The 64071-nt window shown below is 41.9% G+C and overlaps 2 protein-coding genes across 2 annotated transcripts; one reads left to right on the top strand and one right to left on the bottom strand.

Moving 5' to 3' along the window:
- Positions 1 to 32582: 32582 nt before the first annotated feature.
- Positions 32583 to 44345, top strand: CCL18 (C-C motif chemokine ligand 18). Its single transcript, XM_523615.4, has 3 exons — positions 32583 to 37296; positions 43323 to 43434; positions 43827 to 44345. Exons 1-3 carry the CDS (start codon positions 37230 to 37232, stop codon positions 43915 to 43917), a joined length of 270 nt encoding a protein of 89 aa, XP_523615.1. The 5' UTR covers positions 32583 to 37229; the 3' UTR covers positions 43918 to 44345.
- A 17192-nt stretch (positions 44346 to 61537) lies between these two features.
- Positions 61538 to 62924, bottom strand: CCL3 (C-C motif chemokine ligand 3). The gene is made up of 3 exons (NM_001034082.1): positions 62852 to 62924; positions 62049 to 62163; positions 61538 to 61628 (listed from the first exon to the last, which is right to left on the bottom strand). Exons 1-3 carry the CDS (start codon positions 62922 to 62924, stop codon positions 61538 to 61540), a joined length of 279 nt encoding a protein of 92 aa, NP_001029254.1.
- Between the last annotated feature and the right edge of the window lie 1147 nt (positions 62925 to 64071).

The following is a 64071-nucleotide window of genomic DNA, read 5'->3' as shown; positions in this document are numbered from 1 at the left end:
GCACCCTTTGGATGATGAAGATGAGGCACAAGAGGCTGAGGAGTTGAGACTCTGTACAAGTTCCTACCTTCCCCATGGAATCCTGGAGACTTCTGGCTTTGGGCAAGTCTCCTTTCCGAGGGGTTGCTCCCTATTCCCCAGGACCCTATACACACCTGAGCCAGTGTCCTCCACGGTGATTCATGCGATCCTTTCAGGCAGTTCCCTCCTTCTTCTTCTTTGTCCCAGACTTGGCCCCTCTCTACCCACTGGGACCACCTCCTCCATCTCTTTGAAGGCTCAGCCCAGGCCAAAAGGTGCTCAGCTTCTCTCTGTGTCTGCACACCTGATAGGTGTCCAGAAGTCTTCCTCTCCCTTGGGAAGTACCCAGCCTTCCTCCTCTTTTCAGGCCCTGCTAGCTTTTTTCACCCCTGAGGTCAGCAGTTGGAACCCAAGTTCCCCAAGGTCAGTGGTTGGAGCCCAAGTTTGCCTGACTCTAAAGCCTGTGATTGTCTTATTATATCTTGCTCTTCTTGTTACGACAGTGATTATTTTAACAATCATTATCATTTATTAAGTGCTTACTATGGGCAGGTCAGGACCAGATGGTGGTAAATGAGGCACTAGCCTTGCGCTTGTGTTGAAAACCCAAGGGGACACCAAAAAGTTCAGTAGTAAAAATAAGTAATATTTTAGTGAACTATTTAAAAAATCAAAATTACTACTGAAAAAATCACAATGAACAAAACACAAAAACACTTAAATAAAGACAGGATTGGTAACAGTGCTGTGCCGAGCCATATTGGAACTTGAGGAAAAAGGTAAAATCAATGGGAGCTTCCTGTTAGAATATCCACCCATCCATCTGTCCATTCATCAATATGTCCATCCATCTATCCATCCATCTGTCCATCCATCCATCCATCTCCCATCCATCCATCTGTCCATTCATCAATATGTCCATCCATCTATCCATACATCTGTCCATCCATCCATCCATCTCCCATCCATCCATCTGTCCATTCATCAATATGTCCATCCATCTATCCATCCATCTGTCCATCCATCCATCCATCTCCCATCCATCCATCTGTCCATTCATCAATATGTCCATCCATCTATCCATCCATCTGTCCATCCATCCATCCATCTCCCATCCATCCATCTGTCCATTCATCAATATGTCCATCCATCTATCCATACATCTGTCCATCCATCCATCCATCTCCCATCCATCCATCCATCCATCCATCCATCTGTCCCTCCATCCATCTGTTCATCCACCCATCCACCTCTCATCCATCCATCTGTCCATCCATCCATCCATCTCCCATCCATCCATCCATCCATCTGTCCATCCATCCATCTGTCCCTCCATCCATCTGTTCATCCACCCATCCACCTCTCATCCATCCATCTGTCCATCCATCCATCCGTCCATCCATTTAATATAAATTTACTGAACATCTACCACGTGCTGGGCATTCTGCTCAGCACCAAGAGTATCACACAAAGAGCCAAAAAGATTATGTTCCTTTCCTCCTGGAGACAAAATTAAATAATCACACAAATAAACATGTACTTACACACTGTGATAAGCCACACCATGGAAAAGAATATATTGGGGGCCCAGAGAATGCCTCTCTGAGAAAGTAGCATTTAAGCTGAGAATTATAAAATGAGCAATGTTTGCTAAGTTGACAGGTGAGGAAAAGGGAGACAAAGGGAAGGGAAGCAGTTTGTGCAAAAGTCTTGAGGCAGGAGGAACTAGCACATATCAGGGACTGGTTGGTATTAGTTGAGAGCAACTAGAAAAATCATGGGTCCTGCCTTGAGTTTTATACAGGGGCAGAGGAAGAACCAGCCCTCAAAATTAAAGACACAACGGGAGACCAAAATGAAACTGCTATATAGTTTCCCCCCAAAGTTGTCCTCGTTCAAGCTATCAGTGACACACACGCAGGGGCTGTTGATTTATGCCTATCATGAGGCATCTGCCTCTCTTCCTGGGAGTGTGAGACTCATGCCAAAAGCTTAGCGGTGGTCTGCAGTGTGGCCTCATCTAGGGCTGCTCCTGGGAATGCACTGGAAAGAGAAGCCCCCTTCGAGGCTTCTCTGGGTTCATTTCCTTTAAATCTAAAGCCCTTCTTTGGGTTCATTTCCTTTAAAGCATGGCCAGGTCAGCTTCAGGCTGTAAGATATGATGAACTTTCTCTTCAAATAGCCTAATCAATCCTTTATTCTTTAATAGTTCCTCCCCACCCCTTTTTCCTTTTTGTCTTTTTTTCTTCCTTTCTGCCTTTGTTACATGCCCAGACATGCCGCAATACCAGGTGTTAGAAGTACCAGCTCACATTCCTTTCCTTATTAAAAAAAAAAGACTAACTCTCTAGCTCATTACAGACACCCCTTCCCCTTTCCCCTCTCTCCCTTACATGCCCACCTTATCTGAAACAAAAAAGTTCAAATATTTAGCCAAACAGAATTAGTTTAAAGCGTACAACCCAATCCTGGCCAATGAAAAAAAAAATACAAAAGCAAGACTTGCGTCAGAAATAAAGGCTTTCATGCCCCTTTATTCAAGTGTGCTCTCATGGCGACTGGCCAAGGAGAAACACCCCTCTGCGCAAAAGTAAAATTGCTTTGCTAAAAATCCTTTGTTTAAGTGTTCAATTTCCTTAGAATTTTAAATATTATTCCCAAAAAGGCCTTAGCATCATCTTAAGCAGTCACAGACAGACCTGTCAAATTCCTACCAACCTTTTCTTTCCTGTTCTTTTCTTTGCCCTGACATTTCCTGTATTTGGGCCTCTAAAGATTCAAAGAATAGAGTCCCTAACTTACCCAGCCCATCCCTGCCTTGAGTTGGTCTTTGACCCTTTAATAACTGCGCCCTTCCATTTAAAAGTAAAATATTTCCTTGTTAAGAAGACACGTGGTTGGATTATTGCTTCTGCTTTTCACAAAGCCATAGAGTAAAAGCCAAGCCTCAGGATCTGGAGAGGAGGGATGAGGTTGAATTTTATGATCTATACTTCTCTCTTGGCGGCCAGGCAGGATTTGAGGGAGAAGGACCCTGTTAGAGATGAGGCAACCCAGGGAGCTGGAAAGAATATGGTGACTGCCTGGACACATGGAAAGGAATACTGCACAGGCTCTGCCACTGGGTTAACTGTAGTTGGGACTGAAATTTACAAAATAGCCCTGAGTGTCCGCCATACCAGGCAATGAGAGACAGAGGACAAGTGAGCAGCACCCCTCTGCCCCCTGCACTCATGCGTCCATCAATAAGTTGGTTCTTTCTAAAGAATATCTGCAATCTGTTGCCTCCTCTCCATTCTCAGTGCCCCTGCCTTAGTTCAGTCTTTTACCTGGACTATTGCAATGGTCTCCTAATTGGTCCACCTGCTTCCCTTCTTGCTCCCCTCAAACCTGTTCTCTGTCCTGAAGCCAGAGTACTCTTTCTAAAACCCAAATCAGGCCATGCCCATCTACTGACAACCTTTGGCTTACAAGGCTCTGACAGGTCTACTGTTCTCTCTGACCTTCCAGTCCCACTGGCCTTCTTTTCATTAGGCAAACACAACCACCCCAGGGCCTTTGCCTTTTCTGGTTTCTCTGCCTGGATGCTTTCCTACCTCTGGCTTGTTTTATGGCTGAATCTTCCTCATCTTGTAGGGCTCAGATTAATTGTCACCTTCTTAGAGAGGCCTCCTCTGACCTTTCCTAAAGGACCCACACACCATAGCCTGTTTTAGGTCTTTCAAAGCATTGGTTACCATTGGAAATTACTTTGTATACTCGTTCGCTTGAGGATCATTTCCCCATTTCCCATTCCACCCCCTAGAATGTAAGCTCCTGAGGGCTGGGATGGTACATGTCTAGGTTACCCCAGTATCTGGCACTGGGAGCAGTGCCCAATAAATGTGGAATGAGGGTGTCACAGGCTGTGGTGTGTCAGAGGAGGTGGAGATGGGCCACTTTGGTCTGGGAGGATCAGAGAAGATGTAGCATTTGACAGAAATCTTGAAAAGCAGACAGAGAAAGCAGGAGAGAGAAAGCAGAAGAGAAAGTGGAGTTTGCAAACTCCATGGATAGAAAGAACCATGAGAGACAAATGCCTAGAAGTAAGAAATCCATATTTGGGTTTGGGGTTTGGCCATACAGTCTAACTTTCAAGGAGCAGATCTATATCTAATATGCTGCATATTATTTCAAGGCCACCCAAAGTCCATATATAGGGGCCCTAGTCCCCACCTCATGGGTCCTTCTAAGCTTTTTGCTTCACGTGCCAACTCCCTCCTCTCCAGCCTGACTTGCTGGAGTCCAGTGATCTAGCTGGGTCCAATACAGCTTTCTTCCAATATCCTTCTTTACTTTCTCCAAAGCTCAAGTAACATGTTCACAAGTCAATGTCTAATATTGCTACCAACAGCTCACTGGGTCCCTGAGCCTCCACATACCCCAAAGAGGGTGTCAGAGCCAAGCTTCAGAATAGAATGGAATTCAGCACAGTGGAGGAGATCAGGAAAAAACTGTCATTGGGGATTAATCTCAGGGCAGGACAGCTACCATGCAGTGGCTGGGGCTGTGGGATTAGCGGTTGGCCATGACTAGATCCTTTCTCTCCATGCTCAGAGTGTTTCAGCTCATCCAATTAACCCTGAACTAACGTTTACCTCAAACCCAAGCAGGCGAGACATTTACTTGTGTCTAAATTATGAGTCAAGGGGTAGAAGGATCAAAAATGGAGGAATGCAAAAGCTGAGGAGGGATCATCCCATCTTTCTTCCATTCTCTGGTCAATTTGGGGGCTTTTGTCTCCTTCCCGAAGGTGAGCTCCAACCAGGGTCAGAGCAAGACCTGAGTGGTCCTAGGCTCTAAAAAGGTTATTCTGTGTTTCAGCATGTAATTTCAAATACCCAATACTAACTGAAAAATAATGATAAGACTGTATAAGGGACTTTTGATTTTTTTAAATAATAGCCACTTTGATCACTGTGTACATGTATGAAGTTGCAAATATTGTATTCTTTCAAAAGCATTATTTGTTGATTTCCTAAGCACCTGCCGGTTGCCTATTGGGCAATGCAGCACTGATTCCATTCACTTGGACTCCCAAGTCCACCCCACCCCACTTCTAGCAGCCTCCTTTCAGCCTTCTGCTTCCCTTCCCCACCATGCTGCTCCATTTACTGGGAACTGCTTCCACCTAGAAGACTCCAGCCCAGGCAGAAAGCCCCCAGGCTGGCCCTCCACTGCCTCTCCCTGTGTCTGCAACACCTGGCAGGTGCTCTGATGGTTGGTGCTTCTCTCAACAGTCTCCATCCCACTGAGTCTGATTAATGGAGTGAAACTCACAGGGTGGTGGGTTTGGGACACACTTCATGAATTAGACAGATAATAATGTATCACATACTTGCATGGGATCCTCCAGGTGATGTAGCAGCACTTACTGATGTTGTCATTCATATCTGGAAAGAAGCAGGTGGAAGTAGGGCTAAGCCATGCTCTAGGAGACTCAGACATGCTACTCTGTGCACCAAGAATGGGAGGCAATGCCTTTCACTCAGACAAGAAACACACCTAAAGCCAAAATACTAAATTACCTACAGCCACTGGAATCTGCCATTTCTCTTGTGTAAGTTGTTCATCATCATTGAATAATAAACCCACTCACACTTTATCCCTACCAGGAACCTCACTCTCGCTTGACCAAATCCACTATCCTTTTTTGTGTGTAGGAGAAAAAATAAGGATCTTTATTTGTGAAGGAGTTAAGAATATGCCACCCAAAATTCACTGTTCTTGCATATTTTAAATTAAAGGCATGTAAAAAAAGAACCCAGCAGGTGCAAGAAGATCCTTCTTTATTTTGACCTTTATTGTCTTTATCAAAGGCAGGAAATGAAATGCCCATGTGAAAGATGTCCTCCTTATACCGAAAGAAAAATAATATTCTTATTAAGGATGGGAAGCTGAAGCCGAGAGAAGTCTATACAAACAAACCTTATCACCTTAGTCATTTCTGTACCCAATTAATCACCCAGCGCAGCCCCTTTGCCTTATCACATTTCACAACTTCCTATTTTTTGTCCAATTCAGTGTATAAGTAACCGACCCTAACTGCTTCTTTGAGTTTCTGTTCCTTATGAGGGATCTTGTGTCATGTAAAACTTGTATTAACTAAATTTGTGTACTTTTCTCCTATTAATCTATCATATGTCAATTTAATTCTTGAGTCCAGGTGGGATCTTAAGAAAATGGAGATGGATTTTTGCCTCTCCTAAGTTTGGTAGGTGCTTTCTATATAATGTGTTATTTAATTCTCCCTTAAACTCTAAGAGGTTGATATTCTTGTTCCATTAGGAACATAAACTTGGCAAGCCTTGGTAAGGTTAAGGAACTTGTTGGCGTTAACCCATTGTTAAGTGGCTGAGACCTGAAACCGGGATGTCAATTCCAAGTCCCAAGACTTAACTTCTTCACCAACATTACTAACTCATTTGGCTGCAAGTGTCATTTACCCTCTGAATGAGTTTCCACACCTGTGAAGAGGAGATTGATGCTTTCTCTCTGGCAGGGTAGTTGTGAGATTAGAAATGATGTATGTAAAGCACAAACCTGGCATGACTACCATTTTTATTAAGCATTTATTCTGTGCCAGGTGGTGTTCTATGAGCTTAAATGTATGTATTAATTAATTTAACCATCACAACAAACTTGCATTGTAGATGTTATTATCATCTCCATTTTATAGAGAAGCAAACCAAGGCATAGAGAAATTAGGTAACCTGTGAAAGCCACATGGGAGAATAAGTGATAGCTATTATTTTCAAAATTGTGATTTCCCATGCATCAAGCCCTTTCTTTGTCCTTCCTTGAGAGCCTCTCTCCTTAATTTAAGCTTCCAGGGAAGGAGCAGCCCAAGAACTAGCCCATTCTGGCTCTTGCTTTTTTCATGGGAGGTTTTACTTTGCTTTTTTTTTTTTTTTTTTTTTCTTTTAGGTAGGGCCTTGTTCTGTCATTCAGGCTGGAGTGCAGTGGCACAATTATGGCTCACTCCAGCCTAGACCACCTGGGCTCAAGCAATCCTCCCACCTCAGCCTCCTGAGTAGCTGAGACTACAGGAGTGCACCAGTATGTCTGGCTAATTTTTAAAATTTTGTAGTAGAGATGAGGTGTTACTATGTTTCCCAGGCTGGTTGTGAACTCCTAGGCTCGAGTGATCCTCCTGCCTCGGCCTCCCAAAGTGCTGGGATTACAGGCATAAGCCACCACGCCCAGACCTGTTCCACCTTGATTATTCTGTTTCTAGCCCAGTCTCAGGGCACCCTCATGAATCTCACATAGAGTTAATGTTTAGAAATTACCCGATATTGAATTACAACTTTATGACTCCAAATATTGATTTTGAAGATAATAAAACTGTTTAAGTTACAATAATGATGAGGAAATAATTTTTTCAGGTCATAAAGAATCTTTTGTTTTTATGGTAACTTTTTATTTTAAAATAACTTTACACTGTCATAGAAATTGCAGAAATAGTACATAAAGTTTCTGTGCAATCTTGACTCAGCTTCCCCCAATGGGAAGCTTATAAAACTTCATATACAACCGTATAAAAAAATGCATTATGATCATCAAAACTAGAAAATTGACAGTTCTACAATATCATTATCATTATTATTTTTTGAGACAGAGTCTTGCTCTGTCACCCAGGCTGGAGTGCAGTGGCACCAACTTGGCTCACTGCAACCTCTGTCTCCTGGGTTCAAGTGATTCTTCTGCCTCAGCCTCCTGAGTAGCTGGGATTACAGGTGCTCACCGCCATGCTTGGCTAATTTTTGTATTTTTAGTAGATATGGGGTTTCTCCATGTTGACCAGGCTGGTCTTGAACCCCTGACCTCAAGTGATCCGCCTGCCTCAGCCTCCCAAAGTGCTGGGATTACAGGCAATGAGCCACCGCGCCCAACCAGCCATCGTGCCTGGCCTCTACAATATTATCAACAAAACAGATCTTATTAAAATTTTACCAATTTTTACATGCAGTCATTTTTCGTTGGTGTATAGTTGAATCATATGATCCCTTGGGTGTCTATGCCAACTTCTGGCCTCCCACATCTAAGTTACTGAATCATCTGCCTCCCACGTTTCGGTAAACAACATTCACCCTCCTCCCAGAGCTGCGGTCTTGCTTGACTGGCCCCACTTCCCCTATTCAAAGGAGAAAGGCTGGAGTTGCAGAAGGAGGCATGGGGAGAATTATGGCTTTATTTTTTATTAGACTATTCTTATTTTAGTAAAGTTGTTTTTGCACACTGGCCCATGCAGCAGTGTATATAGTTATGTGCCACATAATGATGTTTTTATCAATGACAGACTGCATATATGACACTTAACAACAGGCATATGTTCTGAGAAATGCTTTGTTAGGCAATTTCATCATTATACAGACATCATGTACTTACACAAACCTAGATGGTGTAGCCTACTACACATCTTATTATAAGATTATAATACCATAATTTGTTCAGCAGCAATACATTAAACAAAAATTATGCTACCTTATTTTTACTGTACCTTTTCTATGTTTAGGTATGTTTAGGTACACAAATACTCACCATTGTGTTACAACTGCCTACAGTATTCTGTACAGTAGCATGCTGCACAGGTTTGTAGCCTAGGAGCAATTGCTGTACCACATAGGTGTGTGGCAGGCTCCACCATCTAGGTTTGTGTAAGTATGTGATGTCTGTACAATGAAATTGTCTAATGAAGCATTTCTCAAAACCTATGCCCATCGTTAAGCAACATACGACTGTATCTGTTTCCTGAATTTAATTGTTTCCCCGGCTGATTCCAGAGTATGTTCTATTGACCATTGACTATGAGGCCCTCTGTCTACACCCTTCCCCAGATGTTCATTGCTTCCAGAGAAGGAAATGGGGTTGGTCCAGCTTGATTCGGCCTAACTGCACCATGCTGACTTGCAGTGACTACTTCCTTTCTGAAGTGCCAACAAGAGGTTTTTTAAAATAAGAATTATAGGCCGGGCATGGTGGCTCACGCCTGTAATCCCAGCACTTTGGGAGGCCGAGGCAGGCGGATCACGAGGTCAGGAAATCAAGACCATCCTGGCTAACAGAGTGAAACCCCGTCTCTATTAAAAATACAAAAAAATTAGCCAAGCATGGTGGCGGGCGCCTATAGTCCCAGCTACTGGGGAGGCTGAGGCAGGAGAATGGCGTGAACCCGGGAGGCGGAGCTTGCAGTGAGCCGAGATCGCGCCACTGCACTCCAGCCTGGGCGACAGAGTGAGACTCCGTTTCAAAAAAAAAAAAAAAAAAAAAAGAATTGTATAGGTATATGTAGAATCTTGACTAGTCTAGAGGCAGCTGACCACTCTGAAGTTGATGGAGTCTATGGTCTATTTTCTTTCCCCCTCCTTTTTTGGAAAGCTGGTTGCTATTTTCTCATCTTCAATATTCCACAACCTGTCTGCCTCCCAAGAATCTGCAAAGATCATCAATCTCTACCATGTGTTTTCTCAGCTGATAGAGAGGACTTCATCCAAGTCAAGGGACTGAGAAGCCACCCATCTTGGGCTTCTATTTCTTCGTATCTTTGGGAATTATCCCCATTCTAGCCTATAATGGACAGAGAATGAACGAATAAAAATTGGAGACCACATGTTCTGCTTTATCCCTTCCATCTGTTCAGTTAACACTCTTTATTCATTTTTTTAATTCACTCATTTACTCATTCATTTATTCTGTAAATATGTATTGAATACATACCATGAGCAGAGCACTGGAGATTCAGCTGCAAACAAGATGCATAGGGCCTTCTGTGAGTTTAAGCAAACGGTAAGCCTCTGGCACCTTCTTCCTAAAGCAAAACAAAGCAAACACTTTTACCATCATTCACTATTAAAAAAGCAACACTATGGAGAAATTTTGAAAATATTTAAGCAAAAAGAAGTCAGCAAAAATCCCCTGTGATCCCACAATAACATTCTTAGATGTGTCTTCATCTTTTTTCCCTGTTTGCTTTCTCCCTACGTGGGATCATACCAAAAAAGGTCATATTCCATGTTTTCACAAGTTGTGTACAATTTCAATTTCATTGTAAAATTCTTATATGCAATTTAAAATAATTTTTAACAAAAAAGATGCCTGCTTTTTAACAGAATTTTTAAGAAAATCAAATAAATGAAAAAAATCTCTTTACTATCAATATTTTGATGTGTAAGTTTCAAGTCATGTTTTTGTATGTAGTCATTATGTATAATACAGATATACAGTTAAACAAAAATGAGGTAATAATAACTGTTCTTTTCTACAGCCTGATTTTTACAGGTTTTTTTTTTTTTGAGACGGAGTTTCACTCTTGTTGCCCAGGCTGGAGTGCAATGGCGCAATCTTGGCTCACCACAACCTCCGCCTCCCGGGTTCAAGTGATTCTCCTGCCTCAGCTTCCTGAGTAGCTGGGATTACAGGCATGCATCACCACGCCTGGCTAATTTTGTATTTTTAGTAGAGACGGGGTTTCTTCATGTTGGTCAGGCTGGTCTCGAACTCTCGACCTCAGGTCACCCGCCCGCCTCGGCCTCCCAAAGTGCTGGGATTACAGGTGTGAGCCACTACGTCTGGCTAGCTTTTTTTTTTAATTATTTTTTTTGAGATGGAGTTTCGCTCTTGTTGCCCAGGCTGGAGTGCAATGGCACGATCTCGGCTCACTGCAACCTCTGCCTCCTGGGTTCAAGTGATTCCCCTGCCTCAGCCTCCCGAGGAGCTGGGATTACAGGCATCTCACACCACACCCGCTAATTTTTATATTTTTAGAAGAGATACAGTTTCACCATGTTGGCCAGGCTGCTCTCGAATCCCTGACCTCAGGTGATCTGCCCACCTCGGCCTCCCAAAGTGCTGAGATTATAGGTCTGAGCCACCATGCCTCGCCCATAGTTTTATTTATATATTTGTTTATATATATATAAATATTATTTATATATTTGTTTATATATATAAATAATATTTATATATTTGTTTATATATAAATATTATTTATATATTTGTGTATATATTTATATATATTTATTTATATATAAATATATATTTTTATTTATATATTATATAAATATCTATAATATATATTTATATATAATAATATATTATATAATTATATAATATATAATTATATAATATATATAATATATAATATATAATAATATAATATATAATATAATATATAATAATATAAATATTATATATATAATATTTATTTGTATATATATATAAATATATATATTTTAAATTATATATAATATATTTTGATATTAACTAGGCATAAAATATGGACTGAGAATAAAGAGTAGCAATACAACAAGCATCCCTGTACCCGATGCCTGGGGTGGTCCCTGAGTGGTCATTTCCACAGAGTGATCTCTCTCCTGAATAATGTTTATAATATACTCTTGCCTTTCTGATCATTTCACTATATAGATTTGAATATTAATATATTTAACTTTGTACGTTTTTAGACTTCATTTCATTTTTTTGAGACAGGATCTCACTCTGTCACCCAGGCCGAGTGCAGTGGCGCGATCATGGCTCACTGCAGCCTCGACCTCCCTGAAATAAGAGATCCTCCCACCTCATCCTCGCAAGTAGCTGGGACTACAAGTATGTGCCACCATGCCTGGCTGGTTTTTGTATTATTTTTGTAGAGATGGGTTTTCACCATGTTGTCCAGGCTGGTCTTGAACTCCTGGGCTCAAGCGATTCGCCCACCTCGGCCTCCCAACGTGTTCGAACTGCAGGTGTGATCCACTGCTCTGGGCTGTTTTCAAACTTACATAAATGGAATTATTATATGTTTTATTCCATAGCTTTTTTTCCCTCTCAACATTATGCTCCTGAGATTCACACTATTTACTATATGTAGCTGTAATGTGCTTGCTTTCGTTCCTGGTAATATTTTGGTTTATGAACATACCGTGATTTGTTTTCCATTTGCCCCTTTTATTTTTGCTAGTGCCAACAGCACTGATTGGAGTATTCTTGTGTATGTTTCCTGCTGTGAATGTGCAAGGGTAACTGTGGCTCTCTCTAGGAGTGTGACTGCTAGGTCATCGGCCATGCACACCTTTGCTACAACAAGATGACAATGGTATTTTCCAAGGTGGGAGGGCAAATTCACACTCCCTGCAGCAGTGTGTGCATGTCAGTTGCTCCACATCTTCACTAATATGAATACTTTTCAAACTAGTGTTTATTAAATTTGGAGCTAGAGAGACAGGGAGACAAGGAGACAGGGAGGGAGGAAGTTAGGAAGGGAGGAAGTGAGGAAGCAAGGAAGAAAGTAAGAAAGGAATATTTTATTCTTTCAAAGCCTGAACCCAGCACTGGCTACTCATAGTCAATAAACATGTGCTGGTTTGATGAATTTCTTACAATGTCTGCTAGATAGCTCATTGCAGCCATGAAATGGAGTCAGTCCCTTTGTGACTGAAGGGGAAAGGTGGAGGGAGACAAGAGAAGGCCATCTGACTTCCCAGAACATTTAGTAAACAACACAATTCACAATCAAAAAGGGATTATAAGTAAAATAGCATACGTACATTTAAAATGAAGTTAGACCCCCAGATCTGGAACCAGTTTCTGTGGTTGCAGAGACGTTTGCGTGTTTTGGGTCCCTGTGCCCAATCTGTTCACATCTCTAGCACTTTTCTTGCTGGGTCCAGACCTTGCCGGGGTTTAATTCCAGTTGCTGATGTATTCCTGGACCCACACCTTGCTGGAGTTGGCATAGACCTTTCCAGTCTCCTCTGTGGAGGAAGCAATGGTAAGAGAGAGAAGTGAATAAAGAAGAGACAATCCTGCAGCAGAATGCCTGTAACCTCCCCATGTTTCTCTACCCTGGGGATCTCAGAGACAGTTTATTTTCAGAGCCAGGAGCATCCCGCAAATCCCAAGACCTAGACAATGATGATGATGATGATGATGATGATGATGATATTATTATTTTTGAGAAGGAGTCTTGCTCTGTCGCCCAGGCTGGAGTGCAGTGGCGCTATCTCGGCTCACTGCAAGCTCTGCCTCCCGGGTTCACGCCATTCTGCCTCAGCCTCCGGAGTAGCTGGGACTACAGGCGCCCGCCACCATGTCCGGCTAATTTTTTGTATTTTTTTAGTAGAGACGGGGTTTCACCGTGTTAGCCAGGATGGTCTCGATCTCCTGACCTCGTGATCCGCCCGCCTCGGCCTCCCAAAGTGCTGGGATTACAGGCGTGAGCCACAGCGCCCAGACCCAAGACCTAGATTTTTAAAAAAATTGTTCATGAGTTTCTTCTCAGGTTGACTTCCCTCTGCTATCCTTTCCTTTCCTCTTCTCTGCATGAAGGTGGCTCTTCCTTGGCTCCCTACAGGCTGTGGGTCCATGCAGAAAACACCCCAGGGACCTATCCCTATGTCCTGCATGTCTAATGGGTTCCTAGAGGTTTGGGTCTCCCAGGTTCCCCCTCCATCTCTTGAGTCTTGGGGGCTGTGCGTCCCTCCGTGTCTCTCCCCCACGAGTGGCAAGAGGGCTACACCTACATGCTGAGAGCATCCACTGCTGGTCTCTAATGCAAATTTGTGAATAACCTACTGGAAAATGTTTGAGAAGCAGCAAGAGTTTATTAATTTTATCAATCTTTCCAATGACTCATTTTGACTTTGATGATTTTCTTTTTTCTTAGTCTGTTTTCTGTTTCAGTGAATAACAATCTTATTATTTTCTTTCTTCTGTTTCCTTTGGGTTCAGTTTCCTCAACTCTTCCTAGCTTCTTAAGGTGGAAGCTTCATTCTTTTATTTTACACCTTTCTTCTTTTTGAATAGAAGCATTGAACACTACAGATTCTCTTCTAAATGCTGCTTTAGCTTCATAATGCCGTAGTTTTTCATGTGACAGGTTTTCATCATTCAGTTATTTTCTAATTTCCCTTGTGATTTCATCTTTGTCCCACAGATTATTTAGAATTACATTCTTTATTTGCAAATATTTGGGGGGGTTAAATATCTTCTTGTTATTGATTTCTAATCAAATTCCATTATAGTCAGAGAATATACTCGGTATTATTTTGATTCTTGAACATTTATTGAGACTTGTTTCTTGGGCCAGCATACAGTGTGTCTTGGTGAATTTTCCATGTGTATATGAAAAATATGTATTTTTCACTTGTTGGGTGTAATAACCTATAAATGTCGGTTAGGTCCATTTGGTTCATTGTGTTAAGATTTACATATCCTTATTGATTTCTATTTATTTAGCAGTTACTAAGAGTTGGGTACTAAAATCTCCAGATATGATTGGGAAGTTTTTGTTTCTCCCTTTAGTTCTTTCAATATTTGCTTCATGTATTTTGAAGTTCTTATACTCATTTAAGACTATGATATCTTCTCGATGAGTTGATCCTTTTATTAGGAAATCTCTCTCTTCTTCTTTAGTAATATTCTTTTTCTTGAGGTATACTTCGTCTGATATTAATACAATTTTCTGATGCTTACCATTTGCATGGTGTACCTTTTTCTGTCTTTCTTTCTTTTTTTTTTTTTTTTTTTTTTTTTTGAGACAGAGTCTCTCTCTGTCCCCCAGGCTGGAGTGTAGTGGCGCCATCTCCGCTCACTGCAAGCTCCATCACCCGGGTTCACGCCATTCTCCTGCCTCAGCCTCCCAAGTAGCTGGGACTACAGGTGCCCGCCACCACGCCTGGCTAATTTTTTATATTTTTAGTAGAGACGGGGTTTCACCGTGTTAGCCAGGATGGTCTCGATCTCCTGACCTCATGATCCACTTGCCTCTGCCTCCCAAAATGCTGGGATTACAGGCATGAGCCGCCATGCCTGGCCTGGTGTACATTTTCCAATCCTTTTCTTTTCAACCTTTGTGTGTCTTTAGATTTAAAATTCGTTTTTTAATGAACAAAATATAGTTGGGTCTTGCTTTTTTTGAAAACTAGTCTGGTGAGATTAATCCAGTCATGTTTAATGTAATTATTGATACAGTTGGGTTTAACTCTAACATTTTGGCATATAAGATGTATGTATATGTGTGTATATATCTTTATTGAGGTATATAATTGACACAAAATAAACTGCCTAAATTTAGAGAGTATAATTTGATAAGCTTTACCATATGTGTATACCTGTGAGACCATCTCTGCAATCAAAATAATGAACATGGCCATGACCCTAGAGAGTTTCCTCATGCCCATTTATAATTCCTGTCTTCTACCAACTCCTCCTGAGTAAACAACTGATCTACTTTCTGTCACTGTAGATTATTTTGCATTTCCCAGAAATTTATATAAATGGGATCACACAGTACATATTTGTTTTGATCTGGCTTGTTGTACTTAGCATGATTATTTTGAGATTTTTCTATATTTTTGCCTTTAAAATTTTACTTTATTTGTTCCTTTTCTTTTCTTATTTTTTTGTGACTCAAATATCTTTTTGTATCTCTTTTTATTTTTTTCTTGATTTTATACTACCTTATAAATAATAAGAGGCTCTTACCACAGTATTCAACAATTTTCCCCATCCCATGATTTGCACTTTTGTCTTATAAACCAAAATAACACTAATGCTATTTTTGCTGAAATGGTTGATATTATTATATAATATTATTATTTTATGTAAAGATGCTAAAATAGAATCTTTAATATTTACCTAGATATTTCCTTTTTCTAGTTCTCTTTATTACTTTTGCATGTCTTACATTCTATCTGATATTATTTCCCTTCGGACTTAAGACCTTCTTTTATTAGTATTTGTGGTCTAAAAATGTCTTTATTCTGTCTTCATTTTTTTTTTTTTTTTTTGAGACAGGGTCTCCTTCTGTCACCCAGGCTAAAGTGCAGTGGCATGTTCAAGACTTATTGCAGCCTTGAACTCCTGGGCTTCTAGTCATCTCTCCACCTCAGCCTCCCAAATAGCTGGGACCACAGGCATGCGCCACCATGCCCAGCTAATTTTAATTTTTTTGTAGAGACGTAGTCTCCCTAGGTTGCCCAGGCTGGTCTTAAACTCAAGCAATCCACTCACCTCAAACTCTTGAAGTATTGGGATTACAGGAGTAAGCCACTGTGCCCAGCCCCTACCTTCATTTTTGAAGGCTATTTTTGTTGGACATAGAAATTCTAACTTGGCTTTAAAGATGTTCTTCTCTTGTCTCTGCTCCCATCATTTGTGGTGAAATGTCAGACATCATTTGTATTATTGTTTCCCTATATGTAATGTATCTTTTCTCTCTGGCTACTTTTAAGGTTTGCTCTTTTTCTTTCCTTTTCAGCCATTGCTTATGTTGTGCCTAACTGTCATTTTATTTGATTTATCTTGCTCGAGGTTTCCAAGGTTTTGGGATCTGTAGTCTGATGTATGTCTTTTGTCAATTATGATTTCAAATATTTTTTTCTTTCCATTCTCTCACTCCTCTCTGCCTAGTATTCTAAGTACATGTATGGTACTTTATTTTATATTTTCCTATGTGTCTTGGATGTGCTCTTTTTTATTTTCAGCATGTTTTTGTGTGTGTTTCACTTTAGAGTCTTTCTATTGAACCATCTTCAAGTTTACCAATTTTTTTCTCTGCCTGGTCTCGTCTGCTGTTATCCTAGCTAATGCAACCATTTATCAGATATTATTTTGCATTTCCAGCTTTCATTTTTTGGGTTCTTTTGAAAGATTTCAGTGTCTGTGGTGAAATTCTCATCCCTTCGTTCACATTGGCCACCTGTTCTACCAAATCTTTTATCATTTTTACCATATATATATGTTTTTTAAAGTCCCCATTCGATCATTTTAACATCTAGGACATCTCTGTCTCTGCTTCTGTTAGCTATTTCTTCTCTTGATCACAGGTTACATTTTCTTATTTCTTTGCATGTCTCATAATTTATTGTGTTGGCCATTTTATATATAAAAACAATTAGGACTGAAGCAAACAATACACCCAAAATAGGCATACCTCTTCTTTTAGGCTGCTAGAGTAAGGGACTGATTCAGTCTAATCTGTAGTTGAGCTAAATCTGGGCTTTAGCTTGACTCAATTTGCACTGGGCTTTAAACGTTTTGAGGACAGGCTCAAGACTTTCCCTTCAGCAGGGCTTGGGACCTGAGTATTAGCAAGATTCTTAAGATCTCTTTATGTTGCCAGCTTTCTGAACCATAAGAAATTAAAAAAAATTTACAGTCTATTTGCCCATCAGGGTCACTGGTAATTTCTCTTTATAGTCCTGTTCCTAGCTTTCTGCACCTCAAGAGATTTTGCTTTGCTTTTACCACGGATTTTGGAAGGCAGCTACTTTAAATTTTTCAAAGGGCTGGAATGCCCCCAGAGGGATTTCTTTAAACTCTCCTGCACCTGACTTCAGTAGCTGAAGGCCCAAGTGTTCCAGAATGATTCCTCTTAGCTTTCCTGTCCCCTATTTTCAGTAGCCTAGAGTGCCTTGGATGGATTTATCTCAGATTTCCTGCCATGCCCTCTACCTTCAGTAGCTGAAAATTTGGTGAACCTTGAATAGACAAAACTCCTTTCTATTTTCTGTTCCCTGCCTCTGGAATGTAGTTGTTTTGAACTTAGTGGAGGCCCAACACAACTCAAGGGGTTCTCTCTCAGCTCTATTGCCCCCAGCCCTTAGTATGCTAATGATGCTCTTGGTGGGGACTTGTAGGAAAGAGTTGGCAGATGGGTACAGTCTTGCTCTGCATTTGGGGCTCCTTGGAATTCTAATCTGTCATGTTAACTCAGACATAGCTATTGAAAGTTAAAGTTCAGTGCATCACTTTTTGGAGTTTAGTTCAATTTGCTTTACCCACCCCCCGGCCCATATCTGCAGTCCTCTGATTGTGTGTGTGTGTGTGTGTGTTGGGGGAGTGGCAGGGAGTCAGGTTTATTGACATATAATTTAAATACAGATACAGTTAATCATTTTTATTATACAACTTGATGAGTTTTGACAGATGGACAGTCGTGTAACCACCACTACCATCAAAATTGATAACATTCCCATCACTCCATAAAGTCCCTTTGTGTTCCTTTTGTAGTCACTTTCTCCTATCCCAGTCCTTGGAAACCAGATCTGACTTTTGTCTCTATAGTTTTGCCTTATACATTATATTACATAAATGGAATAATACTGTTTGTAGCTTTTTCCCAGTCTGGACTCATTTGTTTATCATTCTGCTTTTGAGATTTATCCATACTTTTGTATGTATTAGTTCATTCTCACGTTGTTATCAAGAAATATCAGACACTAGGTAATTTATAAGGAAAAGAGGTTTAATTGGCTCATGGTTCTGCAGGCTATACAGGTAGCATGAAGCTGGTACCTACTTGGCTTCTGGGGAGGCTTCAGGAAACTTACAATCATTGTGGAAGGTGAGAGGAGAGCAGGCATATCACAGGGCCAGAGCAGGAGCAAGAGAGAGAGGGGGGAAGTGCTACACAGTTTTAAATGACTAGATCTCATGATAATTAACTCACTATTGTGAGGAAAGTATCAAAGAGAATAATGCTAAATCATTCATGAGAAATCTGCACCCATGATCCAACCACCTCCCACCAGGCCCCAGGTCCAACACTGGGGATCACATTTCAATATGAGATTTGGGTGAAGACACATATTCAAACTATATCATTGTATGTATTAGTAGTTGGGTCCTTTTTCTTGCTGAGTAGTACTCCATTGTATAGATGTATAGTCAGTTCTGCTATAATGCATATTTATAAAATGCAAATTATTTTCAATTTAATTAAAAAAAATGGCTGACTAGGAATGTTGGATGCGAGTTCTTTTCAGAAAGAAGATCGAAGTTACCAGTTAATGGTCATGATCCAAATGGAAAACTGAGGGAAGACAGCCAGGACCTGTCAGAGAACCCATGGGAAGAAGCTGGGGCACAGGAAAGGAAAGCAGCAAGAGTCTGGCAGACATTGACCTATGAGGAACTTGGGGTCCCATGGAAAAGGTCAGTGGGAATGCTTCTCTGTTCCCTTCTTCCCTGCAATAAACTGCTGACCGCTAAGCTGTTGGGGAGCCCCTCTGCCCTCACAACCACAGACAATTCTGTTGGTGGCTATTTGGTAACTTTCCAGGGTGAGAGAATTGGCTGGCCAGCTTGTGCTGGTGGATCTGCACTCAACTCAGGTCCTACCTGAAACAGCAGATGCCATACTGGTTGTTCACCCATTATGGGCCACTGCCCTGCCAGAGAACCTCGGCCCTTATGTTGCATTACCAGATCCCCTGCAAACATACTCCAGAACTCACTCTGAATTTGGCACCCACAGGGGATCAGTGGGTCCCTGGAGAGCTGTGAGTTCCCCTGAGATCTAGCCCTCAGTGTGGGCATCCCTAGGGGAGGATGCAGTGCAGCCTGTCAAAGCCTCCCTTGGGACAAAGGAAATGTGGAAATGGTGTTGATCACTGAAGGGGGTGGCACTGGTGGCCGAGAATAGGTGTGGAGAGGGATCATTTCCTTCTCCCTCATCCACTGTTGCAGACACAGCAGAGGCTTTCCCCACTGGAGGCTGGTGCAAGCACATGTGGAGACAGCCTTTCCAGGTGCCAACTTGCAGAAGCTGCACCCCCACTGAAAATAAGCCTGTGCTACCTGGACATGCACAAAAGTCAGGGCCCATCTCCCTCTTCCTACACTGAGAAGCAGGCAATGGAGGGCAGACAAGTCACAGAGCTGGACCGGGGGAAGAGGCTTTGCCCTGAGCTCCTTTCAGTGGTAGCCACCAAAGGGGTGTTTCTGCAGACCTCAGTCACACTGCAGCCAGGAGCCAAAGGACAATGTCTGTATGAACTGAACATTGCAGGCCCTGTGACAGGGGCATGATAGGGAAGCAGATTGTGTTCCTGCCTGCCCAGGGTGATGAGTTGGTGCCGTGACCCTCTCAACCTCACCTGTCCCTACCCCAAGACTTCAGCATATCCCAACACGAACTCCCCAACCACCCTCCATCTGGCAGGTGCCTCTCCTTATCACTTGGCTACTGAGGGTGAGTTGGCTCTTATTAAGTGCCACTTACTGGACTGGAGACTGAACTGCTCCACCAAATAAAAACCTGCTATCAGAAGGGCATAGTGCTAGTGTATGAGATAAGCTTCCTGAGACTTCCACACTCAGCCCCACAGAAGATAGTGAGTCGGCTCATACTCCCAATACATTGCTAAAACAAGCAACATTTTAGAAAAACACTGCACAAAAGCTGTCTATAACCAAGGAACCTATACAGAGCCTTGGCCCCCTGAAAGCACCAAGAAATGAAGCAAATAATCACAGCATACATGACAGTCATACCCTCAAGGGAAAAAAAAGATAAAATTCCCATCCAAATAATAGCAAATTCAAAAATAAAAAGCAACAGTTCTTTCAGATGAGGGGGAATCAGTTCAAGAACTCTGGTGGTACAGACAGAATGTTTTGACAGCCCCAAAGGCTCTCACTAGCTTTCTAACAATGGCTCCCAACCAAAATGAGGATTCTGAAATAACAGATAAAGAATGCAAAATATGGATTGTAAGGAAGCTCAATGATATCCAAGAGAAAGTTGAAACTCAACAGAAAGAAACCAGGAAAACCATTCAGGATATGAAAGACAGCTATATTAAAACAAACAAACAGAACTTCTGGAAATGAAAAAATTTAGTAAAGGAATTTCAAAATATAGTGGAAAGCTTTAGCAATAGACTAGACCAAGAAGAAGAAAGAATTTTGGAGCTTGAAGACTGATCTTTTGAGTTAATCCAGTCAGAAAAATATAAAAGATAATTTAAAAAAATGAACAAAGCCTTCAAGAAATATGGGATTAGGTAGAGCAACCACACCTACAACTTATAGGCATTCCTGAATGAGAAAGAGAAAAAGTAAGCAATTTGGAAAACATACTCAAGGGAATAATTCAGGAACATTTTTCTTATTGCTAGAAAGTTAGACATCAAGATACAAGAAATTCAGAGAAAAACTGTGAGATTCTATACAAGATGAACATCAACAAGGCACATAGTCATGAGACTATCCAAATACAGTGCTAAAGAAAAACGCTTGAAGGTAGCTAGAAAGAAGGATCAAGTCACCTATAAAGGAAGTCCAATCAGACTAACAGCAGACTTCTCAGCAGAACCTTATAAACCAGAAGAGATTGGGATCTTATTTTTAGCCTTCTGTTGTCCAGGCTGGAGTGCAGTGGCATGATCTCAGCTCACTGCAAGCTCTGCCTTCTGGGTTCACACCATTCTCCTGCCTCAGCCTCCCAAGCAGCTGGGACTACAGGCGCCCACCACCATGCCCAGCTAATTTTTTTTAATTTTTTTTTTTTATTTTTAGTAGAGACAGGGTTTCACTGCGCTAGCCAGGATGGTCTCAATCTCCTGACCTTGTGATCCACCTGCCTTGGCCTCCCAAAGTGCTGGGATTACAGGTGTGAGCCACCGCGCCCAGCCTTTTATCCTTCTTAAGAAGAAAAGCCAACCAAGTATATCATATCCTGCAAAACTAAATTTCATAAACAGGGGAGAAATAAAGTCTTTTCCCTAAAGAAAAAAAAGTCAGCCAAGTATATTATATTCTGCCAAATTAAATTTCATAAACAAAGGAGAAATAAAGTTTTTTCCAGACAAACAAACACTAAGGGAATTTGTCACCACTAGACCAACTGTGCAAGAAATACTCAGAGGAGTTCTAAACATGGAGACAAAAGGATGATACTTGCTACAGTAAAAGGACACATAAGTACAAAATTCACAGATCTTATAAAGTGATTACAAAACAACTAGTTAACAATACTATTACAGGAACAAAACCTCACATGTCAATATTAATCTTGAATGTAAAAGGCCTTAATGGTCCACCTAAAAGATATAGATTGGCAAATTGTACCCTACAAGAGACTCATTGAACATGTAAATACACCAATAGGCTCAAAGTAAAGGAGAGGAAAAAGAAACATCATGCAAATGGAAAACAAAAAAGAGCAGAGGTTGCTATTCTTATATCAGATAAAACAGACTTTAAATCAACAACAATAAAAAAGACAAAGAAGGGCATTATATAATGATAAAGGGTTCAATTCAACAAGAAGATTTAATTATCCTAGATAAACACATACCCAACACTGGGCTCCCAGAGGTATAAAACAAATACTACTAGACCGAAGAAAAGAGATAGACTGTCATACAATACTGACGGGGAATTCAACACACCACTGACAGCACTAGACAGATCATCAAGGCAAAAAAACTAACAAAGAAACTCTGGACTTAAACTGAACACTTGACCAAATGGACCTATTAGACATTGAAAGAACATTCCACCCAACAACTGCAGAATATAATTTTTTTCATCTGTGCATGGAACATTCTCTAAAATTGACCATATACTTGGCTATAAAGCAAATCTCAATATATTAACAAAGTGAAATCATATCCAGTATTTTGTTGGACCACAGTGAATAAAATTAGAAATCAATACCAAGAGGAACTCTCAAAACCACGTAAGTACATGGGGCCGGGCGCGGTGGCTCACGCCTGTAATCCCAGCACTTTGGGAGGCCGAGGCGGGTGGATCACGAGGTCGGGAGATGGAGACCATCCTGGCGAGCATGGTGAAACCCTGTCTCTACTAAAAATACCAAAAAAAAAAAAAAAAAAAAAAATTAGCTGGGCGTGGTTGGCGGGCGCCTGTAGTCCCTGCTACTCGGGAGGCTGAGGCAGGAGAATGGCGTGAACTGGGGAGGCAGAGCTTGCGGTGAGCTGAGATCGCACCACTGCACTCTAGCCTGGGTGACAGAGTGAAACTCAGTCTTAAAAACAAACAAACAAACAAACACAAACAAACAAAAAACAAAACCACATAAGTACATGGAAGCTAAACAACTTGCTCCTGAATGACTTTTGGGTAAGCAATGAAATTAAGGCAGAAATTAAAAAATTGAAGCTAATGGAAATAGAGACTGAACATACCAAAACCTCTGGGATACAGCAAAAGTAGTGTTAAGAGGAAAAATTATATCATTACATGCCCACATCAAAAAGATAGAAAAAAAATCTCAGATTAACAACTTAACGTCATACTTCAAGGAACTAGGAAAAAAAGAACAAGCCAAACCCAAAGCTAGAAGAAGAAAAAAATTAACAAAGATCATAGATGAACTAAATGAAATTAGTTCCAAAATAATCATACAAAGGATCAATGAAAGGAAAAGTTGGTTCTTTGAAAGTATAAACAAAAATTGATAGAACTCTAGCTAGATTAACCAAGAAAAGAAAAGATTCAAACAAACACAATCAGAAATGATAAAGGTGACATTACAATTGATACCACAGAAATACAAAAGATCACCAGAGACTACTAGGAACACCTCTGTGTTCCTAGAGAACTTAGAGGAAATGGATAAATTCCTGGAAACATAGAAACTTCCCAGGTTGAACCAGGAAGAAATAGAATCCTGAATAGACCAATAAGGAGTAATGAAATTGAATCAGTAATAATTAAAAAAAATCTACCAAGAAAAACAAAGTTCAGAACCAGATGGATTCATAGCTGAATGTTACCAATTGTACAAAGGAGAGCTGGTATGAATCTTATGGAAACTATTCCAAAAAATTGAGGAGGAGAGATTCCTCCTTAATTCATTCTATGAGATCACCATCATCCTGATATCAAAATCTGGCAAAGAAATAACAAAAAAAGAAAACTATAGGCCAACATCCCTGATGAACATAGATGCAAAAATTCTCAACAAAATACTAGCAAACCAAATCTAACAGCACATTGAAAAGATAATTCACCATAGTCTAGTGGATTTTATTCCAGGGATGCAAGGATAGTTCAACATATGCAAATCAATAAATGTGATTCACCACATAAATAGAATTAAAAATAAAAACCATATGATCATCTCAATAGATTTAAAAAAGCATTAGATAAAATCCAACATCTCTTCATGATAAAATCCCTAAACAAAATAGGCATTAAAAGAACATATTTCCAAATAATAAGCACCATACATGACAAACCCACGGCCAACATTATACTAAATGGGGAAAAATTGAAAGCATTCCTCTTAAGAACTGGAACAAGACAAGGATGTCCACTCTCACCACTTCTATTCAACATAGTACTGGAAGTCCTAGCCAAAGTAATCAGGTAAGAAAAGGAAATAAAAGTCATCTGAATTAAAAAAGAGGAAGGCAAATTATTTCTGTTCAGTGATGACATGATCTTATACCTAGAAAACCCTAAAGACTCTGCCAAAATACTCCTAGACTTGATAAATGACTTCAGTAGTTTCAGATATAAAATTAATGTACAGAAATAGTTGCATTTCTATACACCAACAGTGCTTAATCGGAGAACCAAATAAAGAACTCAATCCCATTTATAATAGCCACAAAATAAAAATGTATTCCTATACCTAGGAATACATTTAACCAAGAAGGTGAAAAACCTCCATAAGGAAAACAACAAAACACTGATGAAAGAAACTGTAGATGACACAAACAAATGGAAAAGCATCCCATGCTCATGAATAGGAAGAATCAATATTATTAAACTAACTATATTACCCAAAGCAGTCTACAAATTCAACACAATTCGTATCAAATTGCCAATGTCATTTTTCACAGAACTAGAAAAAACAGTTTTTTTCCTATGGAGCCAAATTTATATGGAGCCAAAAAGGGTTCAAATAGCCAAAGCAATCCTAAAGCAAAAAGAACAAAATCAGAGGCATCACATTGCCTGACCGCAAACTATACTACAAGTCTGTAGTAACCAAAATAGCATAATGGTACAAAAGTGGACACATAGATCTATGGAACAGAACAGAGAACCCAAAGGTAAAGCCACAGACTTAAACAATAACTGATTTTCAACAAAGTCAACAAAAATAGAAAATAGGGAAAGAACACCTTAATCAATAAATGGTGCTTGGAAAACTGGCCAGCCTCATGCAGAAGAATGAAACTGGACCCCTATCTTTCACCATATACAAAAATTATAATAATATTAAAGATGGACTAAAAACTTGAATGTAAGACATGAAACTATTAAAATCCTGGAAGAAAACCTAGGAAAAATTCTTCTGAACATTGACCTAGGCAAAGAATTCATGACTAAGACCTCAAAAGCAAATGCAACAAAAACAAAAATAGACAAATGGGACTTAATTAAACTAAAAAGCTTCTGCATAGCAAAAGAAATGATTAACAGAATAAACAGATAACCTACCAAATAAGAGATATAATTGCAAGCTATGCATCCAACAAAGTACTAATATCCATAATCTATAAGGAACTCAAACAAATCAACAAAATCCCTCAGGTAGCCCTACTAAAGAGTGGAGAAAGGACATGAACAGACACTACTCAAAAGAAGACATACAAGTGGCCAACAAATATACGAAAAATGCTCACATTGCTAATCATCAGAGAAATGCAAATTAGAACCACCATAGGATACCACCTCACACTGTCAGAATGGCTATTATTAAAAAGTAAGAAAATAACTGATGTTGGTGAGGATGCAGACAAAAAGAACACTTAGACACTGTTAGTGGGAAGATAAATTAGTTCAGCTTCTGTGGTAAATAGTATGGAGATTTCTCAAGGAACTGAAAATAGAACTACCATTTGCCCAGCAATCCCACTACTGGGCATCTATCCAGAAGAATCATTTTATCAAAAAGACACCTGCACTCATATGTTATTGCAGCACTATTCACAATAGCAAAGTCATGGAATCAACCTAAGTGTCCATCAATGGTTGATTGGATAAAGAAAATGTGGTATATATACACACCATGGGAAACTATGCAGCTGTAAACAGAATGAAATCATGTCCTTCGCAGCAACATGGATAGAGAGAAAGACCATTATCCTAAGTGAAATAACTCAGAAACAGAAAATCAAATACCACATGTTCTCACTTTTAAGTGGGAGATGAACCATGGATACATGTGGATATAAAGATTGAAATAATAGAGAGTGAGGACTCCAAAAGCAGGGAGTGTGGGAGGGGGTGAGGGCTGACAAATTACCTTTTGGGTAAAGTGTGCACTATTTGGGTGATGGGTTCACTAGAAGCCCAAACCTCACCATTATGCAATATATCCATGTAACAAACCTGCACATGTACCCTTCCTGCATCTAAAATAAAATAAAATAACAAAAAAAGGAAATGTGAATTTGTTACAACATGACTGAGATGTTAGAAAAAAATTGAGCATAACACAAATTTTTCCATTTGCTTACAAGTGATTTTATCCATGAAAAACACTAAGTGAATAAGCCATATAAGAATACACAAAATGGGCTGGGCACAGTGGCTCATGCCTGTAATCCCAGAACTTTGGGAGGCTGAGGCGGGTGGATCATAAGATCATGAGTTTGAGACCAGCCTGGCCAACATGGTAAAACCCCGTCTCTACTAAAAATAGAAAAATTAGCTGGGCATTGTGGCATGCACCTGTAGTCCCAGCTACTCAGGAGGCTGAGGCAGAAGAATCGCTTGAACCCGGGAGGCGGAGGTTGCAGTGAGCCGAGATCGTACCACTGCACTCCAGCCTGGGTGACAGAGCGAGACTCCATCTCAAAAAAAAAAAAAAAAAATAGAATACACAAAATGTGTTTGCATACACCAGTCTCAAATACCTACCAGCTATCTTAGTTCACCCCATGTTATGAGCTACACCTATCCACAACTGGAGTTAAACTTCCTTTCTGATCTAAGAGTCTTCCTTTTTTTTCAATCTTTTTTTTTTTTTGAGACAGGATCTCACTCTGTTGCCTAGGCTGGAGTTCAGTGGTGCCATTATAGCCCACTGCAGGCTCTAACTCTTGGATTCAGGTGATCCTCCCATCTCAGCCTCCAAAGTAGCTAAGACTACAGGTGCGTGCCATCATGCCCAGCTAATTTTTAAAGAATTTTCTGTAGAGATGGGGTCTCACGAAAGGTCTGCCCAGTCTGGTCTCAAACTCCTGACCTCAAGTGATCCTCCAGCCTTGGCCTCTCAAAGTGCTGGGATTATAAGTGTGAGCCACCACACCCAGCCAGGCAACCTTCCTTTTACACTTCACAATAATTGACAAACTGTAACCCTTCTGACTTCCACTTTAAAAGCAAATTTCAGGGTTTTTTTTTCATGGTAAAGTGCCACATTTATTGTAGTATTTATGTTAAATACTTAACATGTATAAAACTGTGCTTCCATTTTTACTAGGGTTCTATTTCTATTTTTAAAATATGTCACTGATAAAGTATTTGAGTGTTCAAATACTCAACCTTATTTTCCCCATAAGCTCTATAGGTTTTACTGCATGGTTTTGCATAATGTAGTGATTTTGAGGAATGCATGTGTAGGCCGAGCATGGTGGCTCATGCCTGTAATCCCAGCAGTTTGGGAGGCCGAGGCGGGCGGATCACAAGGTCAGGAGATCAAGACCCTCCTGGCTAACACGGTGAAACCCCATCTCTACCAAAACCACACACCCACACACAAATTAGCCAGGTGTAGTGGCGGGCGCCTGTAGTCCCAGCTACTCGGGAGGCTGAGGCAGGAGAATGGTGTGAACCCAGGAGGCAGAGCTTGCAGTGAGCTGAGATCGCACCACTGCATTCCAGCCTGGGCAACAGAGCGAGACTCTGTCTCAACAAACAAAAACAAAAACAAAACAAAACAAAGCAAAAAAAAAGGAATGCATGTGTCATGTTATAGAACTGACTGTACCACAATTGGTTCACCTATCAACCACTTGACAGACATCTGGGTAATATCTTGAATAAAGTTTGGGGCTATTTTGAATAAAGCTTTATAAACATTTGTGTTGGAAAGGCAGAGGAAGCACACTTAAAGGTCCCAATGTGGGTGGAGCCTGGACCATGTCTGCATAGAGGAGGACGTGGCATTGAGCTCGCTCTTCATTTGTACCCCAAGACCCCTGGCTTCCTCTTGGATTCAGTGCCACCAACACCTCCTCTGGATGGCCATTTTCAACTCTATAGTGAGGAGGGAATAATGGGAAAGGGAAAACGTTAATTTCATTTAGAAGCAAAGTTACAGTGTTCAATAACTTAAGTATGTAATATGTTTTGTTATATTCTTATGAATTTGTTCTTAGTATATGAAGAATATTAACTCTGACATAAGTTGTGTATATCTTTAAAAATTGGGGGAAGTAGATGTGGATTTTCTATCAAAGTTGCAAAGTTCTGGAGTAATTTGATGAGTAATTATTTTCTTTCATTTTTCAGCATTAGGCAGTTTCACTGCCCTCTCTCTCTTCCCAGAATTTTCTGTGTAATTTAACAAGATGCTGAATGGGATTTATCTTGCTGCAAAAAGCTATTTTCTTATTCTAAAAAGACCATAACATACTACCTCCAGGGATAATATTCTCTGGAGATGGCAGGACTAGCCCTAAGTTTCTCCCCATCCTTCCTATCTATAGACGTAAAGAAAAAAAAAAAGAGAGAGAAAAGGGAGGGAGAGGAGAGAATCATAGCCAAGGGCAGGGAGTACTATAGTGCTATAGTAGTCCCAGCTACTTGGGAGAGTGAGTTGGGAGGATTGCTTGAGCCTGGGTGATTGGGGCTGCAGTGAGAGCCATGATCATAAAATGGTAATGGTATTGGATCACAGCAGAGCTGTGATCTGTGCTGCTCCCATAAAGGCAAATGAGAGAAGTCCAAGGGAAAAGTCTGTAGAGATTGGAGGTGCCATCAAAGAAAGAAGGAGTGTTCTCATCATCTGGTTACATTTTACGTAGGCTACTTATTTGTTGATGTGCCCCAATAGTACCTGGGTAGGGGGAAGAAGAAGGGAGAGAGATGGCAAGCAGAGAGTCTTGGCCTGCACTCTGACCTTTGGCTTGATAAGCAGGAGAAAAGTGAAGATGTGGTAATAGATAGAGGGATTTGAGTCATTTTACTTTGCCCACCCAAGAGGATGACCTGGCTAATTGGAACCAGAATGCTCACATCATGGAACAGGAAATGTCAGGTTAAATCTGTTCTAGGTGTAATAACACGTTGAGAGGCAGAGATCTGATGGTTAAGAGCATAGGGTATGGACCCAGGTTTAAATCCCACCACTGCTAATTATAGAGTTATGGGAAATTCTGTAAACTCTCCAGACTCCTGTTTCCCCATCTGCCAATTGGGTAACAATGGTATATGCGTCATAGTGATATTTTCAGGAAAAAAATGAGCCAATACATGAAAGTTCTTAACTCATATTAACTTCTCTATAAATTTAAGTCATTTTTAATTTTTTTTCTTGTTTTTTTTTTTTTTTTCTACTCTGTCACCGAAGCTAGAGTGCAGTAACATGATCACAGCTTACTGCAGTCTTGACCACCTGGGCTCAAGTGATCCTCCCATCTCAGTCTCTCAAGTAGCTGGGACTACAGGTGTCCGCCACCATGCCAAGCTAATTTTTAAATTCTTTTATTGAAATGGGATCCCACTATGTTCCCGGGCTGGTCTTGATGTCCTGGGCTCAAGTGATCCTACTATCTCAGTCTCCCAAAGGGCTGGGATTATAGGCCTGAGACACTGCGCCCAGCTTCGTTTTTCTCAAGAAAGTTTGACTTATTTTTTAAAAAAGTAAAGATGCATATGAAGGAAGATCTTCCTTTTTGGTTCATATAAAGTGCTGATTTTATTTTAGGGAATATAAATTATAGTTTAATTTATAACATCATTACTTCAGTTTTGGCTTTCTAGGCTGCTGTCTCCATTGTAAGGCCTGACAACATTACCAGGTAGCATGTCTTCTCTTTTTTCTGTTGTTTCTTACATTTCCAGTTTTCCTCAACTTCCCCCCTCATCCCACCAAACCAATATTCCTAATGTTCAAGACAGCAATCAACATAATAGCTAGAATTCCATGGTTTACTTTTAAATAAAGGAAAGTATTTTTATTATATTAGAAACATTACAACATAGTGCAAAGATCAAATATTCATTGAAAAATGCATATCCAGAAATTCTGTGGTTGATGAATTTGGTCCAATATCTAGAGAGAGGATTTAGCACAAACATTCAGCACCATCTAGAATCACTGTGTACTATGTGGTTTCTTAGAGAAAACATTCAATAAAAACAATTTAAAATTGGAAATACACAATAAAAGTGAAATAAATTAAAATTTAAGTTTGGTTTGGTTATGGGGGGACTAGACCATAAAGGAGATAGCTTCTGGGGTTGTAAGTGCTATTCTTCTGGCTCAGCTCCCTGTTCCGCAATCTACTGATGGATTTAATTTTTTTTTCTGGGCTATTCAGATTTAGCTCTGGGTTTTGATGTATTCCTGGACTCAGCATCTCTGGGGTTGACACAGACCAGCTGACCTCTTTTAGTCTGAAAGCTATGGGGAAAGGCAGAAGATTAAGAAGAATCTAGCCAGCTGGGAAATTTCTGGACCCATTGTGGCCCCTCCATCCCTCTTTCTAACTTGTCCTCTCAGAGTCTCTCTCTTTCTCAGCAATCAGCTCCCATGCCTTAGGGTTCCAGTTTCCCAGAGTATCTCATGAGAATCTCTTCAGTCAGCACCCTCCTGCCATCATGTCCTCCCTCTCTCTTCCTCTGCCACTGGCCAGCCTCTCCTGTCTCCCTGATGACCCTGGACTGTTCAGAAAATACCTCAGAGACTCTTCTGTGCCTGTGATGGGCCCAGAGAGCTGGGTATTCCCAGGATGGTGTCCAATCCACCTCCCTACACCCATGGGGGCTGCTCCAGTGTCTCCCCCAGGAATGGGAAGGAGGAATGACCCTTATACAACACTGGGCTTAGAGCACAGGCTGCAGGTTTTATAACAGTCTGCTGCAAAATCTTGAGGGATCTTCTAGGGGGTATAAGGGAAGCAGCAGGAGGCTGTGGAGTCAACACCAGCTGTAGGAGAAGGCACAGCAAGAGACTGAGTTATTGAGAAGCCAAAGAAAACCAACTTCCCCCTCTCCATGCCCCCTGCTCTCCCTTTAACCCAAAAAAGATCAGAAGGAACTAGAAGGACACAGCATTTCTTAAGTTGGGGAATTCAGATGAACTGGGACACACATGTCTTTCCTACAAATTACTTTGCCTCTGTCTATATCACTCCATTTTGATTTTTATTTTTACTCTTTTAGGGATTTAGCTCACTAAAATGTCTCATCTTCCAGTTCATCTCTTTTGGGAGGGAAATTTGTCTGTCCTGTGATATCGCAATACTAAAGAGATGAAGCTGGGATATGTCACATGTCACCAATAGGACAGGCCTCTACGGGATAGCTGACATGAATTTAGGCTTACATGCACCAGTGGGAAATAAATAGAGCTGCCAGTTACTCTGTGAATTGGGCCTCAATTATCTTATCAGGAAAGTGGAAATTAGCATCTCCTGCTCCCACTCTCTGAACCACTTGGTGGAATGTGATAGCCTGGACCCTTTTGAAAAAAAGACTTTTTGAAGAGAATGGCCTGGGCGATTTGAATTCCTGTTTTGAGTGCTCCATTTTCAACTCTCGTGATCTTTATTTTCAGGGCATGTTTGGTGTGGTCTCACCTGGGGCCAAAAAGGGTAACATCTGAATAAGGCAGAAGGGATGACACTCTCCCACAGTACCAAGGAGGTCTGGGAGCAGAGGACCACAATAGGGGGAGGAGAATGGTGGAGACAGTTGAAAATGCCTGTGTGATGCTGGGCAGGCAAGGGATTCTGGGCTTGAGTGTCAGCATAGTTAAGACAAGCAAGCTTGCGTATTTGAAGCTGGCACCTCCTTCTTGGGTTCAAGCCATTGCCCCTTCTCTTTATAGAGAGTTCCATTTTGTGGGAAGATAGAAACTGGGGATGATTGGAGGAAAATATTTTAATCAGAATGTTAGTGTCATGTTGGGAGTTACATAATTCAGGGGTTGCCAACACCCTTTGGTCAACACAGAGGTTCCAAGTATATGCAAGAATAGCTCACCTTCAGCCGGGCGCGGTGGCTCACGCCTGTAATCCCAGCACTTTGGGAGACCAAGGCAGGCAGATCACGAGGTCAGGAGATTTAGACCAGCCTGGCCAACATGATGAAATCCCGTCTCTACTAAAAACACAAAAATTAGCCGGGTGTGGTGGTGCATGCCTGTAGTCCCAGCTACTCAGGAGGCTAAGGCAGGAGAATCTCTTGAATCCAGAAGATGGAGGTTGCAGTGAGCTGAGATCTCGCCACTGTACTCCAGCCTGGTGACAGAGCAAGACTCTGTCTCAAAAAAAAAAAAAAAAAAAAAAAAGAGAGAATAGCTCAGCTTCTCCATCGAATGGGGACACTTCTGAGAAAATTGCTTGCTCAGTCCATTCAAGTTGTTCTGAAGAAATAATATCCTCAGTGAGTGGGTGATCAGGACTTGGTATGGCCACAGGCTCCCTCACAAAAATGGATGTATCTGTGAATCATGGGCTGCCTATTTCTCTCCTGTAGAGTGGAAGGTGCTGATGCTCTTTCACAACTGCTCTAACTGTACGGATGTGATATAACTGATGATGTCACAATAGCCTGTCATAAGTAACCTTCACTATCTGGATTGTAAGATCCTCTTCTAAGACGATATCCTCATTCACACGTCTGGCGCCTGGACTGGGATGTTTGAAGGACAAGCTCTGCTGGAACTGTCAACTAGAGCCGTCAACATGCCCTTTCAAGATGGCAGCCTTGAGACTCAAAGATGAGTGTTCCTAGTAAACTAGGATCATACTTATGGCCTTTTATGACCTAGCCACAGAAGTCACAGCATATCTCTTCCACTACAGTCTGTCGGTGAAAACAGCCACAAGCCTGTCCAGATTCAAGGAGAGAGAACCTAGATCTCATCTATCAATGAGAGGAGTGTCACAGAAATATGGCCGTCTTTAAAAACCACTACAACATTATTTTATCTGTAAATATTTATTTTAGTTTCTATTGCTTCTGTAACAAATTACCACAAATGTAGAGGCTTAAAACCACTTGAATTATTCTCTTACAGTTCTGGAGGTCAAAAGTCTGAAATGGGCCTCACTAGGCTAAAACCAAGCTGTTAGTGGGGTGGCAATTGTTTTTGGAGGCTGTAGGAGAGATTCCAATTTCTTGCCTTTATTGGCTTCTAGAGGCTGACCACATGGATTGGCTATAGTGGGCAATGGATGGTCCAGTTCTTCTCACATTGTATCAGTCTGATACTGACACTCCCTTATAAGGATCCTTGTGATTATGCTGGGCTTACTCAGATACTCCAGGATATTCTCCCTATCTCAAAGTCAGGATTAGCAACCTTAATTCCTTCTGGCTGTGTACAGGTCTCAGGGATTAGGATGTGGATATTCTTTTGGGGGAAATGTTATTCTGACTACCACAATATTTCAGTATGTATCTTTAAAATAAGGATTTTAAAACCCGACATAATCAAAATACCATTACTTATTTGCCATCTGTGTATTCTCCTCAGTCTGTTCATGTTTTTTGTCCATTTTCTAACTGGATGGTACATTTGCTTACTTTCGAGTTTTGAGAATTATTTATATATTCTGAATACAAGTCCTTTGTCAATTAAGTGGTTTGCAATTACTTTTTCCCAGTCTGCAGTTTGTCTTTTCATTCTCTTGACAAGGGCTTTTTGAAGAGCAAGATTTTAAAATTTTGATGAAATCTAATTTGTTGCTTTTTTCTTTTATGGATTATGCATGCTTTTGGTATCAAATGTGAATTTTTTTTTACCTAGTCCTAGGTCCTAAAATTATTTTTTCTATTTATTTTATTGTTATTTTACTTTATTTTTTAAGACAGAGTCTGGTTCTCTCACCCAGGCTGGAGTGCCCTGGCGCAATCTTAGCTCATAGCAACCTCCACCTCCTGGGCTCAATTCTTATTTTTTTCTAAATGTCATGTCCTACATAACACACATGTCCCAGTTTATTTGACTTCCCCAACTTTAATGGGAGTTTGAATCACCCTGATCATGAAGTCTATGATCCATTTTGAGTAATTTTTGTGGAAGGTGTGAAGTTTACGTTGAGATTTGTTTTTTGGTCTTTGATGTCCAATTGTTCAGGTACTATTTGTTAAAAAGGCTGTCTTTCCATTATTTTTTCCATAAATGTTTGGTAGAACTTGCTTATGAAACCAGCTAGGTATGAAGATGTTTTCTAACAATGGTTTTTAATTATTGATTTAATTCCTTAGTGGAAATGAAACCATTCATATTTTCCATATCTTCTGGTAACACATTCTTGTGTCAATAAATTATATTCCTAATAAGGGAGAAAAGGGACTATACTCTAAAGCACTAGCAGAATTTAGCAAGCATGTGTCAGCCTGAGCAGGGGAAGTAGACTTGGGTTTGGATTTTGAGGGTGCTTGATAAAAGGAGTTGGAATATAAGCCTCGATAAGAGACAACTTACTGACTTGGGAGTATTCTTTCCGGATATAGGCTGTAACTTCCTGAGAAGGACCCCAGGGGTTGGTACAGATTTGTTGTCAGAAAGGCTCCAGAAGCCTGAGAAAGCAATGGCTCATGCCGAGTGAAGTTAAAATACCCGAATTGCCATGACAGATGGAGAAGGAAGGGATTAAAAGAGTCATGGAAGTGGTCATGCTGGAGTGGATACATTACATGAGGCCAGAAGACTCACCAGATTATGTTCCATGGGAATGCACTATTCACCAAAGCCACCAGGACTCCCTGGTGAGAGGAGCACCAGCATTTCTAAGAAGTTAGTGGTCCCGCCTTCTTTATAGGCTAGGGCTGATGGTAAGAGTGGCTGTCACAAAACTTGGCCCATTGATAGCTCTTCCTCCTTGAAGCAGTGGGGCCCTCTCTCCTTGAAGCAGTGGAGCTTTCTTGCCTTGAAGCAGTGGAGGCTAGGTAGCAGCATTTAACAAACAGAAGCCAAGGGGTTCTAAATATCATTATAGCCAGCAAGGTTGGAGTGACAATCAAGGGGTCTTGACCCATGGAGAGTTGTGGCAATGGTTAATAGAACAAGCATCTCTAGAGGGAAGGTGAAGTGGAAATCTCTGAAACTGCCCCCTTCTCCCAGGAAAAAAGAGTAGATTAGAAACAATATTGCAATCTAGTGGAGGGGATGGTGGAGACTAATGCCACCCTTAAGGATATAAAAAATGCAAGGAAAATGGTTATTATCATATCTATTTAATTTGCAAGTCTGGCTTCTGCAGAAACTGGATGGATCCTAGAGAATGACTGTAGAACACTGTGAGCTCAACCAGGTAGTAACCTGATTGCAGCTTCTATAACCAGGTACTGACACATGCCAGGTATTAAGTACATGTTATGTACCTATTGATTTGGCAAATGCATTCTGTCCCATAACAAGTAGGAAAGAGGATAAGAAAAAGTTCCCATTCATAAGAATGGAAAATATTCATTTACAGTTTTCCCGTGGACTATTAACTCTCATCTTCTGCATACTATAGTCTGAAGAGATCTGAATTTTCATGTATCTCTCAAAACAACACATTGATCCATTACATTGGTGACATCATGTTGATAGGGCATGATAGACAAGAAGTGGCCCTATGTTGGACACTCTGTAAGACATATGTATTCCAGCTGGGTGCGGTGGCTCATGCCTGTAATTCCAGCACTTTGGGAGGCTGAGGCGGGTGGATCACCTGAGGTCGGGAGTTCAAGACCAGCCTAACCAACATGGAGAAACCCCATCTCTACTAAAAATACAAAATTAGCCGGGCATGGTGGCACATGCCTGTAATCCCAGCTACACAGGAGGCTGAGGCAGGAGAATCGCTTGAACCCAGGAGGTGGAGGTTGCCGTGAGCCGAGATTGCGCCATTGCACTCCAACCTAGATGACAAGAGCGAAACTCCATCTAAAAAACAAAAAGAAAGAAAGAAAGAAAAAGACAAAGAAAAAACGTATGTATTCCATGAGGTGGGAGATAAATCTTGTAACTATTTATGGACTTGTCATTTCAGGAAAGGTTTTATGAGTCCAGTTGTCAGGGGCATACAGGGATATCTCCTTCAAAGTGAAAAACAAATTAACATAATGTATTAGGACAAGGATAGGAAAATAAACCATTGGAACAGAACAGAAATTCCAAAAGCAGACCACACAATCATTGAAATCAATAAACTGAGTAAAGCAGATTGCCCTCTCTAATGTGGTGGGCTTCATTCAATTAGTTGAAGTTCTGAATACAACAAAAAGCCTGACCCTCCTGCCTGTAAGAGGGAATTCCTCTTGCCTGATTGCCTTCACACTGGGACATAGGTTTTTCTCCTGCCTTTGAACTTAAACGGAAACATCATCTCTTCCTGGGCCTTAAGCCTGCCCATTCTCAGGTCTTTGAACTCAAACTGGGACTACACTAGCAGCTCTCCTGGGTCTCCAGCTTGCCAGCTCACCCTGCAGATCTTGGAACTTGTCAGCCTTCATAATTAAATGAGCCAATTCTCTAATTTCTTATTTTTTATACACACACCATTGGTTCTGTGTCTCTGGGGAATCCTGACTTATACAATGGTCTTACCAATGAGTTGCCAAGGTCCATTGGGTATTCATGTGGCAAAAAATAAATCTTGAATCCTTCTTCACACCAAACATAAAAATCAACTCCAGATGGATTGTAATTTAAATATTAATGCTAAAACAATAAAGCTTCTACAAGTTAACATAGGAGGATATCTTTATTGCCTTAGGATAGGGGAAGATTTCTCATTAGATCACGAAAGGCCTAACTGTATATAAAAGATTGAAGCATGTGACTCTCTTAAAAGGAATAACAATTGTGAAAATCCATTAAAGCATTCTGCTCTATCAAAGGAGGCTGTGACCACTCATTTCTGAGAAATATCTGTCATGTGAAAACATAATCACATGATTATGCATAATCCTAAGCATAATCCCTGGGTGCTTCCAACTCCTGGTCACCCATCTGGAGATACAACTTCTCCATAAGCCCCTCAATCAACAAGTGAACCACTCGTTTGTGTACCCTAAACCTTTCAAGTAACCATAGGCAACCCTGGGCTGAGAACTCACATGACACCACCATAGTTAGAATGTGTTGCATCAGCACCTCCAATGTTCCCATGGTCCAGTCTGCCTATAAAAAGGAGAGACGACAGCTCATACCCCAGAAGGAGGCCAGGAGTTGTGAGTTTCCAAGCCCCAGCTCACTCTGACCACTTCTCTGCCTGCCCAGCATCATGAAGGGCCTTGCAGCTGCCCTCCTTGTCCTCGTCTGCACCATGGCCCTCTGCTCCTGTGCACAAGGTGAGTCTGTCATCCATGTGCTTTGATGGCTCCCTGGGCAGAAGTCAGGCGACATCTTCCAAGTGCTGTGGCCTGAAAACCTTCGTGTGAAATTAGGGATCCTCAAATGGGGTTTCAAAGTGACATCATTGTTTTCTTCAAGAAGGTTGAAAAGCAGTCTATTGATCTGGGCAGCAGGATGGGAGTCAGAGAAGTTTTATCCTACTGAGATAAATGAGATGGTTGAAGTCTAATTCATTGGGTTATTAGCGTGAGGTAGAATCTAGGTCTATTTAGTTCTCACTGGTGCTGGTAAGTTTTACAATGACCTCAGCAGTCTCCTAGAGTTCAACAACTTGGGTAACATAAAAGATATCTATACTTTTCTCAGCTATCTTGTGATTTAATCTATTAGAAAAAAAATTCCCCAAGGAGAGTTAGGAGAAGGGCATAGACTATTCAGGGAGCTTGATTCCCTGTAGCGTAAAATAAAGACTAAAATGGAGAGACAAGACTAGGGAAATTAAGGAGAAACAAACAGAAAGCCAGATTATTTCCAGCTTTCTTTTCCTGCAGCCCTCAACTCTGAGCTATGCTGTCTCCCTTTGCTCCTTTGTGACCCGCCTGGGCTTCTTCTCCTGAGCAACTCCTGTTGTCCTTGTTCCCTCAGATAAGATTCACACCCCATGCATCTGCTGCTTCTCCTACACCTCCCAGTAGATGCACTGCAAATTTTTGGTTGCCTATTATAAAACCAGTGGTGAGCGGTCTTAAAATTAAAATCCTATGATATATTTTAATTACTTTATACAGTCAATATTCATTTAGTTTTCATCACATATTTGCTCCTCCTGTCCTCTTAAATTCTTCTGCATCTCTGAGCTCCATCTGCAATCACTTTTCTTCTGCCTAAAGGAATCCTCTTAGTATTTGCATTACTGTGGGTCTTCTGATAGTGAAGTCTCCATTTTTTGCTTGCTTGGAAATGTCTTCATTTTACCTTCACACTGGATATGAAAGTCCGTAGTAGCTCCCACCTCCTACTTGTGCTTACGTGCTTCTTGTCCCTTGTCCCATGGGTTGTCTCCTCCATATGCCCTATTTGTAGACAGAAGGACTGGTGCTGACATTACGCCAGGGTAAGAGCACCAGCTGCTGGAGTCAGCAAATTTGCAGTGGATATGGAGAAACATAAGAGAGGCAGGAGACAATGGGGTGCCTTAACCGTGAGGGAACCAGCATCCAGAACCTGAGAAAAACCAAGTAAACTTCTTCCACTCTTGAAAAGGGACCAGCAAGAAGTCGATGAAGACCTCACTGCTCAGGACTGTGAAGTAGGGCACAAAAGGAACTAAGGAAGTCAGGCATTCATCCTTGACTTTGAGTGTTTCTTTTAAATCTCTGCCTCTGTCTTACTCTCACTCCCTTGCTCCCTCTTCAGGGAGTATAGCTCTTGGAATGGCTGGCCTTTGTTCCATCTCTTTTGGGTAGGAACTTCATTCAGTCTACAGAGACTTTTCCCAGCAAGAGACCATCGTCTCTAAATCGCTGTAGGAGTAGAGCTTCTCAGGAGAACTGAAAGAACTCTGCCACTTCCTCACCCTAGGAACCAACTAGACCCAGAGTTTGCATCTTGTGAATGACTGAGTTAGGCCCCAGTTTTCCCAACTAACAATGGGTCCTAGCCCTCTCCTGCCTTTCAGATCTAGGTTAGATATCTAAGTCCTCGGAAAATAGCCCAGAACATTTTGAAACCTTTTGTGAAGTTCTTTGATTTTACTTAGAGAATCTTAATCCACAAGAATTAAGTGATATGGCTTAAATGTCTGTCCAGAGCATAGGGAAACAACTCTAAAATGAAGAAAGGACAAGGGTCAAGAGAGTCTCACGGGACAGATGAGACTTGTGAGCTGAGGGCCATGGAGAGGAGATGGAGGGCACCAAAGAAGACCTGTTCAGTGTTGGGCAGGCAGAGGAGTGTAGGCAATGCCAAAACAGGACTGGGCACTCACTGCCACCTACATCGTTCTGGGGTCCAAGCCATGTCCTCAACCCTTTACAGGCAACTCTAAACCATGAGGAGCTGGAGACTGGGGATGACCAGAGGGGAAGATGTTAAGTGCATGGTGTCTTGCTCTGAGTTGTACATGTTGGGGTACCTTGGGTCCCCCAGGGGTTCAGGATGTACAAGAGCAACTCAACTGCTCACTTGTTGGGGCTGAAAGTGCAGAAATGTTTTTGACAGTGAGAGAGGGTGAGATGTTAGTGTTGAAGTCATACGTACAAGGAGAGATCTTCAGATTAACACTTCCTCCACAGAGCAGCTCTCTAATGCTGTGCTGTAGCTCCTCTGACCACATGGTGTGATGTAAATGGTCATGCCACAGCGTTCTGGGCAGCACAAGTCACATTTAAACCACACCCTGGGTGAAAAGGACCATTACATCGTGTTAATCGGAGTGCTTCTAAGAAATGCTTAACTCATGAGGAGGACGTCAAGAATTGGTGTTACCAAGAAGCCAAGCTTAGCTGGTACCTTCTATCAAGAACAGATCTATTTGTGAATGGCACCATGGTCATTTCCTCCTATGGAACAGATATTTCTAGTGTTGTGTTTCCATTGCACAGAAGTGACATGTAAGATGATACCCCAGAATCTTAAGTAGTTCGAGTTGTGTTTGATCCAGACCCAAATGGACAGAATGGAATAGGGAAAGTCTGGACTATGGGAATGGCAAGAATGATGGGGCCAGGCTTTTAACTGCTGTTGGATTCATTGAACATTCATAGCTCCCTACAATATGCCATCATTGGGTTTGACACTGGGTAATAGACATGAATATGCATGACATATGGGGTGTCTATATAGATCAGGAGCCTTAGATGCCCTTATTTTTTCACCCAGGAAGCCCACAGCTAGGAAAATATCCTACAGAAATAACCTCACTTATGGAGAAAGTTTTTGCATACAGATGTTTGGCACAACTTATAACAATGAAAAATTGGCCAGGTGCAGTGGCTTACACCTGTAATCCTAGCACTTTGGGAGGCCGAGGCAAGCAGATCACCTGAGGTCAGGAGTTCGAGACCAGCCCGGCCAACATGGTGAAACCTCATCTTTACTAAAAATACAAAAATGAGCTGGGCGTAGTGGTGCACGCCTGTAGTTCCAGCTACTCAGGAGGCTGAGGTAGGAGAATCGCTTGAACCTGGGAAGTGGGGGTTGCATTGAGCTGGGATCACACCACTGTACTCCATCCTGGGCAACAGAGTGAGACTCCATCTAAAAAAAAAGGAAAAATTGAAACCAACCCACATATGTTACAGTAGTGCATGACAATATTAATGCACTAGGCTTGAGTAAATTAGGCAGTTCTTAAAAATACTGGAATGATTTGGAAAAGTCTTTTAATATTAAGCACAGTCATATGCTGCATAACAATGCTTTGGTCAATGACAAGCTGCATATATTATACAGCGGTGGTCCCATAAGATTATAATTCTGTATTTGTACTATACCTTTTCTATGTTTAGATATGTTTAGATATGCAAATACTTAACATTGCATTGCAGTTGCCTACAGTATTCAGTACAGTGGCATGCTGTACAACTTTGTAGCCTAGGAGCTACAGGCTGTACCATACAGTGAAGGTGTATGGTAGACTACACCATCTAGGTTTGTGTAAGTCTATGATATTCCCACAATAACAAAACAGACTAATGACAAGTTCCTCAGATGTATTTTTGTCATTAAGTGATGCATGGCTGTATAAATAAAAAAATACAAAATTAAAACCTGTATCATGACAACAGTAATGTCTTCCCCCACCAGACACAGTAAGAAGAAGGAAAAAAGCAAATGAGCAAACAGTACTATCATAAGCCTAGAAAAAAACTGCACTGGAAAGAAATATACCAAACTGTTTTAAAAAAAAAAAAAAGTGGCTAGGTTTGGGTACTAGAATTTTTCCTACCTTCAATGAAATTTTTTTTTCAGGTTTTGCATCAGAATGCACATATGCCACAATAGGGAATGTAGAAAAAAACTCTCACATTCCTGCCTCCGTTTGCCTGCTGCCTACCCAGCTTTGAGATTCTAAATGAGTTTTTATTCTTTTCTGTATTTTATGTGTTTTCAAAATTAGCTTTACTGCTTTTTGGTGTAATCTATAGTTCACATAACAAATCATATAAAAAGCTATTTGAACTAAAAACACTAGTAACATTGCTCTTCCTGTACTCCTATGAGACTCCCTCGTATGCTTGTGGATGAGACATTATGAGGATGTGATGACTGAGAAAGCAGCGGCCATTTTGGGACCACGAGGTGACAAGCTCAAATAAGAAAAGCCAACAAAATGGTGGGGGAAGGGGAGATGTTTTAAGAAGCCTGAGTTCTTGATGACACAACTGAGCTGTTAAACAAACTCAGGGAGGACCACCTGTTTAAATTTATTTATTTACCTAATTATTTATTTGAGACAAAGTCTTACTCTGTTGCCCAGGCTGGAGTGCAGTGGCATGATCAGAGCTCACTGTAGGCTTGACTTTCCGGGCTGAAGCAATCCTCCTGCCTCAGCCTCCGAAGGAGCTGAAACTACAGGCATGCCCAGCTACTTAAAAAAAAAAAAAAATTATAGAGACAGGGTCTCACTATGTTGCTCAGGTTGGTCTCACACTCTTGGCTTCAAGCAATCCTCCCACCTTGTCCTCTCCAAATGCTGGGATTACAGGCATGAGCCACCATGCCTGGCGCTGATGTCCATGGTACATCTATGCTGTTGGAACAGCTGGGGAGGCTATCAGAAGGTTCTGCTCAATGGGAGAAAGGCTTTATCTAAAGACCTGCCCTTGTGAGAAGGCACCAGCTAACCCAGTCTCAGGGTGACACCAGCATCTCACCTCCTCTCACTGTGGAAACCATTTCCCCACCAAGGGATCAACTGAAGCATTCTTGCAAATAGCCTGAATCTTTGTGGTGAGCTGAAGCTCTCCTGGTTTGTGCAATGCACAGCATGACACCAATATCATGATTAAAAAATTTTCCCCTTCAGAGAGGATCAGGAAAAACTAATGGGTACTAGGCTTAATATCTGGGTGATGAAATAATCTGTATAACAAACTCCCATGACATGAGTTTACCTATGTAACAAGTCTGCACATGTACCCCGAACTTAAAAGTTTAAAAAATGAAAAAAGAAACAAAATTCCTCCTCAGTCTCCCCAAGTTTATATCTTCTAATACCCCAAGGCTGCCTGTAAAGAGAAGAGATGGCTGAGACCCCAGAAGGAGGCAGCGGCTACAAGTCCTGAGTTCAGCTCTTCCCGGCAGCCATGGGAGCTCACACTCTGCCCAGCATCCTGGGGACCCCTGCAGTTGCCCTTGCTGTCCTTTTCTTCACTGAGGCCCTCTGCCCCCAGGCCCGCTGTCCCTTGTGTGAATTTGTCTTTTGCTCTTGTGCCCCTACTGTCTGGCCATGGCTTGGACCCCACTGCCCAAGTCTATCCCTAAGACCTCCAAATACAGAACATCAGAGGGATTTCAGGGACTATTTCCCGAGGAGGATTTTTCTTCCTAAGAGGTTTCAGCAACTCTGTTCTCCACCTCTGGGAGACAGAGGGAGAGTGAGTCCCATTCTATGGATGAGAAAATGGAGGCCCACGGGGATTTTGACAAGAGGTAGGATCTGGGTCCAATTGGTTCTCAGTGGTGTGGCCTTGGCTGTCCTTATGAATTCAGATGGAACTCCCCAAGGAGAGATGGGATGGGAAATAGTTTGCTCAGAAAACTAAATTTCCAGTAAAGAGACATAGAGACCCAGAACCAAGACAGACAGAGAATGAGAAATACCAAGAGAAAGATGCAGAAATTAAAATGTTAGGGAAAAGAAGAAATGCCAGCTTCCTTCTGGATCTCTTTGTCCCTATATCCCCACCCCAAGCGGTGATATCTCCCAGTTCTTCCTGACTCTCAAGGAAAGGGACCAGGAGCAGCTGGCTTGCCTTGTGAACAATGACTTGGGATCTTTCTGTCCTGTCTCTTGCAGTTGGTACCAACAAAGAGCTCTGCTGCCTCATCTATACCTCCCGGCAGATTCCACAAAAGTTCATAGTTGACTATTCTGAAACCAGCCCCCAGTGCCCCAAGCCAGGTGTCATGTAAGTGCCAGTGCTCCTGCCCACCCCTCGGGAGGGAGGATGGGAGGTTTGGGGTGAGGTCCCCTCAGAGTACTCAGCTCTCTAAGGCCCATCAAGGTAAAGGACTCCAGGGGAGGCCCCTGCAGTGTTTTCTGACCTGGCCTGGGGCCTGCAGAGTGCTGAAGGGCCTGCCCCTGTGCAGAGGGAAGAGAGCAGACATGACAACAGGAAGTTTGCTTCCTGAGGAACCCCCTCTGAGACATTTGGGGAAGGCCTGTGAACCCCGAAGTTAAGGGGAAATTTTACGGGCACGAGGACAGGCCCTGAGATGCCTGGGACAGAGAAGGACGCAGGGGCCACAGGATTCCCCTGATGAATTCGTCAGTTCTTAACTCTTCCTCCCTTCTCCACAGCCTCCTAACCAAGAGAGGCCGGCAGATCTGTGCTGACCCCAATAAGAAGTGGGTCCAGAAATACATCAGCGACCTGAAGCTGAATGCCTGAGGGGCCTGGAAGCTGCGAGGACCCAGTGACCTTGGTGGGCCCAGGAGGGAACAGGAGCCTGAGCCAGTGCAATGACCCTGCCACCCTGGAGGCCACCTCTTCTAAGAGTCCCATCTGCTATGCCCAGCCACATTAACTAACTTTAATCTTAGTTTATGCATCATATTTCATTTTGAAATTGATTTCTATTGTTGAGCTGCATTATGAAATTAGTATTTTCTCTGACATCTCATGACATTGTCTTTATCATCCTTTCCCCTTTCCCTTCAACTCTTCGCACATTCAATGCATGGATCAATCAGTGTGATTAGCTTTCTCAGCAGACATTGTGCCATATGTATCAAATGACAAATCTTTATTGAATGGTTTTGCTCAGCACCACCTTTTAATATATTGGCAGTACTTATTATATAAAAGGTAAACCAGCATTCTCACTGTGACGACTCTGTTGATTTTGTTTCACTAATCGGAATCACAGACTGAGAGGAATTCTGGGGGAGGAGTAGGGAAATACGAAAAGGGGCAGAAACAGCAAGATAGGGACCAAGTACTTCTACAGTCATACCAGACATTTCCCTGGAGATACTTTCCTGAAAAGTTGAAACAGACACCATTATTTTATAAACCATATTGTAACTGAAATGTGATAGAAAAATTTTCTACTTAAATGAATATCAAGATGACACTGCAATGCATATTTATGCACACAAGCTCATTTTCATAAATGAAGCTTTCCTCAGAATGATGGCTAACATCTGTTGAGGTCTTACCAAGTGCTGGGTTTTGGGCTAAGTACTTATATTAGTAAAAGTCTAGCAAATACTGCCCATAGTTTAGCAAGGACTCCTTACCTGGAAGTTGCTGAAAGCCTTGGTAATGTTATCTTTGTTCTCCACTCTGCTTTTGGGGAGGATGTTTTCCATGACTATACGAGATGAGGCTTGGGGCTGGGTGGCCAGAGTTAGCAAATAAAAATACAGAATGGATACTCTTTTAGTGTAAGTATATCCCATGCAATATTCGGGACCTACTTGTACCAAAAATGATTTGTTCTTTTTCTGAAACTCGAATTTAACAGGGTATCCTAAATTGTATCTGGCAACCCTCTGAAGAAGGAATACTGCTTATAGAGGTGTCTGTTTCCTGTTGGAGATGTCTGTTGATTTTGGCTTAAGTGTAGAACAGGGCTTTGGCTTAAGTGTAGAACAGGGCTTTGGCTTAAGTGTGGAACAGGGCTTCTCAACCTTGAATTCACATTAGAATCACTTAGGAGAGCTTTTAAAAATTCTAATGCCAGGTCCTCACCTCCAAAGTTATGAATTTAATTGGATTGATGTGGGGGCCTGGCATCAGTAATTTAAAAACTCCCCAGGGGATGTTAATGCACAGCCAAGTTTGAGAACCACTGTTGGTGTGGGGTCACAGGCTGTTTTTAACCAGCATTAAGGTTTCAGAGGCACTGCAACTCCGTTCTAATTTTTGAAGGCATCTGATCTAGTTATTTTTGGTTCATTCCATTGGATGGTTAATCATAAGCAGAAAATCTATCAGATACAGTTATTTCTAGAACTGGGTTTTTAACACGTCTCTTCCAGCACAGCACTGGGAGCCCTGTGGTCATCCCTTCCGCCGCCCACCGGCTCCCCCATTGTATTGACTCCACATTGCCCCCTGCTGGTGAAACAAGTGCGAAGGTCAGCGTCTTTAGCTCCCGGCCTCTGATGAATACAGCTGCACCTTCACAAAGAGCACAGCTGTTCATTGTGATGGTTAATGTTACGCGTCAACTGGACTAAGCTAAGGGATACCCAGAGAGCTGATAAACATCATTTCTGAGTGTGTCTGTGTGGTGTTCCAGAAGAGATTAGCATCAGAAGACTAAAGAAGATCTGCCCTCACCAATGCAGGCAGGCATCATCCAATTCACTGAGGTCCCAAATAGAACAAAAAGGCTGAGGAAGGGTGACTTTGCTGTCTGCGTTTGAGCTGGGACATCCATCTTCTCCTGCCCTCTGACATCCACGCTTCCGATTCTTGAGCCTTCAGACTCAGACAGGGACTTGTACCATCACCTACCCTTCTTGACCCCTTCTCAGGTCTGTGAACTTGGACCAGGACTGACAACTTTGGCTGCGCTGGTTCTCAGGCCTTCGGACCAAATCACACCACTGGCTTTCCTGGTTCTCCAGCTTGCAGATGGCAGGACTTCTTGGCTTCCGTAATTGTGGGAGCCAATTCCCCTAATAAATATCTCGGTATTTATATCTATATCAACATTGGTATCCAATCTGTATCTATAGAGAGAAATAGCTTACTGTTTCTGTTTTTCTGGATAACTGACTAATACATTCATTTTATCATCAAGATAAATATTTACAATGTGGGATCTGAGAAGGAGGTGGATTTGGCTGCTTCGGGGCCTGCTTTCTTGTCCTGCCTAATCTCTCACCTCCTCATTTTTGCTTATATTAACATTAGCTTGGAGTGGAAAATTCTGCTCTTCTAGTCCTGCAAGCTCCAGATCACAGGATTCTTAATTAGCTTGGTTTTCAGGCAGCAAGCAGAAAGTACATTTCTTTAAAAAACTACTTTTTTTTCCCCTTCTCTGCTATCAGATGAATCAGTTTCAAAGTAAGTTAATTTCTTTCTTAGTGGGCCTTACTAAGACTGATGCAAGAAATAGTCTCCAATACCCTGAATTTTCCTTTTTGATAAAACTTTGGCTCGAAGATGGACTTAGAATATATAACAGGCCATGGGGGTAACCGGCAATTTTGGTAACTAGAGGTATCCCCACTGACTTTGACCTTAGCTACTGCCTTCAGCCAGTTCCACGTTTGGGGACCCATACTTACAACATTGCAGTCTATGTTAGTTAGGGATGGTTTAAGTCACAGTGTCAGAAAAATAACTCAATCTGGCTTAAATGATAAAGGGAACTTATTAGTTCACATAACTGAAGCTTCAAGAAATAGAATTAGTTTCAGGCAAAACTTGATTCAGTGGTCCTTGTTTCGCTATGGACTATACATGTCTTTCTGAATTTCTGATCTCCCTGCATTTGAGAGCTTCATCCTAGAAAGAAGTTACTATATTCATCCTAGTTACTCTATTGGCAGAATAGCTTCCAGAAACTTCCAGAGCAAATTGGGAAGACAATGTCTGTATCCTCGTATTTTGAGCCAAGAGCCTGAGTTCCACTTTTATTGGTCTGGCTGGCTTGGATTAAGAGCCCGTCTCTTAACCCAGGGGCCAGCAAACTATGGCCATTGGGCCCAATTTGACCTACTACCTGTTTTTGTATGGCCTGCGAGCTAAGATGTTTTTACATTTTAAGTCATTGAAAACATCCAAAAGAAGAATATTTTGAGAAATATGAAAATTGTATGAAATTTGAGTTTTAGTGTCTATAAAAAAGTTTTTTTTGGAATGCAGTTGGGCTTATTTGTTTCTGTATTGTTTACAGCCCACAGTCTAGCAAGGACTCCTTACCTGGAATGAATCATATTTTCATACGACAAAGCAGAGCTGAGTAGTTGTGAAAGACACTGTATGACCCACAAAACCTGAAGTAGTTTCCATTTGGTCCTTTACAGAGCAAGTTTGCCAACCTGTATCTTAATTCATCTTTGTGGCCAGAGAAGTGGATTTACTGATTTGTTTCAGCTGATCAATGTCTATAATAAGCAATGTTGATGGGCTGAAAACCACACAAACTACCAGAGGGGTTGCTTTTCCGAAGAATCATGTAAGGATAAAAGAGAAAGAAAGAGAGAAAGACCTTGGAACCCAACTAGTATCTACCAAATGTATGTAACTTTCTCATATTAATTCTGTCTTTATATGTGAAGATGACCAATCCCCTGCCTGTGATTACATCACATCAAGCATGTTCTTCCCAAATTGGGGGTTCAATCCAGACTCTCCTGTTATATGCCAGTTGTCTTAGGGATTTTCTCACTTTATTCAACACTATACTCAATTTTTACATTAATAATGCAGTAATAATATACCCGTTTGCCATTCTGTATTTTCCTATATAATAATAATAATTATTGTTATTATTATTATTTTTTGAGACAGTTTTTGTTCTTGTCGCCCAGGCTGGAGTGCAATGGCATGATCGCAGCTCACTGCCACCTCTGCCTCCTGGGTTCAAGTGATTCTTGTGCCTCAGCCTCCTGAGTAGCTGGGATTACAGGCACGCACCACCACGCCCAGCTAATTTTTGTATTTTTAGTAGAGATGGGGTTTCACCATGTTGGCCAGGCTGGTCTCGAACTCCTGATCTCAGGTGATCTGCCCGCCTTGGCCTCCCAAAGTGCTGGGATTACAGGCGTGAGCCACTGTGCCTGGTCTTTCCTGAATTATTTTACTGGTTTTGTAAAAAGATTTTGATCGGGATATACCCTGTTGCCCCACAAATGTTGGCTAGTTCCCAAATCTGAGACTAAGTTTTCATTATAGACTTTATATTCTAAACTAAGTCACTAACAACTGGGGCCAGACAATCCTTCCAGGGCATTGTAGACATAGGAAGAGGAAAGAAAGTGGCCAGCCTAGTGGGTTCCACCTTTGTGAAGGAGAGGTCTTTACTTCTAACTGCTCTTGAAGCCCAGTGAAGGGGTCTCCAGAGGGTAACTTGTACAAACTGGAAGTACCTGCAAACAAGGCAACTCATTTTCCAGTTGGATGTCAGCTTACATGGTGAACCTCATGATTTGCCTGAGCCAAAATGAGCAGGGGAGAAGAAAACAGGAGACAGGAACCAAAGCAGGGAAAAGGATTGCTGGAGGCTGCTCTCCCACCACATGGAATGAGCTTTCCATTGGCCGAGTGATCCTGTGGAAGGGAGCTGGGCTCGAGCCATCCTCCCAGTGACACTCCACACAGGTTGGGGGAATCACGTGTCCCATTTTGTCTGGGAAATGACCCAGTTTATGCCAGTTGTGCCAGCATAGTTATTAATAGTAACCCCTTTGAGTCTTAAAGTGCTCATCCTACCAATAGGAGATCCACTGCTTAGCTTACAAGGATCTTAACAGCAGTAGCTGATGGGGTGGTCTCAGGGCTGCTGTCTACAAAGGCCCCTGGATGTGTGGGCAAGAGGGTGCTGAAAGCCAGTCTGCCCATCACCTGTAAGGTCTTGCACTCGCACAGGGCTAGGTGTGCTCCATGGTGCTTTTTTGTAACATGCTCAATGGTGTCTTCCAGGCTAGCAAAGGCCCAGGGTATGCTGCCAGTGGTGTGAGCAGAAGAGAGAGGTGAAAGATGTTGGGCAAGGGTGGGATCTCTCACCTAAGAAACTATGCAGAGAGAGGACCCTCAGGAATGCCCATCTATCCGAGGAAAATATACATGCATTGCCCATAACTTCAATATTTTTTTAAAAGATGCAGGGATAACCTAGCAGTGGGGGCAGGGACTACATCTGTAGGCAGTTAAAAGAATTCTTTCCCCTCTCTCTTTTAAACATTTAAATTAAAAAAAATTCTTTTAGAGACAGGGTCTTGCTCTGTCACCCAGGCTGGAGTACAGTGGTGTGATCACAGCTCACTGCAGACTAGAACTTCTGGGCTCAAGCGATCCTCCTGCCTCAGCCTCCTGAGTAGCTAGGACTATAGCTGCACACTACAATGCCTGCTAATTAAATTTTTTTTTTTTTTTGTAGAGACAGGGTCTCACTGTGTTGCCCAGGCTGGTCACCAACTCCTGGCCTCAAGTGTTCCTCTGGCCCTGGCCTCCCAAAGCACTGGGATTATAGGTACAAACCACCACAACCAGCAAAATTTTCTCTTTATATTACCCCACACAGACAACCCCTCTTTCCAACATGCCAGAGGAGTTAAAAAGAGAAGGAGAGAGGGTATCTCAGAACCAAACTAAAGCTTCATCACACTCCAACTACCAGAGCCTGTTTTGCTCTGGTGAAGGGCAAGGAGAAAGGAAGAAGTAGAAATGTTAGTTAAGTCAAATTTAAGATTAGAGTTCTAAACTGAAGGAATTTTAATAACTGGATGTGACCAAAACGTGATGGGATCTCCCCAAGATGTTAAGGTGGAGCTGATGATTGGAGAACAGTTAAGCATTTTATGTTTATATATAAGTAAGGATAGAATAGGTTGTACCTAGATAACAAACAAACTCCCAGTGGTCTAACAAGGTAAAAGTTTTCCACTCATACAAAATCTGATGTGGGCTAGATCACTGGATCTCACAATTTAGTTGCATCAGAATCCACTGGTGGGCTTGTCTAAACACAGATTCCTGGGTTCCACCTGAGACTCTGATTCTACAGGTCTTGGTAAGACTCAAGATTCTGCCTTTCTAATGAGGTTTCAGGTGGTCCTGATGCTGCTGACCCATGAACTACACTCTGAGCATTATTGATCCTAGAGCAGCTCTCCTCCAAGTGGTGACTCAGGAATTCAGGCTGCTTCCATCCTGTAGCTGTAGATTCTGGAATGAGAAAGAAGACAGAAAAGGCATACTGCTTTTAACTGTCCTGGTCCAGAAGTGACATGCTTCACTTAATCTTACAATTCATTGACCAAAATTAGCCACAAGAGCCCAATGCAAATGCCATGAAGGGGAACATGTGGACTATTTAGTGAACCCTACTTTGTCTGCCACTTACTCTTTAAAAAGAGGTTAACCAAGGAAAGAGACCCAGCCAATGTGAACTTGCAGTCTATTAGAATCTTTTGCTTTTCCTTTCCCCCGATTATAATAGGCTGTCAGTTTAGTATTCATCTAATATATGAAGGATTTATGCAATATTCATGTTGTTGAGATGTGAAATAAATCCTAGATCTATTTGAAATATTTTAAAGTTCATGGGCCAATGGTGCCAGTCATCAGATGTTGAGAGCCCTTAGGGGAAGAAAGAATGAGACTCTATGGCTTAATCAAGTCAGAGATTGCTACTATCATGATTCCGGATAATGCCCCCACACTTGCCCTAGCTGGTTTGCTATGATGGGCTAGAGGAGGAATATCTCAAAATTGGAAGGGAATATAAAATGTTGCATGAGAGAAGCTATTTATGCAGGTGTGTGTGTGTGTGTGTGTGTGTGTGTGTGTGTGTGTGTAGAGAGAGAGAGAGAGAGTCAAAATGTACTCTTTGGGTCTAGACAGGACATGTTAGTTGCCTTGATCTCTTCATACAATGGGTAACATAACAGCAGCGAGCATTCCTGAAGTTCTCTGAACTAGACTGAAATCTGCAAAGCTTGTCCCCTCAGTGAGGGACCCAGAGCAAGTGGTTCAAGAGAACTAAGACAGAACCAGTTTTTAGTGCAAGGCCCCAGCTTCTCAAATCTTGGTTTTTGAGTTAAAAATCACATACTCATACTTATGAAAATCAAAGTACAAAGAATGGAAAATGAAAAGTGGAGATCCTCATTTCTTAAAAATTATGGTTGCCAGGGAAATCACATTTAATAGATTGGGATATATCACACACATCAAATGTCCTTCTTATGTTTATGTAAATATATATAGCTTTTACCAAAGCAAAATATTATTATATGTACAGTTATATAATAAATATGTGGTAATATAGATATTGGTATAGAGATACACATATGGAATGTATATTCTATATACATAGTTTTACATTACTATCTTAGATACCTTTCATTTCAGTATGTATATCCACTTCATTCTTTTCAGTAATTTTGTGTTTATTATGTGGTTATACCATGATGGTTTAAACTATTCATCTTTTAAAGAATTTATTTCTATTGGTTGTTTTACAAACAGAGCTGCAAACAACAGCAATGTGCCAACACTTTGTGTCTTTTTTTTTGAGACAGAGTCTCACTCTGCCACCCAGGCTGGAGTGCGGTGGTGCCATCTCGGCTCACTGAAACCTCTGCCTCCTGGGTTCAAGCAGTTCTTCTGCCTCAGCCTCCCAAGTAGCTGAGATTACAGGCGCCTTCCACCATGCCCGGCTAATTTTTGTATTTTAGTAGAGATGAGGTTTCATCGTGTTGGCCAGTCTGGTCTCCAACTCCTGACCTCAAGCTATCCACCTGCCTTGGCCTCCCAAAGAGCAGGGATTATAGGAGTGAGCCACTGCACCTGGCCCTCCTTTGTTTCTTTAGATAGTGTTTCTTGAAATAGATGCCTAGAAATAAGATTGAAGAGTATGTAAATTTTAAATTTTTCTACAGACTGTGTAATTTCTCTTCAAAAATGCCGATTATCAAAATGTCACTTTTTGATACTAAAAAATAGATTGTTTTAAACACACAAAGTAAGTAGGGCTTATCAAAAAGTTAATATATTTTGCATTTCTCACAAGTATGTTGAATTTCTCCCACTTGCATTTTACAGCAGGAATCCTGACTCAGTCTAACTTTCTTATACTTAAAAACATGACAGGCAAGAAGTTAGCACACGTTTTCTATAGAAGGCCAGATAGTAAATACTGGTGTCTTTGTGGGTTATATCATTTCTGTTAGAACAATGTGACTCCACCTTTGTCTTGGGAAAGCTGCAATAGATAATATGTAAAAGGGCGGGAGTGGCTGTGTTTCAACCAAACTTTATTTACAAAACAGGGTCATGCTAGATTTGTTCTGAGGACCATAGTTTCTTAACCTCAATCTAGGCAATCCGTCAAATAATTCTGCATTCACAATAGAAGTCTTGTTGTATATATTGGCTGACTGTCTTTCCTTTCTCTAATGTTAACCACTGATTTTGTGGAGCATGGATTCTAGGGAAATAATACCCAGGTAAGATGTCTATTACCATGTGTGTCTTATCTTTAAAAGAGTGGTTAAATTCTTATTGAGGCCGGGCACAGTGGCTTATGCCTGTAATCCCAGCACTTTGGGAGGCTGAGGCAGGCGGATCTCTCCGGTCAGGAGTTCAAGACCTGCCTGGCCAACATGGTGAAGACCTGTCTCTATTAAAAATACAAAAATTAGCCAGGTGTAGTGCCATGCACCTGTAATCCCAGCTACTTGGGAGGCTGAGGCGGGAGGGTCACTGGAACCTGGGAGGTGGAGGTTGCAGTGAGCCAACATCACACCACTGCACTCCAGTCTGGGTGACCAAGTGAGACTCCATCTCAAAAATACAAACAAACAAACAAACGAAAAAACAAAAACCAGTTTTATTGAGAAATTCAGTAGTTTTTGGTCTTTGGTCTGTATGTATATCACTTAGGGCTTTGGAAAAAGTCTAGATTCCCACATCCAAACCCAATTCTCTTGTGAGCATTTTAAACGACCATCCCAGGTGGTTCTGGAATGCTCATAGGTTTGCATATTAGTTACACTATTTATTCGCTGCATGGCCATGGACAAGTTGTTTTAACTCTCTGAGCCAACATTTCCTCTTCTACCAAATGGGAATATTAATAATACTTAGCCCTTGGAGACATTGTTAGAATTTGAAGGACAATGAATAATTTTTAAGAGAGCTTGACTCATGAGAAAAATAAACTTAAATGCATGAATATATATATCAAGCATGAATTTACCTAGTGCATATGCATTATACACTGGGTGCATAATATTTTATAAAATAATCATTGTTTTATAAAATAGAGTTTCATTATTTGGGGAGAGGCATTACTGTCATTTCCTTTCTGCTGACTTCCCCTCTTCAGAGTTTTCTGCTCTTCCCCTCCCATCCCACCACCTTGCTTTGTCACAAAACAAAGCCAATAGGATCACCAACAGTTTAAGACTGGTTTACTCAAAACGAATTCATTGTTTTACGTAGCTGAACACAGAAATGATAAATAATGTTCTATAAATATTTGTTGGTTGACAGCTTTGGCACAATGTCCTCTAGAAAAAGCTGAACGTAGCCACCCACCTTGTACGAGAGCCGCAAAGAATAGCCACGTGCCTGAATATGTGTCAGCCGCTGTGTGACTGGAGGGGCTGAGGAAGGGGCGTAGAGGGTGTTGTGAGGTCCCTTCCGACAAGCAGTCAAGAATGCATAGAAATACATTACAAAAATTAAATAGTCTAGATAAGTTGAAATGCATGTTAAGAAGAGCCCCAGAGTGTGGTTGCTTGGGTAGGGGTACGTTCAGGAATTGAAGGGACGTCCCTAGGGCCTGGGTCCCTGCTTCCTAATCTGCCACAAGCGTAACAGTGTCTTGTTGCTTCCAGGTCACTCAGGGATTTGACTCTGAGGTCAATGATGCACTTGGTACCAGAACTTGGTGGGGTTGGCACAGACATGCCAGCCTCAGCCACTTTCATTCTGGAAGCTGTTAAAAGAGACAGTTATAAAAATTGAGGAATCAGCAAGGGAATTCCTGGTCCCATGCTGCCTTCCCATCTCTGTCTTGGCAAGCATAGGGCCTGTCCACTTGTTCAAGATTCTTTGCCCAACCTCAGCTCCCTAGACTTTACCTCAGTGGCTCAGGCGTTCTCCTCAGGCAGCCTCCTCCTGCTAACACTTCCTCCTGTCTTCCCTCTGCCAGGGGCAGCTCTTCCCTGGTTCCCTGCAGACCCCAGGTCAGGCCAGAAAACACCTCTATGGCCCTTCCCTGTGTCCCACCACCAGATAGGACCTCAAAGGCCTGGGGTTCCCAGGATGGCCCTCAAACCGACTGGTGCCCATGCAGGCTGCCACCCTCCAAGTCCTGCTTCTCTCCAGAGATGGGCAGAAGCACCAGCCCTTGCCTGGCACCAGCAGTGAGTCTCATAATTGCCATTTACCATTTTGCTAGGGGGGCTTCTGGGGGTCCTAGGAAAAGCAGCAGATGCCTGGGTGCTTGGGGACCTGGGCATTCTGAGGGAAGGAGCAGCGTGACCCTGAGTCATTTTTCACTGGGGACAAGTGAGCCAACTCCTTCTACCCAGTGATAAAATCAGAAGGAAGTAGATGGAGACAGCACTGTTCAGGGGATGATTTGGGGATGAGAAGAACTGGCAGGAAGTTGGGGATTTGGGGGTGAGAAGAACCAGCAGGAAGTTGGGGATTTCTTTTTTCCCCACTTTTCCCTTCCATTTCTGTTTGAGCCTTAGGTTTGGCCTCCATCTCCGTCTGTAGAAATTGCAGCTAATTAGATAGTCTGCCTCTTATTCCAGCTCTACTGGGGGAACATAATATGGTCTAAGAAGAAATTTTTCCAGCAAGAGGCCATCTCTGCAAATCACCTGTGAGGCAGACCTGTGGCAATTTTATGACTCAGCTGGACACCAGGAAGTGATTGTAGCTGGGTTCTGCCGCTTGTTGAAACCTACTCAATGTTCTCCTTCCCTAAGTAGGACAAGACCGTACCCTGCCTTTAAGGTTTATAGAATAGAAAGTGAAAACACTTTGGGGAAGAAAATCTTCCTGAACAGATAGCCCAGGGCATTTTGAAAATCCCTTAGGAAGTTCTCTGTTTCACTTGGGTACCTTTGTCCTTGGACTTTGGTGATGTGGTTTGACCCCAGCCAGAGAGTGCAGGGAACAACAGCAAAAGGCAGGACAAAGACTGACTCGTGAGAGGAGGCCCAGGAACAGGGGGGCCATTGTGAATGAGGAGGACGTGAGGGCCCAAGAGTGTGAGCAGAAGAGGATAGGACTTGGGCACTCAGTCACCAGCTGTGGGGTCTGAGCTGTGTCCCCTTCTCTAAAGAGGTAAGCCCTGAGTCATGGGAAGATGGAAACCGGGGCTCATGAGACAGGATGTTTTTTAAGCACCGTGGTGTCTTGTTGACTTGCACATGCAAGGGGGTCTTGGGTAACCACAGGGCTCAGGGTATTTGCAGGAACAGTTCAAGTGCTCACTTGTCTTGGGGCTGTTTATGGGGAAGTGGTTTCCACAGCGACAGGAGGTGAGATATTGGTGTTACCCCAGACCACACTTAACTAGTTCCTTCTCACTAAAGCTCTGTAGTCATATTTTCCCCTGGCAGAGCAGAAACTTCTATGTTATCCCACAGCTGTTCTAACGGTGTAGACTTGACTTATGCAATGATGCCAGGAGTCCTGAGCAGCACAGCCCAACTTCAATCACACACAGATGGACAGAGCTGTATTAGCGAAGCCTGAGCTACTGAGCGATGAGAGTACAGCCAGGCTTTCAGACATCTGTTCATTCAAGAGAGATATGCGCTAAGCAAAGGACCTAAAGATGTGTTTAATATGGGTGCTAATATGCATAAGGAACCTTGAAATAAATGTTCTTAGCCTTTGGCCAAGAGGGTCCATGTCTAGGAATCTATTCTCCGTAGAAATAAATTCAAATATGGAAAAAATGAACAATGCATAAGTGTATTTGGTCCCCAGCATATTTATAGCAACTTAAAATTGGACCCAATTTAAATTGCCTATGATATGGAAATGGCTAAGAAAATTATGGGATCTTCCCTTGATTGGCTATTAGGCAGCCTTTACAAACAATGCAATGACATGAGAAATGCTTATGTTATGGTAAGCTTAAAAAACTCAAGATGCAAATCAGCTTATTTTAATCAGGAGCCACCTAGCATTTGGGATGTGGTCAATCCCACATAATGTATTTTTGTGGGTGCAGTTCCCAGGAAAGAGAAGGAATAAAAACGGCAAGTATGAAGTGTCTCCTTCGCTTGCAGTCTCCTTGTCTACCCCTTTGTCCATCCACTATGAAAGGACTCCCTTCTGTTCCTCAATATGGACAATTTCTATTGAGGACTCATTGTTCTAAGAATTGTCTCATCTCCTCCTGCATCCTCAGTGCCCGATCTTTGGCTTCTATGAAGGAAGGTGGGTAGTGCTTATGGCAGGTCCAGTTCTACCTTTCTTAGTATGTTCTGGCGTGGGTATGTAGCCCCATTTTCTAGTGGTTACCTTGACATCATGAAGAGTTTATGTCTCTTTTGCCCTAGGTTTGGGCAATAGTCATTCACTGTGCAACAGGAAATACACGAGTCAGCATCTTATTAAAAATAAAGTCATTCAGGAAAGTGGACGACTAGTAGTTTCTAATCTAGAGAGCATAGGAGAAGAAACGTTTACCACACACAAAGTATTAGTGCCTTTTATATCATCAAGACAAAAATAACAGGAAAAAGACAAACACATTATAGTGAAAACTTGTTTTTCCTGACCAGCATCTATTCTGCATGTTTCCTGATGCCAGAAACTCACATTTCTTCAGGGCAAACCCCCTTCCCCACCATTCTCAGGCTTTAAGTTTATGTAAAATTCAGTAAACCCAAAGATTCAAGTTATGTGCCTTGATTAACTTAAGCAAATCAATGAAACCCATCCCCATAACCACAGCGACTGGTTAGGAAATTCGGTTCCTAAGTCAGTCAAATCCGAAAGGGCCTAGTGATGTTTTTTCCAATGGGAACACAGACTCACTCTTCCCTGCAGAAAATGAACAAGGATTCATGTACACTGGCAGGTACTGGCAGCCACCCAGGGCCTCTCACAGGAAAGGGAGATCAGAAAGAGAAGCAAAGAGGACTCATGAGATACCACAGGGCCGCTGCGTCCAGCCTTGCCTGGAGCTAGGGCCACCTCGATGCCCTATAGTCTTGGAGCCACAAGGTGCATTTACTCAAAGCCTCTTTGAGTTTGGTTGCTTGTTTGCTTTCTGCCTGTAAACTGCCAGCATCCTGAGAGATACGAGATCTGTATCTGTGCAGAGACACAGGGTTTGTTAAAAGTCACAGGCCCTGACTGAAGTGTGGAACTGGCTGAAATGAGAAAGTAGGAGGTAATTTGGTGAGGACCTTGTGAAATGGAAGTGAGTTTTAAACCTTACATGCATCAGAATTACCTGGAGCCTTGTGAAAACACAGGTTGCTGGGCCCTAGTCTATTAAGAAAGGAAGTGGGGCTCAGAATATGCATTTCTCCCAAGTTCCCAGGTGATGTTCACCATGCTGTCCTGTCTGGGCACTACCTTTTGCCATACCCATTACAAGGTATTGCACGTGCTGGTTGAACTATGGTCTGTCTTATTTTGGTGTTAAAAGCCTGTGCCAAATACCAACGCTGCAGCATTAAGGAATTTGTTAGAAAAGATTCTGAATATTGGAATTTAGTAGCTGTGTATTACATCAGTAAGGTCCTTTAAGAAAGAGTTTAGGCTACTTTGAAATGGGCTCATCTGAAATTGAAAAAGAAGAAATGCAACTTGCTAAAAAGGCCCTTCCAGCCTGTTGACTGATAATCCAGTAATCCGGAGACTTAAAGGGCTGTAAATGCAGAATTTTCTACTCTAAGATAAAGTTAACATGAGCAGAGACAGGAAGATGAGAGACATAATGAGGCCAAGCGTCAAATATTCATCACATCCACATGGGCCAAGATACAGGCAGAGGTCTCTCACCAGGGGCTGGGAGGTCGGGGTGACAATGGTAGTACAGTCTGTGCTAGAAAGTGCACATCCCCAGCTGGGCGCGGTGGCTCACGCCTGTAAGCTCAGCACTTTGGGAGGCCAATGCTGGCGGATCATGAGGTCAGGAGTTAGAGACCAGCCTGGCCAACATGGTGAAACCCTATCTCTACTAAAAATATAAAAACTTAGCTGGGTGTGGTGGCGGGCACCTGTAATTCAGCTACTTGGGAGGCTGAGGCAGGAGAATCGCTTGAACCCGGAAGGCAGAGGTTACAGTGAGCCGTGATCACGCCACTGCACTCCAGCCTGGGTGATAGTGGGAGACTCCATCTCAAAAAAAAAAAAAAAAAGAGAAAAGAAAATGCACATCCCCAACCCCAGTTAAAATGCAAATGCAAACTATGTAACTGACAACCTGTCTGCTTCTGGCTACCTGGCCCATGGAATTGATCAGAAGCAAATAGTAGCCTACAGACATTAGAAGGGAGTCACATTGCCAAAGAAACCACAAGACTGGTTCCAAAAAGTTGCTGATTGCACAATACCTAAGGCAACCTCAGGCTAACTCACACAGACAGGAAGTCAGCAGCCTCCAGAAAGCAGATCCTCCACATTGCACATCTCAGATTGTCCGTGGAGGACATTACCCCAGGGAGGAGAGCTAGGGACTGCCAGATCAGCTGAACTGCTTAAAAATGCAATTCCCATTCTCCAGTTCCCTATCGGGGGTCTTTGTTCAACTTACTCTGTTTGTTCATAACACTTGTATTTAGGGAATGTTGGGCATGATTAAACTTCATTTAGCTTTGGGTTTCTAGACCTTGAGAAACAATTCAGTGCAGGCAAATATTGTATGCCCCTATATTTTTTCCTGAAAGCCAATAAAGAAGGAATGATGACACCTTCACTGCATCTATGGGGACAAAAGCTGCTTGTGTGTGTGTGTGTGTGTGTGCGTGTGTGTGTGTGTGTGTGTGAGAGAGAGAGAGAGAGAGAGAGAGAAACAGCCTTGTCAAAAAGACGTGTTTGTTGCTGTACCCTCATTATATGAAAGCCATCATGGCATCAAAACAGTATAAGCCAGGTTGAGCTCCATCCTCTCTGCATCAACTCAGAATCCCTACCAGAAAGTAGTTGTGATGGATGGAATATCACCCATCAAAGAACAGGGTAAGATGAGACCAGAGAGGTAAGCTATGCAAGCTAATCAGAAAATAACTCAAAGTTTTAAAAGTGCAGAATATAAAAAGGAAAAACCCTCATTCCTAAAAAAAAAAAAAAGCCTCATTTCCTCAAAGAAATCAGTTAGCTATTTGATGTGTATCTTTCCAAATATTTGCCTATGTAAATGTATATGTATATATGGCATTTAAAAATAAAACAAAATAATATACTTTACAGATAGTTCCATAGCATATGTAGAGAATATATATGCATATACTGAAGGTAATTAGGTCTGCCTTTTACATATAATATTATGAACACTTTCCACAGTTATAGATGTGTGCTACTTTTTTTTTACTGACTTCAGAATATTCCACTGATGGACATCTTAATCCTCTACTGATTAATCCCCTACTGATGACTGTTTGTATTTCTTTGCTGTTTGCCAACCACACTGCAAAGAATATCCTCATGTCTACATATCTTATCTTTTGGCAGTGTTTCTATGAAGCAGATTCCTAGAAATGGGATCAGGTCAAATGGGATGTAGTTCACATAGTATATGCATTTTAATATTTGCTAAGTAGTAGTGTTTATGCTTTAAAGAGTTGGAACACTACAATTCTAAACATGTTTGGACACAAAAAAGAGATTATTTGAAACAAAATGAAATAAGCATAGCTCATAAAAATTAACACGTTTGGTTTTCACACAAATATTTTGAATTTCTCTTTCTTCTGCAAAAAGGACCCTAGCTTCGTATGGATTTCTTGTACAGATAATGCAAGCAATCCATCTATTAAATAACTTACCTTTCACAGTAAATCTATAGACAGCATCCTGCTCCACACAGAAGCTGATTGTCTTTTCCTTCTCTAACATTAGCTATTTATTTTGTAGAGTGTAGATTCTAGAGAAATAATGTATAATACACCTGTTGCCATATGCAGATACTTACCACATTTAGAAAACAGTGGTGAATTCTATTGACAGTGGCTCTCAGTCATTAACATGCTATGGAACACCTCATGAGCTTGATAAAAATATCAGTTCCCAGGTCTACACCTAAAGATCCTGTTTAAGTGGCTTCAACAATCACTGCTCAAACACTCTATGTCAACTCAGAATCCTGACCAGAAAGTGGTTGCAATGGATAAAATATCATTCACTAAAGAATAGGGTAAGATTTGAGTATAGGTGGGTCATACTTTGGGAAATAACTTGGTCAATGGTTAACAGCATAGTCTGTAGTTCAATAAAAGTCCAGTTTTGGAACACAATTGACCGTTTACGTGCTGTGTAACCTCAGCCAAGTTGTCTAACCTTTCTGAGCCCTGGGTTACTTTTCTGTCAAGTGGAGGTATTAATAGTACCTAAGCTGTACTATTGCATTGGTAAGATTAAATGAACAATGTATAAAAAGCACTCAGTAGGAGTAAGCCTCAACAATGTAAGTAATTGCTATTAAGAGCTTGATTCATCATGAATATGCCCTACAGAATACTCTGCTTAATGGTGTCCATTCGAGTAGTGAATTCTCCTAGAGCATGCATATTATGATTTGAGTTATAACATATTCGTAGTTTCAATGTTCCAGAACTTTGTAAAGTGGATGACTCTGTGGTAGCGCTCCCCATCTCTCCCAATTTCCCTCCATTTCACCTCTTCCTAATCTTTGCCTATGATTCCTCTTAACCAGTGATTTTGATTTGCCAGAAAAACAAAACCAAACTCAATACTGGTTTACCTTTTAAAAGAGCATCTTTATTATTTCCCCAGGCCGATCACAGCCCTGAACAAAAGCATCCGATACACATTTGTCAGTCTGGTGGCTTTGGTGCCATGACTGCCTACACAGGCCGATGACAGCCACTCGGTTGTCACCAGACACGGTGTGAGGGAAGGGGGAGGGGACAGGGGAACTCTCAGAGCAAACAATCACAAACACACTGTGAAATCGAAAATAAATTACAAAAACTAAATAGTATAAATAAATTAAAATTTAAGTTAAGAAGAGTCCCACAGTGTGGCTGTTTGGCAACAACCAGTCCATAGAAGAGGTAGCTGTGGAGGTCACAGGGATGTTCCCAAGGCTCAGGCTCCTGCTCCTCCCCACTGGGCCCACCGAGGTCGCTGGGCTTCGAAGCTTCCGGACCCCTCAGGCACTCAGCTCCAGGTCGCTGACATATTTCTGGACCCACTCCTCACTGGGGTCAGCACAGACCTGCCGGCCTCTCTTGGTTAGGAAGCTGTGGAGAAGGGACGAAGAGTTAAGCACTGGGGAATCCAGCAGGGGAATCCTGGGCCCACCATGGCCCCACCATTCTGCTCTCTGTCCTGGGCAGCTCAGGGCTTGCTCCTCGTTCAGGGGCCCCCTGCCTATCTCCGTCTAGAGAGCTTCTCTCAGGGACTCAGTAGAGGTGGCCCTCAGAGTGTCCCGCTGCCTCCTTCTTCCTGTCCCTTTCCTCTGGGCTGGGGCAGCCCTTCCTGACTCTGTAACACGTGCCTCACTCCAGCCCCAAGTCAGGTCACACCTCGGAGCCCTGCGTCCTGTATCCCCGATAGGCTCCTGAAGGCTGGGCCTTTCCAGGATGGCCTTTTGGCCTGTGTCTGCCCCAACCCTGACCCTCCCTACCTCCATAGAGGTGAGCAGGAAGACTGGCACTTACATGACACTGGGCTTGGAGCACTGGCTGCTCGTCTCAAAGTAGTCCGCTATGAAATTCTGTGGAATCTGCCGGGAGATGTAGCTGAAGCAGCAGGCGGTCGGCGTGTCAGCAGCAACTGCGGAGAAAGGAAGAGAATGAGCCCGAGTCACAGCTCAGAAGAAAAGGCCAGGCAGCTTCTGATCCCCGAGCAGTTGAGGAAGGCAGGCTTGCTCAGACCAAGTGACTGGAAGGCATTTGGGCGTTTTTGCTGAGAAATGTCTCTTTGTTCCTGTCTGTATCCTTCTTTCTCCTTGACTCTTCATAGTGGGTTCTCTGTTTCTCTGTGTGATCCAGATACCTGAACGGACTGTTCTCTCATCTCAGTTCTCTTCAGGGAATTTTGTCTGGTTCAAGAAGTCATACCCCAGCCCAAGAGAAGCCTTGGACATCTCTCATAAGACATCCAAGGGACAGAGCTCCTGGGAGACCTAGAGTGAGCTGGAGAGTGAACAACATACCCCACTGGGAAGTAAGCAGCCCTGGATTCTGCCTCTTGCTAACTGATTCGTTTCGAACCCTGTTTTTCTATCTGTAAAAGGGACTGTAACTCCCCTGCCCCTGCCTAGATTCTCATATCTGGAGACTAGGGGGCTAAGACCCCTTCTAGAGATAAAAATAAAAGTCTTGAAGAGAAAGACCAAGATGTTTGGCAGCGCTTTAAGAAGTTCTCTTTTCTCTTGGGGGCTTTTAGGCCACAAGAAAAGATTGATGTGGTCTAACCATGGCCAGAGAGTGGTGATACCCACAACGAAACTCAGACTCACGTGATGCAGAGAACTGGTTGCAGAGAGCCATGGTGCAGAGGAGGACAGCAAGGGCAGCAGTGGAGACCTGCATGATTCTGAGCAGGTGACGGAATGTGGGCTCGAGTGTCAGCAGAGCCAAGAAAGGACTGACCACTGTCTGCTGCCCGTGTCCTTCTGAAGTCTGAAACCAGCTCTCCTCTTTATAGGCAGCCCTGGCGGATGGGGAAATGGAATCTGGGGGTGAGGAGGGAAATTTTTAAGCGTAGTGATGGTGTCACGCTAAGTTGCACAACTCAGGGTCCCTGGTGACCACAGGGGCTCAGGATATCCAAGAATAGCATCTCTGAGCTATTCTCTAACTCTCAGCTCTCAACTCATGACTTGTTATAGTTTCATAGGGAAATGGTTTCTCCTGTGAGTGTGAAGAGGGGTATATGTCAACCCAAGGCTATTCTTAGCCAGTCCCTTCTCATAAGAACTGGTCTATGCATGAACTCTCCAGCCCCATTCCTTCCCACAGAGCTGCAATTCTGCTTCCTCAGCTGCTATAACCACAGGGATAGGGTTGATGGGCTGATGCTGTGGAGGGCTGCACAACCCTTCCTCCTCCCAGAGGCAAAGAACTGAATGAAAGCTGGAGGAATAGAAAGCATGAGGTCATGTTTCAGTCATTTGTCTATTTATTAGTCATGTAGTGACTAGGGCGCTGTGTTAAACGCTAGTTGTGGATCATAAAAATACTTTAGAGGTGGGTGTCAATATGTCAGGTGCCTAGAAATATTTGTAGCCATTAACCTAGAAAAAGCATTTCTAGGAAAGAGTTCTGTGGAAACAACCCAAATATGGAGCCATCTTCAAACATAAAGATACCTGACCCAGCATCGTTTATAACTCTAAAATAAGCAAAGCTAAATTTTTCTCCATCAGGGAATGATAAATTATCCACTAGATCATTTATTATTAAGTCTTTAAAATGAATGAAGTGGCATAAATATGCTTATAACATCAGTGGTTAAAAAAAGCAAGATACGACATTATACAAATTCTACAAAGTCTGAAGAATTGTACAAATATATATATTTGTACTATATATACATATATTTGTACATATACACATATATATTTGTACAAATATATATATATTCCTTGCCAACCCTAAGCATGGAAAAAAATACAAAGGCTTGTAAATACATGCCTTAAAGAATGAATAGTTCTTATATTTGTGTGATAGGTCCCTG

Source organism: Pan troglodytes, chromosome 19 (assembly GCF_028858775.2).
Source record: "Pan troglodytes isolate AG18354 chromosome 19, NHGRI_mPanTro3-v2.0_pri, whole genome shotgun sequence".
NCBI lineage: Eukaryota > Metazoa > Chordata > Mammalia > Primates > Hominidae > Pan > Pan troglodytes.
The sequence above is the reverse complement of the archived record's forward strand: the minus strand, read 5'-3'. Positions and strand labels throughout refer to the sequence as shown.

Bases quoted from the DNA above. Each gene is read 5' to 3' on its own strand.
- CCL3 (NM_001034082.1), bottom strand. From the start codon at position 62,924: ATGCAGGTCTCCACTGCTGCCCTTGCTGTCCTCCTCTGCACCATGGCT. The intron at 62,164-62,851 runs GTGAGTCTGAGT...CTTTCTCCGCAG, and splicing joins CAACCAGTTCTCTGCATCAC to TTGCTGCTGACACGCCGACC. The intron at 61,629-62,048 runs GTAAGTGCCAGT...CCTTCTCCACAG, and splicing joins TGCTCCAAGCCCAGTGTCAT to CTTCCTAACCAAGAGAGGCC.
- CCL18 (XM_523615.4), top strand. From the start codon at position 37,230: ATGAAGGGCCTTGCAGCTGCCCTCCTTGTCCTCGTCTGCACCATGGCC. The intron at 37,297-43,322 runs GTGAGTCTGTCA...TGTCTCTTGCAG, and splicing joins CCTCTGCTCCTGTGCACAAG to TTGGTACCAACAAAGAGCTC. The intron at 43,435-43,826 runs GTAAGTGCCAGT...CCTTCTCCACAG, and splicing joins TGCCCCAAGCCAGGTGTCAT to CCTCCTAACCAAGAGAGGCC.